Source organism: Aegilops tauschii, chromosome 1 (genome assembly GCF_002575655.3).
Source record: "Aegilops tauschii subsp. strangulata cultivar AL8/78 chromosome 1, Aet v6.0, whole genome shotgun sequence".
Lineage (NCBI taxonomy): Eukaryota > Viridiplantae > Streptophyta > Magnoliopsida > Poales > Poaceae > Aegilops > Aegilops tauschii.
In genome coordinates this window covers 215,760,929-215,833,017 of record NC_053035.3, presented here as the reverse complement: position 1 = coordinate 215,833,017, position 72,089 = coordinate 215,760,929, and the positions used below count along the sequence as shown (strand labels likewise).

General features: G+C 43.1%; 1 protein-coding gene across 1 annotated transcript; it reads left to right on the top strand.

Annotated features, from left to right (window-relative positions):
* The first annotated feature begins 41,245 nt into the window (after positions 1–41,245).
* On the top strand, positions 41,246–41,749 carry LOC141028032 (uncharacterized). The gene has a single exon (XM_073505843.1). The coding sequence runs from the start codon at positions 41,246–41,248 to the stop codon at positions 41,747–41,749; it is 504 nt and encodes a 167-aa protein (XP_073361944.1).
* The last annotated feature ends 30,340 nt before the right edge of the window (positions 41,750–72,089 follow it).

The following is a 72,089-nucleotide window of genomic DNA, read 5'->3' as shown; positions in this document are numbered from 1 at the left end:
TATATGTGTAAAGGACCATATCGGTGGACTGAACTGCAGAATGCCAGAATAAGGGGGGATAGCTAGTCCTGTCGAAGACTACGCTTCTGGCCACCTCCATCTTGCAGCATGTAGAAGAGAGTAGATGGTAAGTTCACCAAGTAGCATCGCATAGCATAATCCTACCCGGCGATCCCCTCCTCGTCGCCCTGTTAGAGAGCGATCACCGGGTTATATCTGGCACTTGGAAGGGTGTGTTTTATTAAGTATCCAGTTCTAGTTGTCATAAGGTCAAGGTACAACTCTGGGTCATCCTTTTACCGAGGGACACGGCTATTCGAATAGATAAACTTCCCTGCAGGGGTGCACCACATAACCCAACACGCTCGATCCCATTTGGCCGGACACACTTTTCTAGGTCATGCCCGGCCGCGGAAGATCAACACGTCGCAGCCCCACCTAGGCTCAACAAAGAGGTCAACACGCCGGTCTAAATCCTATGCGCGCAGGGGTCTGGGCCCGTCGCCCATTGCACACCTGCATGTTGCGTACGCGGCCGGAAGCAGACCTAGCCTAGCAGGCGTTCCAGTCCAATCCGGTGCGCGCCACTCCGTCGCTGACGTCAAGAAGAGCTTCGGCTGATACCACGACGTCGAGTGCCCATAACTGTTCGCGCGTAGTTGGTTAGTGCGTATAGACCAAATGGCCAGACTCAGATCAAATACCAAGATCTCGTTAAGCGTGTTAAGTATCCGCGAACGCCGACCAGGGCCAGGCCCACCTCTCTCCTAGGTGGTCTCAACCTGCCCTGTCGCTCCGCCATAAAGTAACAGTCGGGGGCCGTCAGGAACCCAGGCCCACCTCTACCGAGATGGAGCCACCTGTCCTTTCAGCCCCCTCATCAGAATCACTTGCGGGTACTCAACGAGCCGACCCGACTTTAGTCACCACATGTGTCATGTATATAAAGTATATAGCATATACCCGTGATCACCTCCCGAAGTGATCACGGCCCAGTAGTATAGCATGGCAGACGGACAAGAGTGTAGGGCCACTGATGGAACACTAGCATCCTATACTAAGCAGTAGGATAGCAGGTAAGGGTAACAACTGTAGCAACAATGACCGGCTATGCATCAGGATAGGATTAACGGAAAGCAGTAACATGCTACACTACTCTAATGCAAGCAGTATAGAGAAGGAATAGGCGATATCTGGTGATCAAGGGGGGGCTTGCCTGGTTGCTCAGACAAGAAGGAGGGGGTCATCGGTGACGTAGTCGACCACAGGGGCATCAGCATCGTCACGGGGTCTACCGAAGAGAAGAGGGGGGAGAAACAGTAAATACATAGCAAGCAAGTGCATAATAGGACAACAGGCAGAGCTAGACGTGTTCTAACGCGGTATGAGGTGATACCGGTGAAGGGGGGAAACATCCGGGAAAATATCCCCGGTGTTTCGCGTTTTCGGACAGATGAATCGGAGGGGAAAAGTTGCATGTTCGTTATGCTAGGGATGCGTGGCGGACGAACGGGCTGCGTAACCGGATCCGTCTCGTCGTTCTGAGCAACTTTCATGTACAAAGTTTTTTCATCCGAGCTACGGTTTATTTTATATTAATTTTAAAAGATTTAAATCATTATTAGGATTAGCAGAATTAATTAAATCAAAAGGCATTTATGACGTCATCATGACATCAGCGTGATGCAAGCGGTCAAAGTTGACCGTTGACCAGTCAACTAAATGGGTGGGTCCCTCATCTCATAGGCTGTTATCTAATTGACAGTAGTTAGATTTATTAGCAGGTTAATTAGGTTTAATTAACTAGATTAATTAAGTTAATTTATTTATTAATTAATTAATAACTATTTAATATTTTTATTTATTATTATCATTTTTTTAACCTTTTTTATTTTCGTTCTCAGGGGCGTGGGCCCCGTTTGTCATTGGCTCTGGGGGAGCCTAGCGGTTACGGGCGTGCGGGCGTGCGCCTGAGTCCACCCGGGAAGGGGGCTACGGGCGCCTGGGCGGGCGCTCGCCCGCAGGGAGTGCGGCGGGGCGAGGCCAGTGGCCAGGGCGGCCGCGGTGGCCGGCCGGCGTGGGGGAAACGGAGTGCGGGACCGGCGACGAGCGGGCCCGCGGGCGGCAGGGGAGCCGGGGCGCACCAGCAGCAAGGAGACGTCGCAGCGGCAACGGCAGCGCAGCGGCAGAAATAACTAAGCACGAGCAGCAGTAGCACAACGCAGCACATAGAGAGCAGCTAGCAGGGCATCAGCAAAGCAACGGGGCAGGAGCAGGAAGTAAGAGCAGCAGCGACATCATGGGGGGATATGCGAGGTGCTCACATCGAAGCTCGTGGAGCGCTCGACGAGGGCGAAGAAGCAGCGGTGGCGTCGGATCGAAGACGATGACCGGTGGGGCAGAGAGGGGAGACGAGGATGATCCGGCGAGGTAGGGGTCCCGAGCTTGATCCCGTGGGCGAAGACGACGAAGAGGAGGTCGGAGTAGCAGATGGGCACGGTTGTGCGACGAATGGAGGACGGTGGCCGCGGCGGTTCGCGACTTCGAGCGGCGGCCAGGCAAGGCGCTTGGGCGCGGGGACGAGCACGTGTGCGGGGTCGCGTGCGAGGCATTGGAGCCGAGCGAGAGTCGAAGAAGAGGACCAGGGGCGTGGAGGCCCGAGGCGGTCGCCGGCGGCCATGGGGATCGGGGCGAGGAGCTCCTCTCCTGTGTGCGTGTGTGTGTGTTGTGTGGTGGCGGCGGGTGAGCGAGACGAGGGGAGAGGTGGGGATCGTACGGGGAAAGTTGGGTGATGGCTAGGGTTATAGGAGGGGTGGCTGGGCTGGGCTAACTTTAGTTAGGTGGCCCAAGTGGCCCATTAGGTTAGGTCCTCCGTTTCTTTTCTTTTACTTTCCCTTTTCTTTTTTTGTTTATTTATTTCTCTAATATTTAGCCTATAGTTTAGGTACTAAATGATTTTAATAAATGTTGAAAATTTTCCCATAATTACTTTCCGATATTTTGGTGTTGCACAAAAAGTTCGAGGTTAAACGGAAATGTTTGAAATTAGGTTTATTATTAATGGTCACAATAAGTGATGTTTGGCCACTTTAAATTATTTCTAGGGGCAATTTAAAAATCCATTAAATGTTGGTCCTTACATGTTAATTACTTAGTGAATACTTGTAACTCATCGAACATTATTATTACGCCATTTGAAAACTTTAATTGTTTGACTTTAATCTAAACTTGAATTTGAATCGGGTCAGGATCAAAGTGAGGTTTAGCAAATTTTTGTGATGACATGGTACCATTAGCGTGCGGTTACTGTAGCTAAATTATCCGGGCGTCACAGTACTGTAATGAACTAATTCTTTATTTATATTAGTGTTAAACCTACTGTATTCCCACTTCTTTATGGTTCATACCCCCCGATACTAGCCATAGATTCATCAAAATAAGCAAACAACACACGAAAAACAGAATCTGTCAAAAACAGAACAGTCTGTAGTAATCTGTATCAAACGTAAACTTATGTAACTCCAAAAATTCTGAAATAAATTTTTGGACGTGAGGAATTTGTATATTAGTCATCTGAAAAAAGAATCAACCTAAAATAGCTCTCCATTAAAAAATGGCAGCTAATCTCGTGAGCGCTAAAGTTTCTGTTTTTTACAGCAAGATCATAAAGACTTCACCCAAGTCTTTCCAAAGGTTCTACTTGGCACAAACACTAATTTAAAACATAAAACCACATCTAAACATAGGCTAGATGAATTATTTTTTACTAAACAGAACCAAAAAGCAAGAAACAAAAATAAAATTGGGTTGCCTCCCAACAAGCGCTATCGTTTAACGCCCCTAGCTAGGCATAAAGGCAAGGATAGATCTAGGTATTATCATCTTTGGTATGCAATCCGTAAGTGGCTCTCATAATAGATTCATAAGGTAATTTAATTTTATTTCTAGGAAAGTGTTCCATGCCTTTCCTTAACGGAAATTGGAATCTAATATTTCCTTCTTTCATATCAATAATTGCACCAATCGTTCTAAGGAAAGGTCTACCAAGAATAATAGGACATGTAGGATTGCAATCTATATCAAGAACAATGAAATCTACAGGCACATAATTCCTATTTGCAGAAATAAGAACATCATTAATCCTTCCCATATGTTTCTTAATGGTGGAATCCGCAAGATGCAAGTTTAAGGAACAATCATCAAATTCACGGAAACCTAACACATCACACAAAGTTTTTGGAATCGTGGAAACACTAGCACCCAAATCACATAAAGCATAGCATTCATGATCTTTAATCTTAATTTTAATAGTAGGCTCCCACTCATCATAAAGTTTTCTAGGGATAGAAACTTCTAATTCAATCTTTTCTTCATAAGATTGCATTAAAGCATCAATGATATGTTTAGTAAAAGCTTTATTTTGACTATAAGCATGAGGAGAATTTAACACGGATTGCAACAAGGAAATACAATCTATTAAATAACAATTATCATAATTAAATTCCTTGAAATCCAAAATAGTGGGTTCATTGCTATGTAAAGTTTTGACCTCTTCAATCCCACTTTTACCAATTTTTGCATCAAGATCTAAAAACTCCGAATCATTGGGACGCCTTTTAACTAAAGTTGACTCATCTCCAGTCTCATCATTATCAAGATTCATATTGCAAAACAAAGATTTAATAGGAGACACATCAATCACTTTTAGATCTTCATCCTTATTATCATGAAAACTAGAAGAACACGCTTTTACAAAGCAATCTTTCTTAGCACGCATCCTAGCGGTTCTTTCCTTGCACTCATCAATAGAAATTCTCATAGATTTGAGAGACTCATTGATATCATGCTTAGGTGGAATAGATCTAAGTTTCAAAGAATCGACATGAAGAGAAATTCTATCCACGTTCCTAGCCAACTCATCAATCTTAGGCAATTTTTCTTCAAGCAAAGCATTGAAATTCTTTTGACAAATCAAAAATTCTTTAACACTAGTCTCAAAATCAGAGGGCATCTTATTAAAATTTCCATAAGAGTTGTTGTAGGAATTACCATAATTATTAGAGGAATTACTAGGAAAGGGCCTAGGATTAAAGTTTCCTCTATAAGCGTTGTTACCAAAATTGTTCCTACCAACAAAATTCACATCCATAGATTCATTATTATTCTCAATCAAAGCCGACAAAGGCATATCATTAGGATCATAAGAAACACTCTTATTAGCAAACAATCTCATAAGTTCATCCATCTTTCCACTCAAAACATTAATCTCTTCTATCACATGAACCTTTTTACTAGTAGATCTTTCGGTGTGCCATTGAGAAAAATTAACCATAATATTATCTAGGAGTTTAGTAGCTTCTCCTAAAGTGATTTCCATAAAAGTGCCTCCCGCAGCCGAATCTAAAAGATTTCTAGAAGCAAAATTCAATCCGGCATAAATTTTTTGTATAATCATCTATAAATTCAAACCATGTGTAGGGCAATTACGTATCATTAATTTCATCCTCTCCCAAGCTTGCGCAACATGTTCATGATCAAGTTGCTTAAAATTCATAATATCGTTTCTAAGAGAGTTGATCTTAGCGGGAGGAAAATACATAGAGATAAAAGCATCTTTGCACTTATTCCAAGAATCAATACTATTTTTAGGCAAAGACGAAAACCAAGTTTTAGCACGATCTCTAAGCGAAAACGAAAATAGCTTCAATTTAACAATATCATTATCCACATCTTTCTTCTTTTGCATATCACACAAATCAACAAAGTTGTTTAGATGTGTAGCGGCATCTTTACTAGGAAGGCCGGAGAATTGATCTTTCATGACAAGATTCAACAAGGCAGCATTAATTTCACAAGATTCAGCATCGGTAATAGGAACAATCGGAGTGCTAAGAAAATCATTGTTGTTGGCATTGGAAAAATCACACAATTTAGTATTATCTTGTGCCATCGTGACAAACAATCCAACACACAAGCACACAAGAAGCAAGCGAAAAAGAGGCGAACGGAAAAAGAGGGTGAATAAAACGGCAAGGGTGAAGTGGGGGAGAGGAAAACGAGAGGCAAATGGCAAATAATGTAATGCGAGGGATAAGAGTTTCTGATGGGTACTTGGTATGTCTTGACTTGACTTGACTTGGTGTAGATATCCCCGGCAACGGCGCCAGAAATGGCTCATTGTCGGGAGATCAAATCTTGACTTGACTTGGTGTACACCTCCCCGGCAACGGCGCCAGAAATCCTTCTTGCTACCTCTTGAGAACTGCGTTGGTTTTCCCTTGAAGAGGAAAGGGTGATGCAGCAAAGTAGCGTAAGTATTCCCTTAGTTTTTGAGAACCAAGGTATCAATCCAGTAGGAGACTACACGCAAGTAGCCTCGTACCTACACAAACAAATAAGAACCTTGCAACCAATGCGATAAAGGGGTTGTCAATCCCTTCACGGCCACTTGCAAAAGTGAGATCTGATAGAGATAATAAGATAAATATTTTTGGTATTTTTTATGGTATTGATTGAAAGTAAAGATTGCAAAGTAAAATAGATTGGAAACTTATATTATGGAAAATAGACCCGGGGGCCATAGGTTTCACTAGTGGCTTCTCTCAAGATAGCATAAGTATTACGGTGGGTGAACAAATTACTGTCGAGCAATTGATAGAAAAGTGCATAATTATGAGAATATCTAGGCATGATCATGTGTATAGGCATCACGTCCGTGACAAGTAGACCGAAACAATTCTGCATCTACTAATATTACTCCACACATCGACCGCTATCCATCATGCATCTAGAGTATTAAGTTCATAAGAACAGAGTAACGCATTAGGCAAGATGACATGATGTAGAGGGATAAACTCAAGAAATATGATATAAACCCCATCTTTTTATCCTCGATGGAAACAATACAATGCGTGCCTTGCTGCCCCTGCTGTCACTGGGAAAGGACACCGCAAGATTGAACCCAAAGCTAAGCACTTCACCCATTGCAAGAAAGATCAATCTAGTAGGCCAAACCAAACTGATAATTCGAAGAGACTTGCAAAGATAACAAATCATACATAAAAGAATTCAGAGGAGATTCAAATATTGTTCATAGATAATCTTGATCATAAACCCACAACTCATCGGATCTCGACAAACACACCGCAAAAAGAATTACATCAAATAGATCTCCAAGAAGATCGAGTGGAACTTTGTATTGAGATCCAAAGAGAGAGAAGAAGCCATCTAGCTAATAACTATGGACCCGAAGGTCTGTGGTAAACTACTCACACATCATCGGAGAGGCTATGGTGTTGATGTAGAAGCCCTCCATGATCGATTCCCCCTCCGGCGGAGCGCCGGAAAAGGCCCCAAGATGGGATCTCACGGGTACAGAAGGTTGCGGTAGTGGAAATAGGGTTCCGTGGTGCTCTCGGATGTTTTCGGGGATATGAGTATATATAGGCGAAAGAAGTCAGTCAGGGGAGCCACGAGGGGCCCACGAGGGTGGGGGCGCGCCTACCCCCCTAGGCATGCCCTCCTGCCTCGTGGCTTCCTCGTTCCTTTCTTGACGTCCACTCCAAGTCTCCTGGATTGTGTTTGTTCCAAAAATCACTCTCCCGAAGGTTTCATTTCATTTGGATTCCGTTTGATATTTCTTTTCTGCGAAACACTGAAATAGGCAAAAAAAAACAGCAATTTGCACTGGGCCTTTGGTTAGTAGGTTAGTCCCAAAAATAATATAAAAGTGTATAATAAAGCCCATTAAACATCCAAAACAGATAATATAATAGCATTGAATAATAAAAAATTATAAATACGTTGGAGACGTATCAATGACCCGGCACTTGGGGGCTACATATGGGAAGTTCAAAATGTGCAGTTTATGATTGGCGACTTACATGAACAACCCGGATTTCTCCAAAGTTGCGACATTTATATTAAAGCAAGTCTTAAGCTATCACTATATTCTCCTCTTAAGACTTGGGGGCTACATGTGATAAGCATATAAAGGAAGGAACATCTTCAAATTCTCAGTTTTGAGCAAACCAGCACCAAGTTGCTATAAGATTGACCCGGCGTCTGCAACAATCATGACCAGGTATCACCAACAATTATGACCCGGCGTCAGCAACAATTATGACCCGGCATCATTTGTTTATAATCCGGCAATTTTGGTAATCATAAATTGGCAAGATCTACATCTTGAAGCCAGTTGAAAATCAGGCAAGTTGATTATGAAGCTGGTCTATTGACCCGAACTTTCTAGAAGAAGGAAATGACAAGGATTTAAGGATGATCAAGTGACGGTTCAGAATATTTTTAACCCGGAGCACAACCTGTCAAATTTGTTCTTGTGTTTATTTTGCAGGATCAGTTTAACATGGATAAATCCAAATTAAAATGGGGGTTAATGTCGGAGATATACCCCACGGTATGACCCGACCGGACTTGGCAACTCACTGGTGACCCGCCCTGACTTGGTGACTCACTAAGTGACCTGTGATACGTCTCCAACGTATCTATAATTTATGAAGTATTCATGCTGTTATTTTATCATTCTTGGATGTTTTACAATCATTTTATAGCAACTTTATATCATTTTCTGGGACTAACCTATTGACCCAGTGCCCAGTGCTAGTTGCTATTTTTTGCTTGTTTTTACATCGCAAGAAATCAATATCAAACGGAGTCCAAACACCGCGAAACTTGCTGGAGATTTTTTATGGACCAGAACACCCAAGATGGTCCGGAGCAGCACCTGGGGGTGCTCCGAGGGGGGCACAACCAACCAGGGCGCGCCTAGGGGCCCAGGCGCGCCCAGGTGGGTTGTGCCCACCTTGGTGGCCTCCCGCACCCTCTCTTTACCCTATAAATTCATGAATATTCCAAAACCCTTCGGGGTTAACCTCGATCAGAAGTTCCGCCGCCGCAAGGCTCTGTAGCCACCGAAAACCAATCTAGACCCGTTCCGGCACCCTGCCGAAGGGGGAATCATCTCTGGTGGCCATCTTCATCATCCCGGCGGCCACCACGATGAGGAGGGAGAAGTCCACCCTCGGGGCTGAGGGTTTGTACCAGTAGCATGTGTTTAATCTCTCTCTCTCTCTCTCTAGTGATCTATATCATGGGCTTTGTAATATAGATGGATCATATGATGTTTCTCCCCTCTATACTCATGTTGTGATGAATTGAATCTTTACCCTTTGAAGTTTTGTCTTGTCGGATTGAATATTCAGATATGAGAACACATGATGTATGTTATGGCACTCAACTTGCGGATTCCCGAGGTGACATTGGGGTAATCTATGCATAGGGGTTGATGCGCGTTTTTATTATCTTTTCTCCGATAGAAACTTTGGGGTCTCTTTGTAGTTCTTTGTGTGGATTGAATATTATGATCATGAAGTTGTTTGATGCATATCGTCGAATTAACTCACGGATACTCGTGGTGATATTGGAGTATCTAGGTGACATTAGAGTTGGTTGATGTGTGTCATATGGTGTTACTTTAGTACGTACTCTTGATTAGATCGATCGGAAAGAATAGCTTGCGTTATTTTAGTACGAACTCTAGGATAGATTGATCGGAAAGAATAGCTTTGAGGTGGTTTCGTACCCTACAAACAATTTCTATCTTTTGTTCTCCGCTAATAGGAACTCGGGAGTGATTCTTTATTGCACTTTGAGGGATAATCATATGATCCAACTATGTTAGCATTGTTGAGAGGTTGCACTAGCGAAAGTACGGACCCTAGGCCTTGTTTTCAAGCATTGCAATACCGTTTTTGTGCCCGTTTACTATTTGCTACCTTGCTGTTTTTATTTATTCATATTATAAAAATATATTTCTACCATCAATATTACACTTTTATCACCATCTCTTCACCGAACTAGCGCACCTATACAATTTGCCATTGTATTGGGTGTGTTGGGGACACAAGATATTTCTTGTATTTGGTTGCAGGGTCGTTTGAGAGAGACCATCTTCATCCTACACCTCTCACGGATTGATAAACCTTAGGTCATCCACTTGAGGGAAAATTGCTACTGTCCTACAAAACTTTGCGCTTGGAGGCCCAACACGTGTCTACAAGAATAAAGTTGCATAGTAGACATCATGCTCTTTTCTGGCGCCGTTGCTGGGGAGGTGAGTGCTTGAAGGTATATCTTTAAATCTTGCAACTGAATCTTTTAGTTTCTTGTTTTATCACTAGTTTGGTTTATAAAACAAAACTACATAAAAAATGGAATTGGGGTTGCATCATATTATTGATCATCTTTATAATATCTTTCCTGAAAATGATGGAAAGGAAAATTGTGCTCAATTGATAGAAGAAGAATTCAATAGAATGTTTGGTATAAATGATGAGCATGATAGCAATTATGTTAGTATGAATTCTTTGAATATCCATGTTGCTAATGATATGCAAAGCCATAAGCTTGGGGATGCTATGTTTGCTGAAGATGATATTTTTACTCCCCCAAGTTTTGATGAGAAAATTTATTATGATGAAAGCATGCCTCCTATTTATGATGATTATATTGATAAAATTGGGTTTGGAAGAGTGTCAAATCTAGGTACTAATGATCCCACTATTTTGGAGGGTGTTGAATCCTATTGTGATAATTATGAAAGTGGATTTGGAGAGGTCATGACTTTATTTAGTGATGAATCCACTATTTTGGAAGAGGTTTCAATTGACTATGACAACAAAGTTGCTATGTATGATGATTGTAGTGATGACATGTATGCTCTAAAGAATAATGATAACCATGAAACTTGTCATCATGATTTTAATTTTCAATCCCATGATAGTTATTTTGTTGAGTTTGCTCCCACTACTATGAATGAGAATAAATTTGCTTATGTGGAGAGTAATAAAATTTCTATGCTTGTGGATCATGAAAAGAATGCTTTATGTGATAGTTATATTGTTGAATTCATTCATGATGCTACTGAATATTATTATGAGAGTGGAATATATGCATCTACATATCTCATTAATATCAAGTTTCCTCTCTATGTGTTGAAGTTTTCGAAGTTATGCATGTTTTGCCTTCCTATGCTGTTCTTGCTCCCATAAATTGTTTGCTCACAAAATCCCTATGCATAAGAAGTGGGTTAGACTTAAATGTTCTAGTCATATGCTTCATGATGCTCTTGTCATGTTTCAATTCTTATCTTTTATGTGAGCATCATTGAAATCATCATGCCTGGCTAAAAGGCATTAAAGAAAAGCGCTTGTTGGGAGACAACCCAACACTTTTACCTACTGTTTTTGTGTGTTCACATGATTATGCTACCGTAGTAATCATGTTTTATTGCTTTCGTTTCAATAAAGTGCCAATTAAGACCTTTGGGATGGCTTACGGTGATAGTTTATTTGATCTTGCTGAAAAACAGAAACTTTTGCGCTCACGAAGATAATTCTCATTTTTAACAGAAGGGTGATTTTGAGTTGATTCTTTTCGCAGAAGTTTACTATACAAATTTCTCACGTGGTCCTAATTTTTTAATAATTTTTGGAGTAGCAGAAGTATGGTAGTTATCCAGATCATTACAGACTGTTCTGTTTTTGACAGAATCTGTTTTCGATGCATAGTTTGCTTGTTTTCTAGTTTCTATGGCTTATATTGCTCAATATAAATTGTGGAAATTATATGCTACAGTATTCATTGTGTGGAAACAATTATGAATCTTGTATTTGACAGTACCAAAGTGAAATGGTTTGCTCTTTATCATACTAACCGATCTCACGAAGTTCCGTTAAGTTTTGTGTGATTGAAGTTTTCAAGTTTTGGGTGAGATGTCGATATGTGGAGAATAAGGAGTGACAAGACCCTAAGCTTGGGGATGCCCAAGGCACCCCAAGATGATATTCAAGGAATATCCAAGCAACAAAGCTTGGGGATGCCCCGGAAGGCATCCCCTCTTTCGTCTCCAACATTATCGGTAACCTCATTTGGAGCTATGTTTTCATTCGTCACATGATATGTGTTTTGCTTGGAGCGTCAATTTATTTTGTTAGGATTTGATTGCTTTTATTTAGAATAATGTTTTGAATCTTTAATTTCAATAAAAGTGGCATTGATAGCCTTTACTATGCTTATTTTACAAGTCTACATGTTGCTGTTTGAAAACAGAAAGTTTACCGCTGTTGCAAAAAATCCCTAGAAAATTCAGAATGTGATAAAATGTTGAAACATTTTGAAAAATAAGCTCTGATAAATTTTCTACAGTGTTGTAAAATTTTCATAATTTTTGGAGTTAGGGAAGTATGATGAATATTGCATTCTTTACAGACTGTACTGTTTTGGCAGATTGCGGTTATGTTTGCATTGTTTAAGTATGTTTGCTTGTTTAATGATTCTATTTGAGGATGGGAGTATTAAATATGCAGAGGAATTTAGTATGCAATGTTGAATAATAATTTTTGTGATTTGCTACATTAGAGAATGATAAAGTTTTTGCATTGGTTTATACTAACGTATCTCACGAGTTCTTGTTGAGTTTTGTGTGGATGAACTTTGTAAGATTTAGGGAAACCATGATATGAGAGGAACTAAGGAGACACAAAAGCTCAAGCTTGGGGATGACCAAGGCACCCCAAGATAATACTTCAAGAAGTCTCAAGCATCTAAGCTTGGGGATGCCCGGTAGGCATCCCACCTTTCTTCTTCAACAATTATCGGTTAGTATCGGTTGAGCCTAAGTTTTTGCTTCTTCACATGATGTGTGCTATTCTTAGAATGTCATTTTATTTTGTTTTGATTGCTGTTTTAATAAAGTACTTAGATCTGAAAGTTTTTAAATGAAATAGAGTCCTCAAATAGTTGCCATGGAGGCTAGGTAAGCGGCACGCACATCCCGTCAACAAAGCTCTTTTCTATGGAATTGTTCTAGTGCTTCACTTATATCTTTTTTAGCACGGTGTGCTTTAGTATTTTTGAAGAAATTCTCTCTTGCTTCACTTAAATTAATTTGAGAGGAAGAAATATTATGCTCAAGATCTTCACTTATATTTGTTTGAGCTTATCAAAAGCAACACATGAAAATTAGTCCCAAAGTGATAGATATCCAAGAAGGATATAATAAAAACTTTCATGAAGATCATTGGACAAAATAAACTTGATTCCCTGTAATAGTTTTGAGATATGATGATGTGATATGTGAGTCATGTTTATGAGTAATTATGCTTTAGTAAGAATATTGGGGTTAAGGTTTGTGATTCCCTATGCAAGCACGAAGTCAATAGTTATGCAATGAAATTACATCTTACTTGTGGTGCATTATTCGGTGTTAATTATGCTCAATGCTCGCTTATGAGATTATTAGTTTCTTGGTTGGTCGCTTCTCAATCTTTTGCTAGGCTTCATTTTGCACTAAACATGATCACTACTTGTGCATCCAAAATCCTTTAAACCAGTTTTGCCACATGAGTCCACCATACCTACCTATATGCGGTATTCTTTTGCCGTTCTAAGCAAATTTGTATGTGCCATCTCTAATTTTCAAAATAAATTTCACTTGTGTGCTTGTACCGCTCGTGAGGTGGTGAGGGGTGGCCAATATTTTCCATGCTAGATGTGTTATTCTCACGATGAGTGTTTATTCACTTGTCATTGCACGAGAGTAAGGCAAAGGTATTAGGGATGCCCAGTCCCGTAATGAAAAATGAATTTACTTTATGTTGTCAAATAATAAATTCCTTGGAAAGTGTTGGTATGGAGGGCACCCATGGATACGGTTAGCCATGGAAAGTGAAAGTATGGTGGAAAAAGGAATAAACTTTATTTTTTGTTTGGGAACCGCCTATGATATATCTAGCATGGAAAGTGTTGGGAGCTCTAAGTCGTTTTCGTTGGTGGGAAAAGTATGCCTCTCAAAATGTTTTTTATCTCTCAATTTTCGCTTTGAGCTCTAACACCTCTACAAATCCCTACTTCCCTCTGCGAAGGGCATTTCTTTTACTTTATGCAATTTTTGTTTTTAATTTGAGTCTCCATCTTCTCTTATAAAGCACCAACTAGGAGGCACTATGATCGTACTTGAGCATTGGGTGTAGCTAATATGCGAGTGTGTTTCATGAATGGATCAATGATTGAGCATGATAGGCCAGGGATAACTTATTTTAGCGTTGACATTTTGAAAGACATGGTTGCTTGTTGGTATGCTTGAGTATTAAAGTCCTCATGTCAAAACTAAACTATTTCTTTGAACCATATAAAAGTCCAAATGTCCATGCTACTTCCATAACAAAAATTCCATTTTCAATTGCTACTTTATCATGATAGGTTTTATGAGAAAGAGTTGCTGTTATGATGCTAGGAAAAGTGATTGAAATTATCATTGGTCAAACTTATGCACTTTGCTAGCATTCACACTTCATAAATTATTTCTTTTATCATTTACCTACTCGGGGACGAGTATGAATTAAGCTTGTGGATGCTGATACGTCTCCAACGTATCTATAATTTATGAAGTATTCATGCCATTTTTACAACAATTTTATATGGTTTTGGTATGATTTGCATGGAACTAACCGGGACTGACGCTGTTTTTAGTAGAACTACCGTGGTGTTGTTTTTTGTGCAGTAATGAAAGTTCTCCAAATAAGCTGAAACTTTTTGACGATTTTTTTGGAACAAAAGAGACCCCCGAAGCTTCGTGGGAGAGCTAGAAGAGCCACGAGGAGGGCACAACCCACCAGGGCGCGCCTGGTGGGCCTGGCTTGCCCCGGTGGGTTGTGCTCACCTCGAGGCCCATCTTAGCGTGAAACCAACGCCAAAAAATCCTATAAATAGAGAAACCATCAGGGGTAAACCTAGATCAGAAGTTCTGCTGCTGCAGGCCTCTGTAGCCACCGAAAACCAATCTAGACCCCGTTCCGGCACCCTGCCGGAGGGGGGAATCATCTCCGGTGGCCATCTTCATCATCCCGGCGGCCACCATGATGAGGAGGGAGTAGTCCACCCTCGGGGCTCAGGGTTTGTACCAGTAGCTATGTGTTTAATATCTCTCTCTCTCTCTCATGTTCTTGAGATGTCACGATCTTGATGTATCGTGGGCTTTGTTAATATAGTCGGATCATATGGTGTTTTCCCCTTTCTATCTTGTTGTGATGAATTGAGTTTTTCCCTTTGAGATTTCGTTGTTATCGGATTGAATACTTTTATGGATTTGAGAACACTTGATATATGTCTTGCAATCGAATACTCGTGGTGACACTGGGGTATCGTATTGATTCACTTGATATATGTTTTGGCACTCAACTCGCGGATTCCCGAGGTGACATTGGGGTAATCTATGCATAGGGGTTGATGCATGTTCTTTTCTTTGTTTCTCCGGTAGAAATCTTGGGGCACTCTTTGAAGTTCTTTGTGTTGGATTGAGTATTATGAATATGAATTTTCTTTGGTGTTATTTTAGTACGAACTCTAGGATAGATCGAACGGAAAGAATAGCTTTGTGTTATTTTAGTACGAACTCTTGAATAGATCGAACGGAAAGAATAGCTTTGAGGTGGTTTCGTACCCTACAAACAATTTATTCTTATGTTCTCTGCTAGATAGAAACTTTGGAGTGATTCTTCATCGCACTTTGAGGGGTGGTTATATGATCCAATTATATGAGCACTGTTGGGAGATTGCACTAGCGAAAGTACGAACCCTAGGCCTCATTTTCAAGCATTTCAATACCGTTTTTGTGACCGTTTACTATTTGCTACCTTGCTATTTTTATTTATTCAGATTATGAAAATATATTTCTACCATCCATATTACACTTTTATCACCATCTCTTCGCCAAACTAGTGCACCTATACAAATTTCCATTGTATTGGGTGTGTTGGGGACACAATAGATTTCTTGTATTTGATTGCAGGGTTGTTTAAGAGAGACCATATTCATCCTATGCCTCCCACGGATTGATAAACCTTAGGTCATCCACTTGAGGGAAAATTGCTACTGTCCTACAAAACTCTGTGCTTGGAGGCCCAACACGTGTCTACAAGAATAAAGTTGTGTAGTAGACATCAACTAGCTCGTTGATCAAAGATGGTTAAGGTTTCATAACCATAGACATGAGTTGTCATTTGATAATGGGGTCACATCATTAGGAGAATGATGTGATGGACACGACTCAACCGTTAGCATAGCATATGATCGTTCAGTTTATTGCTATTGCTTTCTTAATGTCAAATACATGTTTCTCCAACCATGAGATCATGCAACTCCCGGATACCGAAGGAATACCTTGTGTGCTATCAAACGTCATAATGTAACTGGGTGATCATAAAGATGCTCTACAGGTATCTCCGAAGGTGTCTGTTGAGTTGGCGTGAATCAAGATTGGGATTTGTTACTCCGTATATCGGAAAGGTATCTCTGGGCCCTCTCGGTAATACACATCACAAGAATCTTGCAAGCAAAGTGACTAAGGAGTTAGTTGCAAGATGTTGTATTACGAAATGAGTAAAGAGACTTGCCGGTAACGAGATTGAACTAGGTATAGAGATACCAACGATCGAATCTCGGGCAAGTAACATATCGACAGACAAAGGGAATTACGTATGTTGTCATAAAGGTTCAACCAATAAAAGATCTTCATGGAATTTGTAAGAATCAATATGGGCATCCAGGTCCCGCTATTGGTTATTGACCGGAGGGGTGTCCCGGTCATGACTACATAATTCCCGAACCCGCAGGGTTGCACGCTTAACGTTCGTTGACGCTAGAGTAGTATTGGGATATTTGATGAGTGGTAACCAAATGTTGTTCGGAGTCCCGGATGAGATCTCGGACGTCACGAGGAGTCTCAGAATGTTCAAGAGGTAAAGATTTATATAAGGGAAGTCATATTTTGGGTTCCGGAAAAAGGTGTAGTTTTTTCGGTATTGTACCGGGAAGCTTCCAGAAGGTTCCGGAGGAATCCGAAGGGGTTCGGAAGTCCACAAGTGGGTCCACCATGACCCAAGGGCTAGCATGGGCTGCGGGGAGGCGCCCTGACCTTATTGGGCTAGGCGCACGAAGTCCTCAAAAGCCCATGTGGCTAGGGAAGGCAAAAAAGGAAGGAGTCCTAGTAGGAATAGGATTGGACTTGGAGTCCAAGTCCTCTCCCCCTTAGCTACGCCCTAGTTCTTGGAGGGGCTCTTTACCATGCCCCTCCACCTATATATAGAGGGGAGGGGCTCCCCAAGAGGACACACCAAGCCCTTGGCGCCCCTCTCTCTCTCTCCTGTTACTCCGTAGTTCGACCGCCTCGTCCTAGCGACGCTTAGCGAAGCATTATCGATGCTCCATCACCACCACGCCGTTGTGTTGGTTGTGATCCCATCTACTTCTCCTCTCCCGCTTGCTAGATGAAGAAGGAGGAGACATCATCGAGCCGCACATGTGCTAAACTCGGAGGTGCCGTCCGTCAGGCACTAGATCGGTTGGACGTTATCGGATCGCGAAGAGTACGACTACATCAACCGCGTTGATAAACGTTTCCGCTTAGCGATCTACAAGGGTATGTAGATGCTCTCCACCTCTCGTAGCTATGCATCTCCATGGATAGATCTTGCATGTGCATAGATTTTTTTTTGTTTTCCATGCAACATTCCTCAACACCACCTCCGTGACGCTGGATGGGCTCAACCTACTACCGGGCGTCGGCTGCTTAACAACCACGAGAGCGAGCCCACCAAGAAGATCGACTGACCCAAATTAGGGGTCACTCTATCTAAAACAGCCCACACAGCCAAACATAAGCAACGATAGAAAACAAACCACACGAATCACAAAGCAAATCGGACGGCCAGAAAAATTAACTGACCCAAATTTAATACTTGGGCAACTGACATGTAGCTAAAGTGTTATATTAAATCTAGGACGCAAATAACGAGTGATCGTTCTCCTAAGGGGCTAAGTCCATGATGTCGGCTACGCAACTTTTATTCTTGTAGACTGTTGGGCCACCAAGTGCAGAGTTTGTAGGATAGCAGCAAATTTTCCTCGGGTGGATGACCTAAGATTTGTCAATCCGTGGGAGGTGTAGGATGAAGATGGTCTCTCTCAAACAACCTTGCAATTAAATACAAGAAATCTCTTGTGTCCCAAACACACCCAATACAATGGTAAATTGTATAGGTGCACTTGTTCGGCGAAGAGATGGTGATACAAGTGTAGTATGGATAGTAGATATAGGTTTTTGTAATTTGAAATAATAAAAACATCAAGGTAGCAAGTAGCAAACAACAAGCAAAACAGTATATCAATGCTTAAAACAAGTCCTAGGGTTCATACTTTCACTAGTGCAATCTCTCAATAGTGCTAACATAATTGAACCATATAGCAATTCCTCAACGTGTGACAAAGAATCACTCAAAAGTTCTCATCAATAGCGGAGAACATAATATGAAATTGTTGTAGGTCAATCTATTGAGCCATCCCTATAAGTGTCACAGACAGCCCTATAAGTGTCACAGGCAGCCCTAGAGTTCGTACTACAATAACACCATATGATACGCATCAATCAACTCTAATGTCACCTAAATACTCCAATGTCACCGCAAGTATCCGTGATTCAATTATTTAATATGCATCAAATAATTTCAAATTCATAATATTCAATCCAACACAAAGAACTTAAAAGAGTACGCCCAAAGTTTCTATCGGAGAAAGTAGGATGAAAACGTGTATCAACCTATGTGCCTAGATTACCCCAATGTCACCACGGGGATCCGCAAGTTGATTACCAAAACATATATCAAGTGACTCAATAGAATACCCCATTGTCACCACAGGTATCCACATGCAAGACATACATCAAGTGATCTCAAATTCAATATTCAATCCGATAATAATGAAACCTCAAAGGGAAAGACTAAATTCATCACAACAAGATGAGAGGGAAGAACACCATATGATCCAAATATATTAACAAAGCTTATGGTACATCAAGATCATGCCAAATCAAGAACAAGAGAGAGAGAGAGAGAACAAACACATAGCTACTAGTACATACCCTCAGCCCTGAGGGTGAACTGCTCCCTCCTCGTCATGGAGGCCGTCGGGATGATGAAGATGGCCTCCGGTGATGATTTTCCCCTCTGGCAGGGTGTCGGAAAAGGCCTCCAGATGAGATCGCTTCGAAACAGAGGCTTGCTACGGTGGCATGGGAGTTCTAGGTTTCTTTCTAGGGGTTTCCCGATTTATAAGAATTTTCAGCATTGGTTGCACATCACGGGGAGTCCTGAGGGACCCATGAGCTCAGACGGCGTGCCCTAGTGTGGCACCATCCAGGCTCATGACTCCCCTGGACTTCGTCTGGCCCTCCTCCGAGGCTTGGTGGGTATCTTCTTGTCCATAAAAAGTCACCGTAAATTTTTATCGCGTTTGGTCTTCGTTTGGTATAGTTTTTCTGTTAAACAAAAAATAGCCAAAAAATCATATAAAGTGCATTGGGCACTAGGTCAATGGGTTAGTTCCCAAAAATCATATAAAAGTGCACCAAAACAATATAAAATTCTTGTAAACATGGCATGAATACTTTATAAATTATAGATACGTTGGAGATGTATCAGTCCAACTCCAATCGGCCGACCCAAATGGACACGCAATGTATCCGCTTTTTATATGTTTGGGTCGCCAGTTTGCCGGCGTCCGCCTTTTGTCCGTGTCAATCTGATAGTGCACCCAACCGGCTAACCCAATTGGTCCGCCTCAAACGTTTTTCAACAAAATCATCGCATAGCAAGTAGATAGCAAAATAAATTTAGCATTTTTGCATAGTACCATATGCCATGCTGGCATACCACATTGTACCAAACGGATCGCCACGGCCATAGTTCATGCATCACGGTCATAGCTCGTGAAAAACAAACAAATAAAATATGATCATGCATCTCGGTCTTGGATGAAGTTTTGCTTCCCCTCAAACCAAGCCTTCTTTTTTGTGGTCATCTTGCTTGTGTCGACCGCCACGATCTCCACCTCCTTGGAGATTAGTGTGAGCTCCACTCATTGGCTCTTGACCAGGCATTAGCCTCATCGATCTCAAGCTTCTTCTTTTGCATGTCAAAGTAGGCATTCATTGCCTCCTCTTTCTCTTGGCGCTTCCTATCTTCCTTTTGGGTCATGAATCTTTATAGTTTCTTGCAAGACGATTGTCAAAGCATCACACTTTGCATCCATCTTGGAATTGGCCTTCCCCTCATGGATTTTCGTCCAACAATGGTCAAGGTGAATGGCTTGCCCGTATTTTGGACCTTCAAGGTATCCAAAGCTTGAAACGCCTACATATTACATACAGAGATGAAACCAACAAGATAAATTTACGTGCATAGGAGGACAATATATGCTCATATAAACAAGGATGAAAAAATATACCATGTCTTTCACGCCAATGCCACTCACCGACCGGCCGGCGACATTCTCATGAGCACCACACAATTTGTTGCACTCCAATTGGATAAGCTCTACCTCTTCTGAATTGATACGTCGGTGCGGTCACTCTCAAATTTGTAGGGCACAAACTTTGTACGTTCATGGGAGTAATCGTAGACACTCTTCCAAAATGTTGTTCCTTTTGCTTGGCGCCGGTTTTGGGATCTTGTCCAATTGCCACCCAAGCTTCAGAAATCAAGTTTGTCCTCATCCTTCGTGTATGCTCTCATCCTCACGCTTCTCCTCCTCTTTTGTGACCACCTTTCTCCACAAGCTCTTCCTCAAACAACACTGGCTCTTCTTTGATATCGACGCCCTTGTATTGGCCATCATTGTCTTGGCCGTGGTTGTCTTACCGTGGTCTTGGCCACCCACATTGGTCATCTCCTCCAAGACATCCTCTTAGTGCCTTAGACTAGCCGGCCTCTAGGCGTTTAATCAAACAAGTTGCGGGCATTGGGTAAGTTCGCCGGGAGACCACCTATGGGTGCTTCATTTGCGTCCTAGTGGATTGGCCGGCCACATATATGGCATTGAGATCAACGGGGTGGCACCACGGGGAAGGCCAGCACATAGTCACCCATTTCCGGCGAGCCATCACGAGGCAACGTGGAGAAGCGGGATGCAGTCGGGTCATGTCCGGGAAGGAACTCGTATGCCGATGGCATTGTTGAAATGTGCGGCGACTCCGGAAGCCTAGGCGGTCGGGCCGCCGTCGATCCCGTGCTGGACGTCATAGAGAAGGCGACAAGAAGGGCTGCTTCATGGTACCCTAGCAAGAGGAGGGCCTATTCTGCGAGCTTGGTGACGAGGGCTTGTTGCGCGACCTTGGCGACGAGGGCCTCGCTCTCTCTAGAGCGGCGACGACGTCGTCTTCTTTTTCCTTCTCCTTATTCGTGCAGCCGGCTCGCTTCATTCGTCTGGGTCGCTCTCTCCTCCGGTGTGATCTCCTTCTTCGCCTTCTTTGGGGCCATGGCGTGGACGGCGTTGGCGGGGTCAGCCATGGAGGGAGGGCGGGAGGGTTTGGGGACATAAATGGTGGGAATGGAAATGGTATACCATAGATGGACGGGCCAGGGGAGGACGTTGCGGGCGTCCGTTGTGTGTATGCGCGGACGCAAACTCGCCCAAATTTGGACCGGAAATGAGCCCAAGCGAACAAGAAAACAGATATTCATCCATTTGCATCGACGTGTTGGGCCGTGTTTTTGTCTCCGCGAACCCAAATGGACAAAATGCATGGCGGTCCTATACGCCGCTCACTGCGAGTCCTGCCAAGGCTCGCCTGCAGGGTGCACATGTTGGGCTGGCCGAGTAAGCGCATGACATCTGATGTGGTGCTATATATATATATATATATATATATATATATATATATATATATATATATATATATATATATATATATATATATATATATATATATATATATATATATATATATATATATATATATAATCCGTCCTACCACCTGGTGGTAGTTACCCCACATGTCTTATATACTACTATGTGGTAGTATATATTCAACTTTATCATTTTAAGTATGTTTATATATTATATATAAGATACTCCATAATGAGTTACACGAAAAAATTGCAAGTTGGCCCACAATTTTTATTATATTTGTAAAATACGTACATATTTGTATGTAAAAGAGAGCATACACAAAATACAATACATACTACCTAAAAAGTAGTATATATACTACCTAAACATTCTTATATACTATATACTACGCGTATATACTCTCCGATTTGATATATACTACATACAACATACAAAACTGAAATTGTGGTAACTACCATCGGTGGTAGATAAAATTTGTCCTATATATATGTTCACATCAAAGCATTACATAAAAGTTAGAAAAATGTCAATCATGCATTTGAAAATGCTAAAATGTGTATAGAAAAAAGTTAATCATTTGTATGAAAAATGTTTTGACATTAAAAAGTGTCTCTAATTTAAAAGAATGTACATGATTTTTTTAAATGTTTATACAATGTAAAATAATGTTCACATAATTAACAAAAAAATCAAACATTAAAATAATGTACTTTGTTTTATATTATTGTTCACAAGTTTCAAAAATTGCAGTTGTGTCATTTTCAAAACAAATGTATACAATGTAAAACAAATATTTGCATAATGTTAGAAAATGTTTCATACCTTTAAAAAAATATATGTGGCATTTTAAAGGAAAACCCAGAGCTTCAAAGAAATGATAATGACATCTAAAAGTTGTTTATACAATGTAAAAGGTAAAGTTCCCGTAAGTTAAAAAAGTTTATGTCCATATAGGTGACATTTTAAAGATATATTCACATGTTTTCAAAAAGTGTCCATGGAAATTTAAAAAATTATACAATATAAACAAAAGTCATGTAGTTTTAAAGAAATATTTATTGCCATTAAAAATGTACAACATGTATTTGGAAAATATTAATGTGTATTCAGAAAGTGTTCAAAACATCTATATCATTCGTCTGGAAAAAATGTTAAAAGTGTATTAAAAATATTTCACATGTGTGCTAAATTTTTTTTGTGTAATGGGAAAAATTAGACATGTGTTGACAAAAGAAAACCAATAAAAACAACAAAAACACAAGAAGAAAACCAAAAAATAAAAGAAAACCATGGTAAAAATAAAATTATTAACAAGAAATGAAAAATTGACGAAGATCATTGAAAAAACAACGAAAAATAATGTATAGTAAAAGAAAAACACAGAATAAAACCATTGAGAACACAGAGAAAAAACAAAGAAAACAAAAAAAATAAAACATAGAAAGCGACTTACAATGGCACGCGAGTGCTGGCGGGCGACTGCCCATGATGGGCCGGCCTGATTCACTCACCTGTAGACGATGCCTATTAAAAATAGATATAGGCGTAACATAGCCACCGTGTGCAATGCGTCCTTGCATTGAGTTGGCAAATAAACCGAGGGAACGGTTGTTACCTTCATTCGCTCAGAAAAACACCCAGCAGCATTTTATGTTTTTTCCGAAAGAGGCACGACTATGCTTCTCGCGGAAGCAAATCCGTGCATCCACGAGAAATAAACCCATGCCTCTCGCGAAAGAAAAAAAACATGTTTTTATTGTTTTTGAGAGGCACGGCCACGCCTGTCGTGCCTCTCGCGGAAGTAAAAAAAGAAAACGTGTTTTTTTTCGTTTCCATGAAGCATGGTCATGCCTTGCGCAGAAGCAAATCCGTGCCTCCCGCGGAATGAAAAAATGCATTTTTTTTTTCTTTTCCAAGAGACATGACCGTGCCTCTCGCGAAAAAAAAACTATTTTTTTTTCAAGAGGCACGGCTGTGCTTCTCGCGGAAAAAAAAAAGAAAACGTGTTTTTTAGGCACGGTCGTGCCTCTCGCGGAAGCAAAGAAAAACACGTTTTGTGTGAAAATGATACAAAAAAATTCCCAAAATCTAAGAATGACTGATGGAAAACCATAAAGCTATAAACCCATGTAAAAAGCGAAAAACGCGTGCAAAAAAACACAAAAATCAGAGGGAGCGCCAGAGCGCTACACGTGGCGCCGGCTGAGAGCGCGCCAAGTGACGCGCTCTCAGTCCATCCCAGATGACCCTTACGGGGCTTCAAAAGGAGTACTCCTTCGATAGTTGCTCTTTTTTTTAGACAAACAAAAAGTTGTTTACAGGCTGTTCTTCTTAATCAACTCTCCATAGGCCCGTTGGCCCATTCACACAACGGCAACCAGAAAAGCCCAACTAGTATGATATAGGGAAAAACTACAAGGCCAAAAATGGCATGTATACGAAATCTCACACAGAAAACAAAGTTGCCATGATCTAGGAGGAAAAAATATTTCTAAAAACATGGCCAATTTAGTATAAAAAATGTTTGTAAATGACATATGCACAAGTCTTTTGAAAAAAATTCTTCCCTAAAAAATGATGTAATTTTTTTCTCTGGAGTATAGAAAATTTTGAAAAATAAAATTGTTTCGAACATCATGCTGGAATTTACAAGAAATTGTAACAGTCACATGGCAAAAAGTGTAATAGTTACATGGCAAATATTCTTTACGTAAGGGCATCTTCAACGTCGACCCTCAAACCGCTCACATATGTTTGGACCGTGCGGTCTAGACATGTTTTACCATCCAACGCTGACCTGTATCGGTTCGCCGACCGGTCCGGACAGATTTTTCCCCCGCAATACTGGGACAAAGTAGGGCGGGGGCTTTGCGTGCGTCCAGACCGATGTCACGTTCTCATCTGACCGCCCCGGCCCACTCGAGACACTCACCCGCCTCTCCCGCACTTTTCTTCGAAGCCTGTGTCACTTGTCGCGCCGCATTCATGCCTACCCAGAGCATGCATTGGTCGGCATTGATGCCGAGCGACGAAACCGAACGTGAAGACGCCGCTGACGGACGCGGCCTCTCGGGCGTCGCCGCTTCAACGCGGACGTCGCGTCCTGAGAAACCAACTCTGGTCGATGCGCCGCATTGAAGCAGGCTGGCCGGCCCTTCGCATGGCCTGCCCACTGCTATTTAAGCCGAGCACCGGTGATGCACATCCACACCAGAGCCCCTCATACTCTAGCAGCGATGTCGGAGTCTTGGTTCCCCGCGTCGGTAGGCGAAGACGATGGCGGTGGCAGTTCATCGTTAGGTGGATCTTGGCGCCGCCGCCCTCACTCTCCGGGACCGTCGGCATCCACGGTGACCGGTTCCTCCAACAAGAAGGAGATCGTCATCTCGTCCGGTGACGAGGAGGACCAGAAGCCGAAGCAGCGACCGCGCCTCCTTGCCGAGGTAGCTCCGATGGATGAAGAGTTCATCCGTCAGATGGAGATCATGACTGAGCGTTCGCTCTGTTTGATGGGCCCGGCGCCACCGTCGCAGGCGCGGGTCAAGGAGGAGTGGTGCAGAGCATCTTACTTTCATCCCCATGTACACTACAACTACTCCCCAAGCCCCAAGTGGACCTACAACGACTCCCCAACTTCGCCATGGACTATAAATAAACCATCACCTTCCTCTTGCTAAGGTTAGCAAAGCATGTTATGAGATCTTGAGAGCTTTGCTCCTATCTACCACCTCTCCCATGGAGATCAATGCCTCCATGAGAGAAGATCCCTATTGGATATCAAGAACCTTCTAGGAAAGATCCATCTTGGATTCAAGGCCTCGCTTGTGGAGAAGACTACACCCCTCAAGACCTCATTTCCCCATGGGATTTGGGATGAACCTCACCTTGTGTCCCTATTTCCCTTTGTTGTTCATATACATGTAGATCTTGTGTGCTTGTGAGTCTAGTGGATGTGTGATTGGACTTGTTCTTGAGTGTTTCTCTTGTGTTTCCCCTCGTGTTCTCCGTGTTCCCCCCTCGAACCCCGCCCCCTCCAATTCGTGAAGATTGGCCACCATAGGGTTTTCCCAATATCAAGGAGCCATCGTCCCCGCCGCGATACGCATCACGCGGGAGTCGGCGTCCCCACTCTGGCGGGTCAAGGAGGAACCCGCATCTGAAAGCACAAGTGCTCCCTGGGTGATTTTGGTAATTAATGTCAACATATCTCTTGTTGGACTAATACTTTTATCTAGTATATTTCAGATAAGTTCAACAATGGCGTGGTAAGGACAAGAGGATGTGGAACTCCTTCAAGGTGTCAAGACACATGTTGGCAAAAGCTCAAGACTCTTCATTTATATTTTAGTGATCCAGGATCACATTGAGTCCATAGGAAAGCCAATACTATTAAAAGGGGATGAGGTATTGCTTAATGGTCTACTTGCTCAAAGTGCTTAGTGATATTGCTCTAAAGCCCTCAACCACTTTCTCACCTCCAAATATGTCCAAAACTCAAAGTCAAACTCGGCCCCACCGAAATGATCCATCTGGCGCCATCGAGTTCATTTGACATAGCCACTGCCAGAAACCCTAACACTTCGGTCACACCGATACAGATCTCGGTCTCACCGAGATGGACCTGCATACGCTCTATTTCCCTTTGTAACATTTCAGTCTCACTGAAATGAGCAATCGGTCCCACCCAGTTTGCTTGACCAACTCTCTATTTGCTCTTTGCTGAAATCGGTCTTACCGAGTTCACGCAATCGGCGCCACCGAGATGAGCTTTTGCCCTAGCCCTAGCACATCGGTCCCACCGAGTTGTTCCAGTTGGTCTCACCGAGATTCCTAACATTCACATTTTGAACTAAATCGGTCTCACCGAGTTCTTCTATTCGGTCTGACCGAGTTGGGTCAAATGTGTGTAACGGTTGGATTTTGTGTGGAGGCTATATATACCCCTCCACCCCCTTCTCCATATGTGAGAGAGCCATCAGAACGTGCCTACACTTCCACTACTCATTTTCTGTGAGAGAACCACCTACTCATGTGTTGAGACCAAGATATTCCAATCCTACCACAAGAATCTTGATCTCTAGCCTTCCCCAAGTTGCTTTCCACTCAAATCATCTTTCCACCATATCCAAATCTGTGTGAGAGAGTTGAGTGTTGGGGAGACTATCATTTTAAGCACAAGAGCAAGGAGTTCATCATCAACACACCATCTATTACCTTTTGGAGAGTGGTGTCTCCTAGATTGGTTAGGTGTCGCTTGGGAGCCTCCGACAAGATTGTGGAGTTGAACCAAGAAGTTTGTAAGGGCAAGGAGATCGCCTACTTCGTGAAGATCTACCCGAGTGAGGCAAGTCCTTCATGGGCGATGGCCATGGTGGGATAGACAAGGTTGCTTCTTAGTGGACCCTTCATGGGTGGAGCCCTCCGTGGACTCGCGCAACCTTTACCCTTCGTGGGTTGAAGTCTCCATCAACGTGGATGTATGATAGCACCACCAATCGGAACCACGCCAAAAATCTCCGTGTCTTCATTACGTTTGCACACTCCAATCCCATCCCTTTACTTTCTTGCAATTAGCATGCTTTACTCTTTCCGCTGCTCATACTCTTGCCATTCTTGCTTGAAATATATTGTGAATGCTTAAACTTGTGTTAAATCTCCACCTCAACTTAAAGAACTTAAAAATTGCTAATTTTACTTGTTGAGGGTCTAATCACCCCCCCTCTAGACCCCTCTTCTCAATCCTTTCAATTGGTATCAGAGCATTGGTCTCCATTGCTTTGGTTTAATCACCATTGGAGGAAGATGGATGAGTCTACGATTGGGAGTATTAGACGTAGAGTGCCTATGCTTGACAGAGAGTTCTATAGTGCTTGGAAAAATGAGGTGCTTGAGATTTTCAATGAATATAATTTGAACAAGTATATTACTAGTCCTTGTGCGCCTCTGATATGTCTCCAACGTATCTACAATTTTTTTATTGTTTCATGATGTTATATTATCATTCTTGGATGTTTTACAATCATTTTATATCATTTTTTGGTACTAACCTATTGACATAGTGCCAAGTGCCAGTTGCTATTTTCTGCATGTTTTTTACATCGCAGGAAATCAATATCAAACGGGGTCCAAACGCAGCGAAACTTTTTTTGATTTTTTTGGACCAGAAGACATCCAGTGGGCCAAAGAAGTACCGAAGAGGGAGCCCGATGTGAGCACAAGACACCAGGGCGCGCCTGGAGCCCCAGGCGCACCCTGGTGGGTTGTGCCCACCTCGATGTCCTCCCTAACCGCCTCTTTGCTCTATAAATACTCCAATACTCCAAAACCCCTAGGGGAGTCGACGGAAATCAATTCCAGCCACGGCAAGTTCCAGAACCACCAGATCCAATCTAGAAACCATCACGGAGGGGTTCATCATGCCCATTGGTGCCTCTCCGATGATGCGCGAGTAGTTCTTTGTGGACCTACGGGTCCGTAGTTAGTAGCTAGATGGCTTACTCTCTCCCTCTTTTGATTCTCAATACAATGGTCTCTTGGAGATCCATATGATGTAACTCTTTTTTGCGGTGTGTTTGTTGGGATCCGATGAACTTTAAGTTTATGATCAGATCTATCTTTTTATCCATGAAAGTTATTTGAGTCTCCTTTGATCTCTTATATGCATGATTGCTTATAGCCTCGTATTTCTTCTCTGATATTTGGGTTTTGTTTGGCCAACTTGATCTATTTATCTTGCAATGGGAAGATGTGCTTTGTGATGGGTTTGATCTTACGGTGCTTGATCCCAGTGACAGAAGGGGAACCGACACGTTTGAATCGTTGCCATTAAGGATAACATGATGGGGTCTATTTCTACATAAATAGATCTTGTCTACATCATGTCATCATTCTTATTGCATTACTCCGTTTCTCAATGAACTTAATACACTAGATGCATGCTGGATAGCGGTCGATGTGTGGAGTAATAGTAGTAGATGCAGGAAGAAGTCGGTCTACTAATCTTGGATGTGATGCCTATATAATGATCATTGCCTGGATATCCTCATGATTATTTGAAGTTCTATCAATTGCCCAACAGTAATTTGTTTACCCACCGTTGGCTATTTTTCTTAAGAGAAGCCACTAGTGAAACCTACGACCCCCGCGTCTCTTCTTTATTATATTTGCCATAGAGATCTATTTTTATTTGCTTTTATTTTCAGATCTATTAACCCAAAAACCCAAAAATATCTCGCTGAATTTTATTTTTATTTGCTTTTATCTGCATCTATCAATCTACTACAATTTTTATCCTGTCAACTTGACATTTTCTGGCACCGTTACCCGAAAGGGATTGACAACCCCTTTAACATGTCGGGTTGCAAGTATTTGTTGTTTGTGTGCAGGAGCTGTTTACGTGGTGTTGCGTGGTTCTCCTACTGGTTTGATAACCTTGGTCTCATCACTGAGGGAAATAACTACCGTTGTTGTGCTGCATCATCCCTTCCTTTTTGGGGAAATACCGACGTAGTTCAAGCAAACATCAAAAGGAATTTCTGGAGCCATTGTCGGGGAGACATCATCAACTTCTACCAGGTTCCTAATCACAAATCTCATCTCCTTGCAATTTACATTATTTACCATTTGCCTCTCGTTTTCCTCTCCCCCACTTCACAAAAATTTGCCGTTTTATTCGCCCTCTTTTTCGTTCGCCGTTTTCTCGTCAAATATGTTTTTGAGTGCAATCTTGTTGCATAGTCAGAATGACTCAAGAGAACACCAAGTTGTGTGATTTCTCCAATACCAACAACAATGATTTTATTAGCACTCCGATTGCTCCTCCCGCCACTAGTGCGGAGTCTTGTGATATTAATAACGCTTTGCTAAATCTTGTTATGAAAGATCAATTTTCCGGTACTCCTAATTAGGATGTCGTGTCCCATCTTAACACATTCGTGAAATTATGAGATATGCAAAAGAAAAAATATGTGGACAATGATGTTGTGAATTTGAAATTATTTTCGTTTTCTTTGCGAGATTGTGCAAAAATTTGGTTTTCTTTTTTGCCATGCAATAGTATCGATTCTTGGGATAAGTGCAAAGACGCTTTTATTACTAAGTATTTTCCGCCTGCGAAAATTATTTCCCTTATAACCCAAATCATGAATTTCAAGCAACTTGAACATGAGCATGTTGCACAATCTTGGGAAAGGATGAAATTGATGCTAAGGAATTGCCCAACTCATGGGTTAAATCTTTGGATGAACATACAAAATTTTTACGCGGGTTGAATTTTGTTTCTCGTAATCTTTTAGATTCTGCCGCGGGTGGTACTTTTATGGAAATTACTTTGGGTGAAGCCACCAAATTGCTTATTAATATTATGGCAAATTATTCACAATGGCATATCGAAAGAGCTCCTACTAGTAAAAAAGTTAATTCGTTGAAGAAATTCTTCTTTGAGTGAAAAAGTTGATGCTCTTATGAAATTGGTTGCTAATAAAAGTGCTCCTATTGATTTTAATGATGTGCCTTTGTCTACTTTGATTGAGCAAAATAGTGATGCCATAGATGTGAATTTTATCTCGCGAACAATTTTGATAGCAATGCTTATAGAGGTAATTTTAATCCTAGGCCTTTTCCTATTAATTCCTATAATAATTATGGTAATTCCAATGGAAATCCTTCTTATAATAATAATAGGAACACCTCTGATCTTGAGAATAATATTAAAGAATTTATCAACACTCAAAAGGTTTTCAATGCAACAATGGAAGAAAAGTTGAATAAGATTGATGATTTGTCTAGAGGTGTTGATAGAATTTCTCACGATGTGGAAAATCTCAAGATGAAAGTTTTTGTGCCTAAGGTTGAGGAATCAATTGAAGCTCTTTATGTTTATATGGATGAAAGTAAGAAAAGAACCGCTATTCTTAGAGCTAGAAGATAATTTTAAAAAAAGGCATTTTCTAGTGATTGCTTTCATAAAAGTGATGAAGATGTTAAAATTATTGTTGTTTCTTCTATTGATTCCTTGTTTAGTAAAATCAAAATTGATGAAAAAGGGACTGGAGAAGAGTGAACGTTAGCTAGCAGGCGTCCCGATAATTCGGAGGGCGAAAATCTTGTTGAGAAAATTGATTAAAAGTGGGTTTGAAGAGGTCAAAACTTTAACTAGTGATGTTCCCACTCTTTTGGATTACAAAGACTTTAATTATGACAGTTGCTCTTTGATTGATTGTATTTTTTGTTGCAATCCATGATAAATTCACCCCATGCTTATGAACAAAATAAAGCTTTTACTAAACATATTGTTGATGTTATGATTAAAGCTTTGGAAGAAAAGTTGGAATTAGAAGTTTCAATTCCTAGAAACTTACATGATGAGTGGGAACCTACTATCAAAGTAAAGATTAAAAATTATGAGTGTTTTGCTTTATGTGAGTTGGGTGCTAGTGTTTGTACAATTTCGAAATATTTATGTGATGTGCTTGGACTTACCGATATCGAAGAATGTTCTTTAAATTTGCACTTGGCGGATTCCACTGTTAAAAAGCCTATGGGAAGAATTAATGATGTTCTTATTATTGTCCAGAACCACCAGATCCAATCTAGACACCATCACGGAGGGGTTCATCATGCCCATTGGTGCCTCTCCAATGATGCTTGAGTAGTTCTTTGTGGACCTATGGGACCGTAGTTAGTAGCTAGATGGCTTCCTCTCTCTCTCTTTTGATTCTCAATACAATGGTCTCTTGGAGATCCATACGATGTAACTCTTTTTTGCGGTGTGTTTGTTGGGATCCGATGAACTTTGAGTTTATGATCAGATCTATCTTTTTATCCATGAAAGTTTGAGTCTTCTTTGATCTCTTATATGCATGATTTCTTATAGCCTCGTATCTCTTCTCCGATATTTGGGTTTTGTTTGGCCAACTTGATCTATTTATCTTGCAATGGGAAGAGGTGCTTTGTGATGGGTTCGATCTTACGGTGCTTGATCCTAGTGACAGAAGGGGAACCGACACGTATGTATCATTGCCATTAAGGATCAAAAGATGGGGTCTATTTCTACATAAATAGATCTTTTCTACATCATTTCATCGTTCTTATTGCATTACTCCATTTCTCCATGAACTTAATACACTAGATGCATCCTGGATAGCGGTCGATGTGTGGAGTAATAGTAGTAGATGCAGGCAGGAGTCGGTCTACTAATCTTGGATGTGATGCCTATATAATGATCATTGCCTGGATATCGTCATGATTATTTGAAGTTCTATCAATTGCCCAACAGTAATTTGTTTACCCACCGTATGCTATTTTTCTCGAGAGAAGCCACTAGTGAAACCTACGACCCCTGGGTATCTTCTTTATTATATTTGCCATTGCAATCTTTTTTATTTGCTTATATTTTCAGATCTATTAACCCAAAAACCCAAAAATATCTCGCTGAATTTTATTTGCTTTTATTTGCATCTATCAATCTACTACAGTTTTTATCACGTCAACCTGACAATTTCTGGCACCATTACCCGAAAAGGATTGACAACCCCTTTAACACGTTGGGTTGCAAGTATTTCTTCTTTGTGTGCAAGAGTTGTTTACGTGGTGTTGTGTTGTTCTCCTACTGGTTCGATAACCTTGGTATCATCACTGAGGGAAATACCTATCATTGATGTGCTGCATCATCCCTTGCTCTTTGGGGAAATACCGACGTAGTTCAAGCAAACACCAAAAGGAATTTCTGGCGCCGTTGTCGGGGAGACATCATCAACATCTACCAGGTTCCTAATCACAAATCTCATCTCCTTGCAATTTACATTATTTTCCATTTGCCTCTCATTTTCCTCTCCCCCACTTCACAAATTTTGTCGTTTTATTCGCCCTATTTTTCGTTCTTTGTTTTCTCGTCAAATCTGTTCTTGAGTGCAATCTTGTTGCATAGTCAGAATGACTCAAGAGAACACCAAGTTGTGTGATTTCTCCAATACCAACAACAATGATTTTATTAGCACTCCGATTGCTCCTCCCACCACTAGTGCGGAGTCTTGTGATATTAATACTGCTTTGCTGAATCTAGTTATGAAAGATCAATTTTCCGGTACTCCTAATGAGGATGTCGTGTCCCATCTTAACACATTTGTGGAATTATGCGATTTGCAAAAGAAAAGATGTGGACAATGATGTTTTGAAGTTGAAATTATTTCCGTTTTCTTTGCGAGATCGTGCAAAAAATTGGTTTTCTTCTTTGCCTCGCAATAGTATCGATTCTTGGGATAAGTGCAAAGATGCTTTTATTACTAAGTATTTTCCGCCCGCGAAAATTATTTCCCTTATAACCCAAATCATGAATTTCAAGCAACTTGAAAATGAGCATGTTGCAGAATCTTCGGAAAGGATGGAATTGATGCTAAGGAATTGCTCAACTCATGGGTTAAATCTTTGGATGAACATACAAAATTTTTACGCGGGGTTGAATTTTGTTTCTTGTAATCTTTTAGATTCCGCAGTGGGTGGTACTTTTATCGAAATTACTTTGGGTTAAGCCACCAAATTTCTAGATAATATTATGGCAAATTATTCACAATGGCATACCGAAAGAGATCCTACTAGTAAAAAAGTTAATTCGGTTGAAGAAATTTCTTCTTTGAGTGAAAAAGTTGATGCTCTTATGAAATTGGTTGCTAATAAAAGTGCTCCTATTGATTTTAATGATGTGCCTTTGTCTACTTTGATTGAGAAAAATAGTGATGCGATAGATGTGAATTTTATCTCGCGAAACAATTTCAATAACAATGCTTATAGAGGTAATTTTAATCCTAGGCCTTTTCCTAGTAATTCCTCTAATAATTATGGTAATTCCTATGGTAATCCTTATTATAATAATAATAGGAACACCTCTAATCTTGAGACTAATATTAAAGAATTTATCAACACTCAAAAGGTTTTCAATGCTACAATGGAAGAAAAGTTGAATAAGATTGATGATTTGTCTAGAAGTGTTGATAGAATTTCTCATGATGTGGAAAATCTCAAGATGAAATTTTTTGTGCCTAAGGTTTAGGAATCAATTAAAGCTCTTTATGTTTCTATGGATGAAAGTAAGAAAAGAACCGCTATGCTTAGAGCTAGAAGAGAATTTTTAGAAAAGGTGTTTTCTAGTGATTGCTCTCATAAAAGTGATGAAGATATTAAAATGGTTGGTGTTTCTTCTATTGATTCCTTGTTTAGTAAAATCAAAATTGATGAAAAAGGGACTGGAGAAGAGTCAACTTTAGCTAGAAGGCGTCCCGATAATTCGGAGGGTGAAAATCTTGTTGAGAAAATTGATAAAAGTGGGTTTGAAGAGGTCAAAACTTTAACTAATGATGTGCCCACTCTTTTGGATTACAAAGACTTTAATTATGATAGTTGCTCTTTGATTGATTGTATTTCTTTGTTGCAATCCATGATAAATTCACCCCATGCTTATGAACAAAATAAAGCTTTTACTAAACATATTGTTGATGCTATGATGAAAGCTTTGGAAGAAAAGTTGGAATTATAAGTTTCAATTCCTAGAAATTACATGATGAGTGGGAACCTACTATCAAAGTCAAGATTAAAAATTATGAGTGTTTTTCTTTATGTCACTTGGGTGCTAGTGTTTCTACAATTCTGAAATCTTTATGTGATGTGCTTGGTCTTACAGATATCGAAGAATGTTCTTTAAATTTGCACTTGGCGGATTCTACTATTAAAAAGCCTATGGGAAGAATTAATTATGTTCTTATTCTTGCAAATAGTAATTATGTGCCCTTAAATTTTATTGTTCTTGATATTGATTGCAATCCGTCTTGTCCAATTATTCTTGGTAGACCGTTTTTACGTACTATTGGTGCCGTGATTGATATGGAAGAAGGCAATATTAAATTTCAATTTCCACTAAGGAAGGGTATGGAACACTTCCCTATAACAAGAATTAGGCCACCATATGAATCAATCATGAGGGCATCTTATGGATCTAGAAACAAAGGTGACGAAACTTGGATCCTTGCTTTATGCCTAGATAGGGGCGTAAAATGATAAAGCTTGTTGGGAGGCAACCCAATGAATAAAATTTATTTTTGTCTTTTGCTTTCTGTTATTGAGTGTTTGCACAATTATGCTACTATTATGATTGTGTTTTTTGTGTTTTAATTAGTGTTTGTGCCAAGCAAAGCCTTTAGGATCATGTTGGGTGATAGTTGATTTGATCTTGCTGAAAAATAGAAACTTTTGCGCTCACGAAAATAATTCTCGTTTTTATCAAGAGCGTGATAAAATACCAACTCTTTCTGCAGAAGATTAATATACAAATTTTTCACGTGGTCCTAATTTTTCATATTTTTTGGAGTTTCAGATGTATTCGAAATATCCAGATTGCTACACACCGTTCTATTTTTGACAGATTTTGTTTTCTTTGAGTTGTGTGCTTGTTTTGATGATTCTATGGTTTTCTTTGAAGAGTTTTGCCCCTAGAAAAGTTGTAATACAGTAGATATAATGCAAGAATAAAATATGAATGGGTTTGCAACAGTACTTATAGTAGTGATTTGTTTTCTTATACTAATGGATCTCACGAAGGTTTTGTTGAGTTTTGTGTGATTAAAGTTTTCATGTTTTGGGTGATATTACGATGGATGAAGGAATAAGGAGTAAGAAGAGCCTAAGCTTGGGGATTCCCATGGCACCCCAAGCCATTACCCAAAGAGAAGCAAGCAACTCAGCTTGGGGATTCCCGAGTGGCATCCCCTCTTTCTTCTAGCGACCATCGGTATTTTACTCGGAGCAATATTTTTATTCGTCACATACTATGAGTTTTGCTTGGAGCGTCTTGTATGATTTGAGTCTTTGCTTGTTTTGCTTTTTAAGTCTTGAATCCTTGCTGAACACACCTATTTGAGAGTGCCAAAATTATGCCATGACTTGTTAGAATTGCTCTCTATGCTTCACTTAAATCTTTCTGAGCTATGGAATTGCTCTAGTGCTTCACTTATATCTTTTTTAGCACGGTGTGGCTTTGTTTTTTTTTTTTGAAGAAATGCTCTCATGCTTCACTTAGATTTATTTGAGAGTTAGTAATTTTTTTAGAAATTCTCTATTGCTTCACTTAAATTAATTTGAGAGAAAGAAATATTATGCTCATGATCTTCAATTATATTTGTTTGAGCTTATCAAAAGCAACACATTAAAATTAGTTCCAAAGTGATAGATATCCAAGGAGGATATAATAAAAACTTTCATGAAGATCATTGGACAAAACAAACTTGATTCCTTGTAATAGTTTTGAGATATGATGATGTGATATGTGAGTCATCTTGATGAGTAATTATGCTTCAGTAAGAGTATTGGTGTTAAGGTTTGTGATTCCTGATACATATCCATCATATCTACTTTTCCAAACACGTTTCCCCTTGTTTTGGTCTCTAACTTGCATGATTTGAATGGAACTAACCCAGACTGGCGCTGTTTTCAGCAGAATTGCCATGGTGTTATTTTTGTGAAGAAATAAAAGTTCTCGGAATGACCTAAAACTTCACGGACAATATTTTTGGAATTAATAAAAAATACTAGCGAAAGAATCAAGGCCAGGGGGCCCACACCCTGTCCATGAGGGTGGGGGCGCGCCTACCCCTGGGCGCGCCCCCTGCCTCGTGGGCCCCCTGGTGCTCCACCGACCTCAACTCCAACTCTATATATTCACGTTCGGGGAGAAAAAATCAGAGAGAAGGATTCATCGCGTTTTACGATACAGAGCCGCCGCCAAGCCCTAATCTCTCCCGGGAGGGCTGGTCTGGAGTCCGTTCGGGGCTCCGGAGAGGGGAATCCATCGTCGTCGTCATCATCAACCTTCCTCCATCACCAATTTCATGATGCTCACCGCCGTGCGTGAGTAATTCCATCATAGGCTTGCTGGACGGTGATGGGTTGGATGATATTTACCATGTAATCGAGTTAGTTTTGTTAGGGTTTGATCCCTAGTATCCATTATGTTCTGAGATTGATGTTGCTATGACTTTGCTATGCTTAATGCTTGTCACTAGGGCCCGAGTGCCATGATTTCAGATCTAAACCTATTATGTTTTCATGAATATATGTGAGTTCTTGATCCTATCTTGCAAGTCTATAGTCACCTATTATGTGTTATGATTCGTTAACCCCGAAGTGACAATAATCGGGATACTTACCGGTGATGACCGTAGTTTGAGGAGTTCATGTATTCACTACGTGTTAATGCTTTGGTCCAGTACTCTATTAAAAGGAGGCCTTAATATCCCTTAGTTTCCAATAGGACCCCGCTACCACGGGAGGGTAGGACAAAAGATGTCATGCAAGTTCTTTTCCATAAGCACGTATGACTATATTCGGAATACATGCCTACATTACATTGATGAACTGGAGCTAGTTTTGTGTCACCCTATGTTATAACTGTTGCATGAGGAATCGCATCCGAAATAATTATCCATCACTGATCCAATGCCTACGAGCTTTTCACATATTGCTCTTTGCTTAGTTACTTTACCGTTGCCACTGTTACAATTACTATAAAACTACTACTGTTACTTTTGCCACCGTTACCGTTACTTCCATACTACTTTGCTACTAAATACTTTGCTGCAGATATTAAGTTATCCATGTGTGGTTGAATTGACAACTCAACTGCTAATACTTGAGAATATTCTTTGGCTCCCCTTGTGTCGAATCAATAAATTTGGGTTGAATACTCTACCCTCGAAAACTGTTGCGATCCCCTATACTTGTGGGTTATCAAGACTATTTTCTGGCGCCGTTGCCGGGGAGCATAGCTCTATTCTTTGAGTCACTTGGGATTTATATCTGCTGATCACTATGAGGAACCTGAAAGACGAGAAAACCAAAATTTATCCCTCAACTACGAGGGGAGGTAAGGAACTGCCATCTAGCTCTGCACTTGATTCACCTTCTGTTTGGAGTAAACTTGCGACACCTAAACCTGCTTCTGCTATTAATTCTGATATGTCGCATGTTATTGATGATGCCACTTCTGCTATGCATGATACTTATGATGAAACTACTTCTATGCTTGATACTACTGTGCCATTAGGTGAATTCCTTGATGAATAACTTGCTAGGGCTAGAGAGAATGAAATTATTGAAACTGATAATATTGATGAAAGTGATGATGAAGATTCTCCCCCTAGATATGAATTTCCTGTTGTGCCTAAGGGTTATGTTATGGATGAAGAAACTGCTAGAGATTTTCTTGCTTGCAATGATAGATATGATCTTAAGAAATTATTAGCTAAGCTGAAAGAAAAATCTTTGAATGCTAGAATGAAATATGACCCTGCTTTTGCTACTTCACCTATCTATATTTCCGATAAGGATTATGATTTTTCTGTCGATCCTGAAATAATTATTTTGGTTGAATCTGATCCTTTTTATGGCTATGAATCTGAAACTGTTGTGGCACATCTTACTAAATTAAATGATATAGCCACCCTATTCACTAATGATGAGAAAACTCGTTACTACTATATCCTTAAGCTATTTCCGTTCTCATTAAAGGGTGATGCTAAAACATGGTTTAATTCTCTTGATCCTGGTTGTGTGCGTAGTCCCCAGGATATGATTTATTACTTCTCTGCTAAATATTTCCCCGCTCTAGGGGGCATTCTGCATGCCCAGGACATGAGCTCCCACCCCGCCCCGCCTCTCCCACCTAGCTCTGCGTAGCCTCTCAGCCTCGCCGTCGTCGAACCCCCGCCGGTAGCCCACCTCCTCCCTCCCTCCCCTGCCCTCCAGCCCCATGGCGTCCCCTGCGCTGACTCCGCTGACCGCGGCGTCACCCGCTCCGACGAGCGCGTGTCCTCCGGCGACCGCTGGCTCGACTCGAGGAGCGAGTCCTCCGCGCACTCCTACTGCGAGGTCGTGCGCCGCCCCGTGGCTCCCCCTGCGTCGCCGGCACCCCCGCCTCCCCCTGCGTCGGCTCCCCACCGTCAGCCCGCCAAGACCCGGCTCGGCCCCCGTTCCGAGGTGCACCGCGTCTCCGACACCACCAGGATCGACGCGGACGGTTTCCAGCAGCCAAGGCGCAGGAACCGCCGCCGCCCACGCCAACTCGACGCGCCCCGCTCCCCGCCATGACGCCCGCGCAGCCCTTCCCCTGAAGAGGTGGCCAGACTCTGTTTTCGGTGCCTGGACCCCAGCCACCGCGTGTGGGACTGCACCAACGAGATCCGATGCCGTCGCTGCCTGACTTCCGGCCACGACTCCCGCTCCTGCGATGCCCCCAGCCGGAACGCCGCCCCCGCTCTCAGGGCAGTTCCCGGTGGACTAACGCGGCACCACCCCCCCCTCCCCGTGTCACTCCGGCTGCACCGTTGCCCGACGCTCGCCCGCTTGAGCCAGAGCGCATCATCGTGTCGCACACCATGGAGATGGAGGAGGCGGAGCGGGTCCTTGTCCGCGCTCTGGTCGCCTCGGTCACGGGAAATCGCCCGCAGGTCTCCGCCGACGAGGTCGCCGCGGCGCTCTACGATTCATTCGGGCTGGTCGAAGGGGACTTCACCGTGCATGTTCACCACCCAGAAGACTTCCTGATTCTTTTCGGATCTCAGCCCGCCATGGATCGTCTCGCTGGCGAGCACTTCATTCGCACGCCCCGCTTCTCCCTGTCGATGCGCCCGCGGAGCAAGCTGGCCCACGCAGGCTCCGGCGAGTTCGAGTACCACGTCGAGCTCGAACTCTGTGGTATTCCCGCCCAAGCTGGCACCTCTCCACCGCCGAGCACATTCTCCGGAGAAGCTGCTGGATCGAGCGCCTCCACCCCCACACCCACTCTCGCGCCGACCTTGCCACATTCCGGCTTTCCGAACGCACGCACGACCCGGCAGGCATCCGACGCGCTGCCGTCCTGGAGGTGGTCGAGCAAATCCCCGCGCGTACCAGCTCTGATGCGCCATCCATCAGAACGCTCACGTTCTCGATCTCCATCGACAGCGTCCGCGCCGAGAAGATCCGCGCCACGCTTCCTCGCGCTCCGGCAGGACCGGGTCATGACCCGGATCGGGGCGCCGGAAACGGCAACGACGAAGGGCCTGGCCAGGGCCCTGGCCATGCTCGTCGACGCGACCGCAACCGCCGGCGCTCGGAGACGCAGCCCGCCGGCCGTGCCGATGGCATGGAGGTGGACTGCCTTAGATGGCGCTCCGGTGACCTCACCACCCGCGCGAACGGCCTGGCCATGGCGACGGGCTGGCCTGCCCCACCCGGCACGGCGATGCGTACGGCCAGCACGGCGCGGCATGGCATGCTGCCCTGGCCTGGTCAGCAAGGTGCCCCACGCCGTCATCTAGGTGCCCCACGCCGCCGTCATCGCGCCAGAAAAGGAAAGGGTAAAAGGAAAGCAAAGAGCGCTTTGCCCGTGGGCCAGGCCTGCAGCGCTGATGAAGCCCCAGTGGGCGCGCGACCAGGCTCATCTGGGACAGCTGGCGACCAACCATTGGCACTGGCGGCCACGAACCACCCCGGTATTTCAAATCCGGCGGCCGCCCTGCCTGAGGACGATCACGCGGGGCCACCAGCTGCCACCCCTGCCCCCTCGGATCCTTTGGCCACCCAGCCCGAGGACGATTTGGCGGGGCCACCTACAGCCGCTCTTGCCCCCTCGACCTGTCGGGATCTGGCCGGGCCCAACGAACTCCCTGGCTTGCATCAGGCCTCGCCAGCGCTGACGCCCACTTTGTCGGGCCAAAGTGGCGTATCCCCCGCACCTGCTCTAGTGGGGGCGCCAATCCCGTGCGGCGACCAGGTCTCGACCCCGTCCGCGCACAATGGATTGGACCGCGCGGAATCCGCGCCTCACGCCGCATCTCCCGCCCGCGCTGTTTCGCCCTCTCCGGTGCCGCGGGCCCCGCTGACACCCATGCAGCATCCCGCGGCCACCGCTACTCCAGGCCCTGCCACGACCGCCCCGGCCAACCCCGAGCAGACACGCCCGAGCATGCATGGGTCTGGGACTGGCCGTTTCGCCTCCCCACCTATCATCATGCGCCGATAGCGCAGGACTCCTGCCGCTCGCTCGTGGACGCTGGGAGACTTTCTAGCCGCTACCACCAAGGAGATCAACGCCGCCTTGCCGGTGCCCGGGAAGAAACCTTGCCGCCCCCTCGACTTCACTCCTCGCCGTGGCCACTCTGCCTCAGCCACGCCCACGACTGCTGCTCCCCCCACGGAGGCCAGATGCGCACAAGTGCAGGTCCTCCGCACACTCAGGATCGTCAGGACTAACCAGACGGTATCGGCCGCCGAGATGAAGGCTTACGATGATCTGTTCACGGCACCCATCCTGATGTCCGTGCTGTCGGCTATCGCCGCGCTGGTCGATCGCCAGATCCCAGCTTGCTTGGCGGGACAGCTGACCGCACCGGCGCACGTCGACCCGGTGTGCGTGACTTAGGTCTACCCCTAGACGTACCCTCCCGTCGATCCAACTTCCATGGATCACGGCCTCAAGGTAGTTGTATGGAACGTCCGCGGTCTCAACGCCCGGGCGCGGCGTCATGCCATCTGCACGCTGCTCGACACGACCGGCGCCTCCATTGTATGCTTGCAAGAAACGAAGATTGAGTTGCTCTGCTCGTCCGTCGTGCTCGACACGCTTGGCTTCGAGTTCGACGATTACACGTACCTCCCGGCGCAGGGCACACGCGGCGGCATACTCCTCGCGTGGAAAAGCAGGGCCGTCTCCATCTCGGACCCCCTGTTCACCAACAACGCCATCTCGGCCCGCGTCGCTACCACCGGCGGCACGCTGTGGTGGATGACGATCGTATACGGGCCACAGGACGACATGGCCAAGATCGCCTTCTTGGAGGAGCTCCGCGAGATTAGAGCGGATTGCCACGGACCGTGGATGCTTTGCGGCGACTTCAACCTCATCCTCCGCTCCAAGGACAAGAACACAGACAACGTCAATCGGCGCATGATGGGAAAGTTCTGACGCCTAGTCAACGACCTCGCGCTCAAGGAAGTCTACCTCAACGGGCGTCGGTACACGTGGTCGAACGAGAAATCGCCACCGACCCTCGTGCACCTCGATCGCGTGCTATGCACGTCGGACTAGGAGGATGGACACGGCGAATGTCACCTGACTTGCTTGGCATCCGTCGTGTCAGACCACACGCCTCTGCTGCTGGACTGCGCCCCCGCTCCTATGCTACACCGCTGGTTCCATTTTGAGGAACATTGGATGCGCCTAGATGGATTTCACGATACGGTGGCTGCGGCTTGGGTCTCCATTCATGACCCCGACCCATTCCGCCGCATAATGCCGCGCCTCCAGGCCATGGCGCGCTGCCTGACTAGTTGGAGCGCCAAGGCTGTAGGCAACATGAAGACTAAGCTGGCCATTGCTCGCGAGCTCATGGTGCGCTTCGACAAAGTCTCGTACCTCGGCCTTGCCTCCCTGGAACGGACGATCGCCAGACAGCGCGCTCGCATCGCCACCCTCAAAGACGGCGACGCCAACACCGCCTTCTTCCACCGGCAATGCATGTTCCGAAGGCAGAAAAATCGCATCTTCCGCCTCTCCGCGAACGGCGCTCTCCTCACGACCACGGCGAGATGGCTGAGGCGGCTTTCAGGCACTATGACGCGCTCCTGGGCACGGCTGCCGAGCGCGAACACACGATGGACCTGACGCAGCTCATCGAGGGGAGCGACCTGTCCGACCTCGACGCGGCCTTCAGCCCGGAGGAGATATGGGACGCGGTGAAACGCCTACCTGGGCACAAGGCGCTCGGGCCTGACGGATTTAATGCCGAGTTCCTCCACGCGTGCTGGAGCATAGTGAGGCAGGACTTCATGGACGTGTTCCAGCATCTCTTTGAGCTGCGAGGTCGTGGCTTCTGCAAGCTTAACCAGGCCCTGCTCACTTTGTTGCCAAAGCGCGCCGATGCCCTGGAGTTGCGAGACTTCCGCCCGATATGCCTCATCCACATCGTGGCCAAGGTTTTCGCCAAGGCCCTCTCGCTCCGGCTCGCACCAAAGCTTGACCACCTTCTTAGCCGCAACCAGAACGCATTCATCATCGGACGAAGCCTCCACGACAACTTCGTGCTTGTCAGGCAATCTCTTAAGATGCTAAGCCAGCTAGGGGCACCCAGGGTGATGCTCAAACTCGACCTCACGCGCGCCTTCGATTCCATATCCTGGTCGTTCTTCTTTGAGGTTCCACACCAATATGGGTTCGGGAGTCAATTCCTCGAATGGATCGCCATCCTGCTGTCCTCGGCGAGCACCCGGGTTATGCTTAACGGTGTGCCAGGACCTCCGATATGGCACAAGGAAGGGCTGCGTCAGGGCGACTCCTTGTCCCCACAGCTGTTCGTGCTCGCGGTCGACACACTTGGCCGGCTGATTTCGCGCGCCCACGAGACCGGCATCCTCAGGCCGTTGCACCCACGTCGACTGATTCCGGCTATATCTCTATACGCCGACGACGTCATGCTCTTCTGCCACGCCATGGAGAGCGACGTGACCGCCATCAAGGAAATCCTTGACCTGTTCGGAAGAGCGTCGGGCCTCAAGGTGAACTACACCAAGAGCTCAGCCTCCGTCCTGCATGGAGACCAGACCACCCACGAGACCATTGCCAGCCTGGGATGTGCAACTGCCGCGCTCCCGGTCACCTACCTCGGCATACCTTCGACGGTGCGTCGCCCTTCCGCGGGACAGCTGCAGCCCCTTGTCGACAAGGTCACTGGACACCTACCCACCTGGAAAGCATGGCTGATGAACCGGGCCGGCAGGCTGGCCCTGGTCAAGTCCGTCCTCTGCGCCATCCCGGTGCACCAGCTTCTTGCTTTCGCCCCCCCGAAGAAGATGCTGCAGCAGCTCACGAAGATCCAGCGAGGCTTCCTCTGGGACGGACGAGCCGCCGCCAACGGCGGGCACTGCCACGTTAATTGGTGTCGCGTCAATCGCCCCCTCGCTATGGGTGGCCTCGGGATCCATGACCTGGAGTGGACTGGCCTCGCGCTTAGACTGAGGTGGCTTTGGCTCTCGCGCACAGGCGCGGAGCACGCCTGGCAGGGCTTGGACCTCCAGTTCTCTAGCAGCGAGCGCGCCTTGTTCTTCGCCTCCACATACATGTCCATCGGCAATGGCATGAACGCTCTGTTCTGGGAGGATCGATGGCTCAACGGGCGCTCGGTTGGCGAGCTCATGCCGCTGCTATACAAATGCATCAGCATGCGCCGACGCAAAGTGAGAACGGTGGCCGAAGGTCTAACCGGCAACACATGGGCCCGAGACATCCAAGGAATCCTTGGCATTCACGAGATTGGTCAGTACCTGCAACTTTGGCAGCTCACGTAGCAGGTCACCCTCCACGACGCCCCTGATCGCCTGATATGGAAGTGGACGGCGAGTGGCACATACACAGCGCGGTCTTGCTATGAGGCCACCTTCCAGGGATCCCTACAATCCTACTCTTGGAAGCTGATTTGGAAGGCTTGGGCCCCCCCTCGGATCAAATTCTTCCATTGGCTCGCCGACTTGGATCGATGTTGGACTGCTGACCGGCTGGCCCGCCATGGATTGCAGCACCATCCGCGCTGCCTGCTTTGCGACCAGGAGCCTGAAATGATGCAACACCTCATGCTCCACTGCCCCTTCTCCAAGAAGGCATGGCACGAGACTCTTGCATGGCTACGCATACCGGCGCCAATCCCCAACCAGGAAGCTTCACTCATGGATTGGTGGCAGCACGCCAGGGACGGCACTCCGCACGCACAACGCAAGGCCCTGCAATCCGCGGCACTACTCGTACCATGGTTGGTCTGGAAGCATAGGAATAGCTGTGTATTCGACAACGCGACGCCCTCCCTAGGCACTCTGGTAGACCGGATCAAGGAGGAGGCCGGCTCCTGGGCCAAAGCAGGAGCGACAGGTCTTAGAGTAGTCCTGCCCCCCTCATGGGATGTGCACTGAGCATTGTATTCATCTGTTGTTCAACCGTCCTAGGACGACTGTAACAAACTCCCCACCTTTTCAATGAAAAGAAACGCAAAGGTCTTTTGCGTTTTCTCGAAAAAATATTTCCCCGCTCATAAGAAACAAGCTGCTTTAAGGGAAATATATAATTTTGTGCAAATTGAAGAAGAGAGTCTCCCACAAGCTTGGGGGAGGCTTCTCCAATTACTTAATTCTTTGACTGATCATCCTCTTAAGAAAAATGAAATACTTGATATCTTTTATAATGGAATAACCGATGCTTCTAGAGACCACCTGGATAGTTGTGCTGGTTGTGTTTTCAGGGAAAGAACAGTTGATCAAGCTGAATTGCTATTGAATAATATGTTGAGTAATGAAAATAATTGGACAATTCCTGAACCAACTCCTAAGCCAACCCCGAAGAAAAGGGGTATTCTATTTCTCAGTCCTATAGATATGCAAGAGGCAAAGAAATCTATGAAAGAAAAGGGTATTAAAGCTGGAGATGTTAAGAATTTACCACCTATTGAAGAAATACATGGTCTTGATAACCCGACACAGGTAGTAAAGGTAAATTCTCTCTATAGATTTGATGAAGGTGATATTCCTCGTTATAAGTCTGCTAGCCAATGCTTAGATGAGTTTGATAATTTTATTGTAAAACAAGAAAACTTCAATGCTTATGTTGGTAGACAATTGAAACGAAATGCTTATATGATTGAACACTTGAGTGATTATATGTCTAGAGTTAAGGGTGAACTTAAAATTATTAGTAAACATGCTTCTATGGTTACCACTCAAGTAGAACAAGTGCTTAAAGCTCAAAATGATTTGCTCAATGAATTGAATAATAAGAAAAATGATAATGCTATTAGAGTTGTGACTAGAGGGGGTAGAATGACTCAGGAACCTTTGTATCCTGAGGGCCACCCCAAGAGAATTGAGCAAGATTCTCAGAGAACTAATGTTGATGCACATAGTCCTTCTAAGAAGAAGAAAAATAAAAATGATAGGACTTTGCATGCTTCTAGTGAACCTGTTGTTGACACACCTGAGAATCCCAATGATATTTCTATTTCAGATGTTGAAACACAATCTGGTAATGAACCTGAACCTAGTGATAATGTTAATGATGATGTTCATGTTGATGCTCAACCTAGTAATAACAATGATGTAGAGATTGAACCTAATGTTGATCTTGATAACCCACAACCAAAGAATCAATGTTATGATAAGAGAGACTTCGTTGCTAGGAAGCATGGTAAAGAAAGAGAACCATGGGTTCAGAAACCCATGCCCTTTCCCCCTAAACCATCCAAGAGAAAGGATGATGAGGACTTTGAGCGCTTTGCTGAAATGATTAGACCTATCTTTCTGCGTATACGTTTGACTGATATGCTTAAAATGAGCCCTTATGCTAAATACATGAAGGATATTGTTACTAATAAAAGAAAGATACCGGAAGCTGAAATTTCCACCATGCTTGCCAATTATACTTTTAAGGGTGGAATACCTAAGAAACTTGGAGATCCAGGAGTACCAACTATACCATGCTCCATTAAAAGAAACTATGTTAAAACTGCTTTATGTGATCTGGGAGCCGGTGTTAGTGTTATGCCTCTCTCTTTATATCGTAGACTTGATTTGAATAAGTTGACACCTACTGAAATATCTTTGCAAATGGCCGATAAATCAACTGCTATACCCGTCGGTATTTGTGAGGATGTGCCTGTTGTGGTTGCAAACGTTACTATTTTAACGGACTTTGTTATTCTTGATATTCCCGAGGACGATAGTATGTCGGTTATCCTTGGTAGACCCTTTTTGAATACTGCAGGGGCTGTTATTGATTGCAACAAAGGAAATGTCACTTTTCATGTTAATGGTAATGAGCATACGGTACACTTTCCAAGGAAACAACCTCAAGTCCACAGTATCAATTCTATTGGAAAAATTCCAACGATTACTATTGGAGGTTTTGAATTTCCTCTTCCTGCTGTCAAGAAGAAATATGATATTCTTATTGTTGGGGATGTGCATATCCCCGTTGAGGTAACCTAGTGCTATTCAAAAATTCTCCGGTTTCATGCGATTCAGAATGAGTTTGTTAACAAGACTTGATCAACCTTGTTAGTGGATTCCTTTTGATGAGCATGAGATGGATGAAGTTAGAAAGCAGAACTCTCTGTACCCTCCTTTTACTTTCTGTTATTTAGATTAAATAAAGCAAAAATAGTATTTTTCTGTCTGTTTTCTGAATTATCCATGCAATAAAAAAATACCCCAAAAAAAGTTCTCCAAATGCCCTGAAATTGAAATACGATTTTTCTAGAATATTTAAGAACATTTGGCACTGAGAACACACCAGGGGGAGCCAGCACCTGGCCACGAGGGTCCAGGGCGCGCCCACCCCCCTGGGCGCGCCCCCTGCCTCGTGGGCCCCTCGTGGCCCCCCTCCACTTATTCCTGCACCCACACACTTCGTCTTCCTCCAGAAAAAGTCATCCACCAGCTCAAACCCGTGTTCTTGCTCGTTTTGCTACGATTTTCGATCTCCTTGCTCAAAGCTCCACTCGCGAAACTGCTTTGGGGGATTGTTCTTCGGTATGTGACTCCTCCAATGGTCCAATTAGTTTTTGTTCTAGTGCTTTATTCATTGCAAATTTTTGCTGCTTTGGTGACCCTGTTCTTGAGCTTGCATGTCAAATTTATATGGTCTCAAGTAGTTCTAATGCATGATATAGTCTCTAGGCACTTGCGGGAGTAGTTGCTATCAATTTTGTTGAGTTTGGTTCACTTTTATTTTGAGTTACTAAAATTTTCAGAATTTTTTCAGCAGAAGAAATATGTTTAGGAAAATGTACCAAGGTGGTTCTTCAAGGAAGCAAGGACCCAGGCCCGCAATACGTGAGCTGGACCATGAACTACCAAGAGAAGCTCAAGTGCGGCCTTGTGAATGGCTGTCAGAAGATTTCATGGTCCAAGCAGGAATTAAGGAGGAATTTGACGCATATGTGCATAATGCTAAACTCGAGGGCTTCATGCTAGATAAGTGCCCTCAGTATTATTACCTAACTGATTCCTTTGTGAGAAGGTTCAAATTTACATCTTCATGCAATTCTCACACGTCCTATTTGATCTCTATGGTAAATCTTATACCATGGACTTAGAAGATTTTAATACTACTTGTAAACTCCCGCAATGGGGTAGTGCTAGTGATCCTCGTAAATCTGAGTTTAAGGATTTTCTTGCTAGTATCACTGTGGGGGAGTCTAGAGAGATAACACAAGCTACCATAGGGAGCATTCACTTTCCTGCTATACATTATTTTGCTCTCTTTATAGGTAGATGCATTAACGGCAAGGACGAGGCATGTCACATGTGTGTTCCCGATCTTAGTGTTCTCAAGAGTGCTGTATTAGGAGTTAAACAATATAACTTGGGGGCCATTGTTGCATGAAGGTTGCATCTTAATAGTTTAAGTGGAGACTTGTTTGGTGGAATTTATGCAAGCCGTTTAGCCAATTATCTTGAGATACCCATACATGAAAATGATATGGAATTGCCTCCTGCTTATTTAGATTTTAATGCTATGGTTCGCCATCAGTTTATTGAGATGAATGAACAATCTCTCCAGAACCGACTAATCTTTGACAGGCGCCGCACTGTCCATGTTGATCTCCTTGCTCCTATTTTCTTTGACTTTCAGACAAAAGGGAGATATGTTATAACCAGGGAGGAGGCGAACGAGTATGAGAGGAGTACATAGGAAGCTCGCCTCCAAGCTGCAGCTCATGACGCAATAGCTGTTGCATCACAGTACGACCCCAGCTACAACTTTGATCCATGGGCATAGACCAACTTAGGCCAAAATCCTAAGCTTGGGGGAGTACGTATTTCCTACCGACATTACATTCATGTCACACACTCATGCTAGTTGTTGGTGCTCATACTTTTTCATTGTACTATCCATGCTAGTTTATTTTCCTTTTTTCTTGCTTTCTTCTTGTGTGTTTGAAAAAACCTTAAGAAAAACCAAAAAAAATTAGTTGTAGCTTTTAGTTAGTTTACTTTCCATGCCTGTAGTAGTAGTAATTAAAAGAAAACCCAAAAAGATTTCTTGTTCTTCTTTTGCTTGTTGGGAGCTTTCCCGTGTAAATAGTTTTATTTCTTTTCTTTGGGGGTCGACAGGAGAAGACCATAATGAAAATGTTGAAGTGGCCCTTATATGCATTATTGTTAATTTAAACAAGAGCCCATATTACCTTGTCTTCTCCCTTGTATTGAATGCTTGCAGATCCCGGCTTAGTCCAGTGCACGTGCACTATTATTATTATCCACACCGTTCGGTCGTGCAAGTGAAAGGCAATAATGATGATATATGATGGACTGATTGAGATGAGAAAAGCTGGTATGAACTCGACCTCTCTTGTTTTTGTAAATATGATTAGTTCATCGTTCCTGATTCAGCCTATTATGAATGAAACATGTTTGCAATGACAATTAGAGATTATAGTTGCTTATGCCATGCTTAATTAGCTAGGAGTTTATAATGGTTTACCTTGCGTGCCAACATGCTATTAAAATGGTTGTGATGTGGTATGATAGGGTGGTATCCTCCTTTGAATGATTCAAGTGGCTTGACTTGGCACATGTTCACACATGTAGTTGAAACAAAATCAACATAGCCTCCACGATATTTATGTTCATGCTGGATTATGTCCTACTCATGCTTGCACTCAATGTTTGACTGTTGTCGCTCTCTGGTTGGTCGCTTCCCAGTCTTTTTCTAGCCTTCACTTGTACTAAGCGGGAATACTGCTTGTGCATCCACTTCCATAAACCCCAAAGTTATGCCATATGAGTCCACTATACCTTCCTATATGCGGTATCTACCTACCGTTCCAAGTAAATTTGTATGTGCCAAACTCTAAACCTTCAAATGAAATTTTGTTTTGTATGCTCGAATAGCTCATGTATCAACTAGGGCTGTCTGTATCTTCCATGCTAGGCGGGTTATCCTCAAGAGGAGTGGACTCCGCTCCTCACTCACGAGAAAATGGCTGGTCACCGGGATGCCCAGTCCCATGCTCAAATCAAATCAAAATAATTGCAAACAAAACTCCCCCAGGACTGTTGTTAGTTGGAGGCACCCGTTGTTTCGGGCAAGCCATGGATTGATGCTTGTTGGTGGAGGGGGGGTATAAACTTTACCATTCTGCTTGGGAACCGCCTATAATGTGTGTAGCATGGAAGATATCGAGATCTCTCGGTTGTTATGTTGACAATGAAAGTATGCCGCTCAAAATATTATTTACCTCTATTTCAAAACCGAGCTCTGGCACCTCTACAAATCCCTGCTTCCCTCTACGAAGGGCCTATCTATTTACTTTTATGTTGAGTCATCACCCTCTTATTAAAAAGCACCAGTTGGAGAGCACCGCTATCATTTGCATCCATTACTGCTAATTTACATTGAGTATGACTATGGCTGGATCTCTTTTACCATGAATTACAACGTTTAGTCAGTCCTTGATCTTCAGAGGTACTCTGCATTTATGTTTTGCGGTCTTAGAAAGGGCTAGCGAGATACCATCTTGTTATATCATATTATGATTGTTTTAAGAAAGTGTCGTCATCCGAGATTTATTATTATTGCTCGCTAGTTGATTATGCCATTGATGTGAGTAAACATGAGACCTAAATGTTATTGTGAATATGGTTAGTTCATAATCTTTGCTGAAAACTTGAATGCTAGCTTTACATATTTACAACAACAAGAGCAAACAGAGTTTGTAAAAGTTTTTCTTTACACTTTCAGTTTGTCAACTGAATTGCTTGAGGACAAGCAAAGGTTTAAGCTTGGGCGAGTTGATACGTCTCCATCGTATCTAGTTTTCCAAACACTTTTCCCCATGTTTTGGTCTCTAACTTGCATGATTTGAATGGAACTAACCCGGACTGACGCTGTTTTCAGCAGAATTGCCATGGTGTTATTTTTGTGCAGAAATAAAAGTTCTCGGAATGACCTAAAACTTCACGGAGAATATTTTTGGAATTAATAAAAAATACTGGCAAAAGAATCAAGGCCAGGGGGCCCACACCCTGTCCACGAGGGTGGGGGGCACGCCCCCCCGGCCTCGTGGGCCCCCTGGTGCTCCACCGACCTCAACTCCAACCCTATATATTCACGTTCGGGGAGAAAAAAATCGGAGAGAAGGATTCATCGCGTTTTATGATACGGAGCCGCCGCCAAGCCCTAATCTCTCTCGGGAGGGCTGGTCTGGAGTCCATTTGGGGCTCCGGAGAGGGGAATCCGTCGCCGTCGTCATCATCAAGCTTCCTCCATCACCAATTTCATGATGCTCACCGCTGTGCGTGAGTAATTCCATCGTAGGCTTGCTGGACGGTGATGGGTTGGGTGAGATTTAACATGTAATCGAGTTATTTTTGTTAGGGTTTGATCCCTAGTATCCATTATGTTCTGAGATTGATGTTGCTATGACTTTGCTATGCTTAATGCTTGTCACTAGGGCCCGAGTGCCATGATTTCAGATCTGAACCTATTATGTTTTCATGAATATATGTGAGTTCTTGATCCTATCTTGCAAGTCTATAGTCACCTATTATGTGTTATGATCTGTTAACCCCGAAGTGAAAATAATCGGGATACTTACCGGCGATGACCGTAGTTTGAGGAGTTCATGTATTCACTAAGTGTTAATGCTTTGGTCTGGTACTCTATTAAAAGGAGGCCTTAATATCCCTTAGTTTCCAATACGACCCCGCTGCCACGGGAGGGTAGGACAAAAGATGTCATGCAAGTTCTTTTCCATAAGCACGTATGACTATATTCGGAATACATGCCTACATTACATTGATGAACTGGAGCTAGTTCTGTGTCACCCTATGTTATAACTGTTGCATGAGGAATCGCATCCGACATAATTATCCATCACTGATCCAATGCCTATGAGATTTTCACATATTGCTCTTTGCTTAGTTACTTTACCGTTGCCACTGTTACAATTACTACAAAACTACTACTGTTACTTTTGCCACCGTTACCGTTACTTCCATACTACTTTGCTACTAAATACTTTGCTGCAGATATTAAGTTATCCAGGTGTGGTTGAATTGACAACTCAACTGCTAATACTTGAGAATATTCTTTGGCTCCCCTTGTGTCGAATCAATAAATTTGGGTTGAATACTCTACCCTCGAAAACTGTTGCGATCCCCTATACTTGTGGGTTATCAATTCCCTATGCGAGCACGAAAGTCAATAGTTATGCAATGAAATTACATCCTACTTGTGGTGCATTATTCGGTGTTAATTATGCTTAATGCTCGATTATGAGATTTTTCGTTTCTTGGTTGGTCGCTTCTCAATCTTTTGCTAGCCTTCATTTTGCACTAAGTATGATCACTACTTGTGCATCCAAAATCCTTTAAACCCGTTTTGCCATATGAGACCACCATACCTACCTATATGCGGTATTTCCGTGCCGTTCTAAGCAAATTTGTATGTGCCATCTCTAATTTTCAAAATAAATTTCTCTTTTGTGTGCTCGTATTGCTCATGAAATGATAGGGGGTGGCTAATATATTTCCATGCTAGATATGTTATTCTCATGATGAGTGTTTATTCACTTGTCATTGTACGAGAGTAATAAGGCAAAGGTATTAGGGATGCCCAGTCCCGAAATGTAAAATGAATTTACTTTATGTTGTCAAATAATAAATTCCTTGGAAAGTGTTGGTATGGAGGGCACCTGTGGATACGGTTAGCCATGGAAAGTGAAAGTATGGTTGAAAAAGGAATAAACTTTAATTCCTGTTTGGGAACCGCCTATGATATATCTAGCATGGAAAGTATTGGGAACTACTCGATCGTTCTTGTTGACAGGAAAAGCGTGCCTCCCAAAATGTTTTTATCTCTACCTTTTTTTTCGCTTGAGCTCTAGCACCTCTACAAATCCCTACGTCCCTCCGTGTAGGGCCTTTCTTTTACTTTATGCAATTTTTATTTTTAATTTGAGTCTCCATCTTCTCTTATAAAGCACCAACTAAGGGGCACTATGATCGTACTTGAGCATTGGGTGTAGCTAATATGCGAGTGTGTTTCATGAGTGGATCAATGATTGAGCATAATGGGCTAAGGATAACTTATTTTAGCGTTGATATTTTGAAAGACATGGTTGCTTGTTGATATGCTTGAGTATTTAAGTCTCATGTCAAAACTAGACTATTGCTTTGAACCATATAAAAGTCCAAATGTCCATGCTACAAACAAAAGAATATGTGATGAGCATGTTAGGCAGCATTCTACATCAAAAATTCTGTTTTATCATTTACCTACTCGAGGACGAGCAGGAATTAAGCTTGGGGATGCTGATATGTCTCCAACGTATCTATAATTTTTTATTGTTCCATGTTGTTATATTGTCATTCTTGGATGTTTTACAATCATTTTATAGTCATTTTATATCATTTTTTGGTACTAACCTATTGACATAGTGCCAAGTGCCAGTTGCTATTTTCTGCATGTTTTTTACATTGCAGGAAATCAATATCAAACGAAGTCCAAACGCAGCGAAACTTTTTGTGGATTTTTTTGGACCAGAAGACATCCAGTGGGCCAAAGAAGTACCGAAGAGGGAGCCCAAGGTGAGCACAAGACACCACGGCCGGCCTGGAGGCCCAGGTGTGCCCTGATGGGTTGTGCCCACCTCGGTGGCCTCCCGAACCGCCTCTTTGCTCTATAAATACCCCAATATTCCATAAACCCTAGGGGAGTCGATGAAAATCAATTCCAGCCGCCGCAAGTTCCAGAACCACCAGATCCAATCTAGACACCATCACGGAGGGGTTCATCATGCCCATTGTTGCCTCTCCGATGATGCATGAGTAGTTCTTTGTGGACCTATGGGTCCGTAGTTAGTAGCTAGATGGCTTCCTCTCTCTCTTTTGATTCTCAATACAATGGTCTCTTGGAGATCCATATGATGTAACTCTTTTTTGCGGTGTGTTTGTTGGGATCCGATGAACTTTGAGCTTATGATCAGATCTGTCTTTTTATCCATGAAAGTTATTTGAGTCTTCTTTGATCTCTTATATGCATGATTGCTTATAGCCTCATATTTATTCTCCGATATTTGTTTTTTTGGCCAACTTGGTCTATTTATCTTGCAATGGGAAGAGGTGCTTTGTGATGGGTTCGATCTTACGGTGCTTGATCCCAGTGACAGAAGGGGAACCGACATGTACGTATCGTTGTCATTAAGGATAACAAGATGGGGTCTATTTCTACATAAATAGATCTTGTCATATGATGTCATCGTTCTTATTGCATTACTCCGTTTATCCATGAACTTAATACACTAGATGCATGCTGGATAGCAGTCGATGTGTGAAGTAATAGTAGTAGATGCAGGCAGGAGTCGGTCTACTAATCTTGGACGTGATGCCTATATAATGATCATTGTATGGATATCTTCATGAGTATTTGAAGTTCTATCAATTTCCCAACAGTAATTTGTTTACCCATCGTTTTTTATTTTTTCTCGAGAGAAGCCACTAGTGAAACCTACGGCCCCGGGGTCTCTTCTTTATTATATTTGCCATTGCAATGTATTTTTATTTGCTTTTATTTTCAAATCTATTAACCCCAAAACCCCAAAATATCTCGCTGAATTTTATTTGCTTTTATTTTCATCTATCAATATACTACAGTTTTTATCCCGTCAACTTGACAATTTCTGGCACCGTTAACCGAAAGGGATTGACAACCCCTTTAACATGTTGGGTTGCAAGTATTTGTTCTTTGTGTGCAGGAGTTGTTTACGTGGTGTTGCGTGGTTCTCCTACTGGTTCGATAACCTTGATCTCATCACTGAGGGAAATACCTACCATTGCGATGTTGCATCATCCCTTCTTCTTTGGGGAAATACCGACGTAGTTCAAGCAAACATCAAAAGGAATATCTGGTGCCGTTGCCTGGGAGACATCATCAACATCTACCAGGTTCCTAATCACAAATCTCATCTCCTTGCAATTTACATTATTTTCCATTTGCCTCTTGTTTTCCTCTGCCCCACTTCACAAAAACTTGTCATTTTATTCGCCCTTTTTTTCATTCGCCATTTTCTCGTCAGATCTGTTTTTGAGTGAAATCTTGTTGCGTAGTCACAATGACTCAAGAGAACACCAATTTGTGTGATTTCTCCAATACCAACAACAATAATTTTATTACCACTCCGATTGCTCCTCCCGCCACTAGATTGGTATTAATACTGCTTTGCTGAATCTTGTTATGAAAGATCAATTTTCCGGTACTCCTAATGAGGATGTCGCGTCCCATCTTAACACATTCATGGAATTATGCGATATGCAAAAGAAAAAAGATGTGGATAATGATGTTGTGAAGTTGAAATTATTTCCATTTTCTTTGCGAGATCGTGCAAAAATTTGGTTTTCTTCTTTGCCTCGCAATAGTATCGATTCTTGGGATAAGTGCAAATACACTTTTATTACTAAGTATTTTCTGCTCGCGAAAATTATCCCTTATAACCCAAATCATGAATTTCAAGCAACTTGAACTTGAGCATGTTGCACAATCTTGGGAAAGGATGAAATTGATTCTAAGGAATTTCCCAACTCATGGGTTAAATCTTTGGATGATCATACAATTTTTTTTACACGGGGTTGAATTTTGTTTCTCGTAATCTTTTAGATTCCGCCGTAGGTCGTACTTTTATGGAAATTACTTTGGGTGAAGCCACCAAATTTCTTGATGATATTATGGCCAATTATTCACAATGGCATTCCGAAAGAGCTCCTACTAGTAAAAAAGTTAATTCGGTTGAAGAAATTTCCTCTTTGACTGAAAAAGTTGATGCTCTTATGAAATTGGTTGCTAATAAAAGTGCTCCTATAGATTTTAATGATGTGCCTTTGTATACTTTGATTGAGCAAAATAGTGATGCCATAGCTGTGAATTTTATCTCGTGAAACAATTTCAATAACAATGCTTATAGAGGTAATTTTAATCCTAGGCCTTTTCCTAGTAATTCCTCTAATAATTATGGTAATTTCTATGGTAATCCTTCTTATAATAATAATAGGAACACCTCTGATCTTGAGAATAACATTAAAGAATTTATAAACACTCAAAAGGTTTTCAATGCTACAATGGAAGAAAAGTTGAATAAGATTGATGATTTGTCTAGAAGTGTTGATAGAATTTCTCATGATGTGGAAAATCTCAAGATGAAAGTTTTTGTGCCTAAGGTTGAGGAATCAATTAAAGCTCTTTATGTTTCTACGGATGAAAGTAAGAAAAGAACCGCTATGCTTAGAGCTAGAAGAGAATTTTTAGAAAAGGCGTTTTCTAGTGATTGCTTTCATAAAAGTGATGAAGATATTAAAATGATTGGTGTTTCTACTATTGATTCCTTGTTTAGTAAAATCAAAATTGACGAAAATGGGACTGGAGAAGAGTCAACTTTAGCTAGAAGGCGTCCCGATAATTCGGAGGGTGAAAATCTTGTTGAGAAAATTGATAAAAGTGGGTTTGAAGAGGTCAAAACTTTAACTAGTGATGTGCCCACTCTTTTGGATTACAAAGACTTTAGTTATGATAGTTGCTCTTTGATTGATTGTATTTCTTTGTTGCAATCCATGATAAATTCACCCCTTGCTTATGAACAAAATAAAGCTTATACTAAACATATTGTTGATGCTATGATGAAAGCTTTGGAAGAGAAGTTGGAATTAGAAGTTTCAATTGCTAGAAAATTACATGATGAGTGGGAACCTACTATCAAAGTCAAGATTTAAAATTATGACTGTTTTGCTTTATGTGACTTGGGTGCTAGTGTTTGTACAATTCCGAAATCTTTATGTGATGTGCTTGGACTTACCGATATCGAAGAATGTTCTTTAAATTTGCACTTGGTGGATTCTACTATTAAAAAGCCTATGGGAAGAATTAATGATGTTCTTATTCTTGTCCAGAACCACCAGATCCAATCTAGACACCATTACGGAGGGGTTCATCATGCCCATTGGTGCCTCTCCAGTGATGCGTGAGTAGTTCTTTGTGGACCTACAGGTCCGTAGTTAGTAGCTAGATGGCTTCCTCTCTCTCTTTTGATTCTCAATACAATGGTCTCTTGGAGATCCATATGATGTAACTATTTTTTGTGGTGCGTTTGTTGGGATCTGATGAACTTTGAGTTTATGATCAGATCTATCTTTTTATCCATGAAAGTTATTGGAGTCTTCTTTGATCTCTTATATGCACGGTTGCTTATAGCCTCGTATTTCTTCTCTGATATTTGGGTTTTGTTTGGCCAACTTGATCTATTTATCTTGCAATGGGAAGAGGTGCTTTGTGATGGGTTCGATCTTACGGTGCTTGATCCCAGTGACAGAAGGGGAACCGACACGTATGTATCATTGCCATTAAGGATAACAAGATGGGTTCTATTTCTACATAAATAGATCGTGTCTACATCATGCCATCGTTCTTATTGCATTAATCCGTTTCTCCATCAACTTAATACATTAGATGCATCCTGGATAGCGGTCGATGTGTGCAGTAATAGTAGTAGATGCAGGCAGTCGGTCTATTAATATTGGACGTGATGCCTATATAATGATCATTGCCTGTATATCATCATGAATATTTGAAGTTCTATCAATTGCCCAACAGCAAAAAATTTACCCACCGTTTGCTATTTTTCTCGAGAGAAGCCACTAGTGAAACCTACGGCCCCCGGGTCTCTTCTTTATTAAATTTGCCGTTGCGATCTATTTTTATTTGCTTTTATTTTCAGATCTATTAACCCAAAAACCCAAAAATATCTCGCTGAATTTTATTTGCTTTTATTTGCATCTATCAATCTACTACAATTTTTATCCAGTCAACTTGACAATTTCTCGCACCGTTACTCAAAAGGGATTGACAACCCCTTTAACACGTCGGGTTGCAAGTATTTGTTCTTTGTGTGCAAGAGCAGTTTACGTGGTGTTGCATGGTTCTCCTACTGGTTCGATAACCTTGGTCTCATCACTGAGGGAACTACCTACCGTTGTTGTGCTGCATCATCCCTTCCTCTTTAGGAAATACCGACGTAGTTCAAGCAAACATCAGCCTCCTATTGATCCTTTGCATTCTATCCCCGATGAGTATCTTGACATGGCCCGCAATCTAAGAACTATTGATCTTATCATGAGAGGATTTCCTAGAAATTTGCTTGTATGCTTGCCTACATTTGAATGTGCTTATACTATATGGAGATACCTTGAGGAGCGCTTTACAAACTATTCCTTGAAAAATCTAGATGAGATTCTTCAAAAGACCATTGTTTTTCATAAAATGAATCCTAGTGATCCTAAATTTGATGATTGTCTATTTGAGCTTCATGACCTTATGCGTGCCAAAGGAGATGTTGGAGTCATTATTAGCATCATTTCACAAGTCATTAGAATTCATAAAGATGCACATTGTCATGGTCATAAATCTAATGAATCACTCTCTTTAGGTGATGATCACTCACATGATGATGTTGAACATGGATATTATGATGAGGATGATGATAGTGACTTTGATCTTGATGAGTCAATGAGACACTTTGGTCTTATGGCTAACCTTCGTGGTTACATGGCCAAAGGAAAGGACTTGGTTCTTGATAGTGGATGTACTGATCATATGACCGGAGATAAGGATATGTTTCGTGAGCTTGTTGAAAACGACAATCCCCGAAAGTATGTCACTTTTGGTGACAACTACAAGGGTAAGGTAGTTGGACTCGGTAAGGTGGCCATCTCCCATGACAACTCTATCCAAAATGTTATGCTCGTTCAATCTCTTGGCTACAATTTACTTTCCATATCTAGACTAGCCGATTTTGGTTTCAACGTTCTATTTACTGAAATAGATTGCCAAGTATTTTGAAGATATAATTATAATATGGTCTTTACGGGTATACGTACACATGATCTATACATTGTTGATTTCACGAAGAGAGCTCAACCTCGTACTTGCTTAATTGCTAAATCTTCTAAAGTTTGGTTGTGGCATAGAAGGTTAGGTCATGTGGGTATGCGAAATCTTGATAAGCTTCTTAAAGGTGATAATATCCTTGGTGTTAAAGATGTCATATTTGACAAGGATAGACTTTGCAGTGCTTGTCAAGCAGGAAAACAAATTGGAGGAAGTCATCCCGTGAAGAACATCATGACTACGAGAAGACCGCTTGAGCTACTTCATATGGATCTTTTTGGTCCCAACACCTACAAGAGTCTTGATGGTAACTCGTTCGATTTGGTCATTGTTGATGATTTTTCCAGATTTACATGGGTGTTATTTCTTGATGATAAATCAGAGGTGCAAAAGATCTTCAAGAACTTCGCTTGGAAGGCCCAAAATCAATTTGAAGTGAAGATCAAGAAGGTTAGAAGCGACAATGGAACGGAGTTCAAGAACGCAAATGTGGACACCTTTCTTGACGAAGAAGGGATTTCACATGAGTTCTCGACTACGTACACACCTCAACAAAATGGAGTTGTTGAGAGGAAGAACCAGGCACTTATTAAGATGGCGAGAACTATGCCTGATGAATACAAGACGCCAAGACACTTTTGGGCGGAAGCGGTTGAGACAGCTTGTCATGCTACAAATCGACTATACCTTCACAAGCTCCTCGACAAGACGGCATACAAGATTCTCACCGGTAACAAACCCCAAGTTGGATACTTTCGAGTATTTGGCTCAAAGTGTTACATTCTTGATAAGCATCATCATTCAAAATTTGCCCCTAAATCTCATGAAGGTTTCCTACTCGGTTATGGCTCAAACTCTCACACTTACCGTGTCTACAACAATTTCACCCGAAAGGTTGAAGAGACGGTAGATGTGAAGTTTGATGAATCTAACGACTCGCAAGTAGAGAAATTGCCAATTGATGTAGGAGACAATGATCCTCCGGAAGCAATTCAAGACTTGTCTATTGGCCAAATTCGCCCAACGAAGGTGAAGGGGAGTACTTCGTCCATTCAAGTGGAAGCCTCAACCTCACGATAAGGTGAACCACAAGTTGACTTGGAGGCATCCACAAGTGGAACACGTCACGACGAAAGAAACGAGGAAGTACAACAAGATGAACCTCATCGACCTCCTTCTCCACCTCCACAAGAGAACAGCAACGGCAACAATAATGAAGAAGGACAAGGACAAGAAGGAGACAATGAAGAGGATGTTCCACCCCGACCCAAACAAAAGCTCTCACGAGTTAGAGCAAGAGTCACAAGAGATCATCCCGTCGAACAAATCTTTGATGATATTCAAACTCGGAGAATTACTCGCTCTAAAACTCGTTTGGCTAACTTTTGTGAACATTACTCATTCATTTCTATTACCGAACCTATGAAGGTAGAAGAAGCTCTTGAGGATCCGGATTGGGTGAACGCTATGCATGAAGAGCTACACAATTTTGAGAGGAATCAAGTGTGGACATTGGTTGAAAATCCGGACGACAACCACAATGTCATTGGAACGAAATGGGTGTTTCAGAACTAGCAAGATTAGGATGAACAAGTTGCACGCAACAAGGCTCGTCTCGTCGCTCAAGGCTACACTCAAGTCAAAGGTATGGACTATGGTGAGACATACACCCCTGTTGCTAGACTTGAGTCCATACGCATCTTACTTGCTTATGCCAATCACCATGATATCACTTTATACCAAATGGACATTAAAAGCGCTTTTCTAAATGGTGAAATTGAGGACGAAGTCTATGTTAAACAACCTCCCGGCTTTGTTAATCCAAAGAAACCCGATCATGTTTACAAACTTCACAAAGCTCTCTATGGTCTTAAACAAGCTCCTAGAGGATGGTATAAATGCTTGACCAAGTTTCTTATCAAAAAAGGCTTTGAAATTGGGAAGATTGATTCTAAACTTTTTACTAAAAGGGTTAATGGTGAATTATTTGTGTGCCAAATTTATGTGGATGATATCATATTTGGTTCGACTAACCCTCATTTTAGTGAAAAGTTTGGAAGGCTAGTGTCGGAGAAGTTTGAGATGTCTATGATGAGTGAACTCAAATTCTTTCTTGGTTTGCAAATCAAGCAAACTAATGAAGGTACCTTTGTTTCTCAAACAAAGTATACCAAGGACCTTTTCAAGAAGTTCAACATGCAAGAAAGCAAAGGTATGAAAACACCCATGCCTACTAGTGGACATCTTGACTTAACTAAGGATGGCAAACCGGTTGACCAAAACGTTTACCGTTCTATGATTGGTTCATTGTTATCTCTATGTGCCTCCTATCCCAGTATTATGCTAAGTGTGTGCATGTGTGCACGATATCAAGCGGCCCCTAAATAATGTCATCTTAAGGCTGTGAAAAGGATAGTGAGATACTTAATTCATACACCAAACTTTGTCATTTGGTATCCTAAGAGGTCCTCTTTTGATCTTGTTGGCTACTCCATTTCGGACTATGCCGGTGACAAGGTTGATAGAAAGTCCACTTTGGTTACTTGTCAATTTCTTGGTAGATCCCTTGTGTCTTAGTCCTCCAAGAAACAAAACTCGGTATCCTTATCCACTGCCGAAGCAGAATACATTGCTGCCGGATCATGTTGTGCTCAATTACTTTGGATGACCCAAACCCTTCAGGATTATGGGATACATGTGAAACATGTTCCGTTGCATTGTGACAATGAAAGTGCTATTAAGATTGCTCATAATCCCGTGCAACATTCTCAAACTAAGCATATTGAAGTTCGTCATCATTTCATTCGAGATCATGTTGCAAATGGAGACACCAATCTTAAGCATGTTCGTACTGATAAGCAATTGGCACATATATTCACCAAACCGCTTGATGAGAAAGTATTTTCCTGTTTGAGAGGTGAATTGAATATCATTGATGCCTCAAACTTGGAGTAGAAATTCCATTTGGATACATGCAAGGCATGAGCCTTTTATGACTAATCCTTGATATTTCTCTTATGATGATGATCATATGTCTTGGATCTATACTTGTACCCTTGCATGTTATCTAACTCTTGTAGGTACCTGGATGAGCCCAAATATATGAGATTGCAAGTCACTCACATTTTGAGCAATCTCAACATCATCAAGTTCCTATGATATGGTTGTTGAATGCGAGGAAGCATGAACTCTCTCAACATATCCTTTGACAATTTCAATATATCAAGTTTCATGGTTGTCATGATGGATACACAAATGCTATTCCTTGCTAGACTTGCCCATGTAGGAAGATGAACTTCAACTGCAAATGGTGCTCCCAACTCTTGATGGACTACATCAACCTTGAGCATCCAACACAAGTTCAACTACATGATCAAGATCAACACCACCACCTAAGGTATGTCATTCCATCTTAGAGAAGCTTTGCCCCAAGTCATGAGTCAAAGAAACTCAACAAGATGTGAATATATCAAAATCCTTAAACTAAAATGGTAACCCCCCCCCCTTTTGAGCTTAAACGATGAGTATGACCTATGATCAAGTGACCTCACTTGACTCCTAAGTCAATATACTCTAACATAGGCGACTTTGTCGCCGACCCCTCTTCTAGATGAAGTTCTCTAGTGTTTCTTTACTTAGTTGTTTTTTCATCTAGATCTCTTTTCTGTTTTTCTTCTGTGACCCTGTTGTTAATTCATTGTAAATCCTTCTGTTAATTCCTTGCAAATCTTTGTGAGATTTAATTTGCCAAATGAGTTGAGTTGACAAAATTTCTCCTCTGCATTGAACTCAGACTCACCGATCCAAGCCTATCGGCTAGACCGAACTACAAGGATATCTTGTAGACAGTTCATCGGTACAACCACTAGTACGCGTCGGTGCTATACAAATTTACCTCTTTCTGCGATGGCATTTGGAACCGTCGCCAAGTGAGTGTGGGCGATAGGGGGGTCCTTCCCACACGACCCAGAAATCATCGGGGATAGGCCCTCCTAGGACACCAAATGAGCTCGTGTGCGATCGGGCGAGGCATCGAAACCCAATCATTTCCGTAGGTATGTACATCCCACATGGTGAATCCCAGAAAAACATTACCGTAGGTATGTACATCCCACACGGTCCCAGAAAAACATTTCCGTAGGTATGTATATAACACACAGTCAATCCAAGGAATACATTTCCGTTCTTATGTACATCCCACACAGTCAATCCAGGGAAAACGTTTCCGTTCGTATGTATATCACACACAGTCAATCCAAGGAATACGTTTCCGTTCTTATGTACATCCCACACAGTCAATCCAGGGAAAATGTTTCCGTTCGTATGTACATCCCACACAGTTTTACATGTAGGATCGTGTGTGAAAGGTGTAACTATCACACACGCTCTGCCTTGGTTAACTGTTTGCTTTTATCAACTACATCATACACGATTTGATGAAGAAAATTGTGTGGCATTGGGCTATCCATCACAAGCGCTTTTACTGCTAAAACCGTTTGCAAAGTTCCATGACACATTTAGCAGGTTTATTAGTTTACAATTAATAATTCCAGTATTACGCAAATTCACATTTCATATTGAACAGTTGTTTGCCAATTTCATATCAGGCACATAAATATATTATAACATCACAGTACGATAGCTACATGAAAACAACAGAGTACAACATATAGCTAGTTCAACTTCATAAGAACAATATTAGAACAATATATTCATTTCCCTAATCGAGATCATCCAGGCTCGTCTTATCCACCTCTGTTTTCAGTTCAGTAAGAACCTATTTTGCACGGGCCAACTGGGAAAGTGCCTCCTCCTTCGCCAACACCATCTTAGCAAAGTCTGATTTGAAAAATCTGAGCTCATTCTCCACCTTCAACTTTTTATCCTGCATCTTCAAATATTCTTCAGCGTTGACAACAGTTTCTCTAAGCCTACGTCTGTTCTCTTCCTCATACATGCTCCAGAGCTTCGCTAGGCACATGTTCAAAGATTGTGGCCACTCTTGATCAACCCACTCCAAGTAAGAACACTTCCGTTCATCCTAAAATATTTAAAACTAGATCAGTAACAATTGTAGGGGAAATGGGTTTATAGCAACATAGAAAATCACCAATGCTTATTTTGAAAAACTGAAGAAACATGTTAATTATGACATATCTTCTCAAAAAGATCAATGTGCAAATGAATTAATTGCTACTGAGACAACAACCAAATTCTGGAACATCAGAAGCTATAATTAACTACAACAACGCTACAAGTTCTTACTCATGTACAATAAATAACAAATTGAACATTTTATGAGGAAGGTAAATATAACTGCAACAGCATAGCGACAGTGTTTGGATGACATCAAATTGATACTAACATGTGTGTACATGTTAGTAACATAGAACTAATAGCACTAAGGCCGTCCATTATGTATGCCAAAACTGGAGTAAAGAAAAAAGTTGCTACATCTCGCACCGGTGCCCTGCACTAGCGAGCCGATGCAGCAGAAAAAAATGAGGGACCCAGATTTCGGAGCACATAGTTGCTCCGATGCCCAGTTCCTTCGTGCCATAAAGATTTAGTATTTTACTGCTTGGCTGCTCGGATGTGTGGACCAAAGTTGGCTGCACAAACTGCTGAAGCGGTGCGAAATAATTTTCTAATGGCACCGCTGATGAGATGGCAACAATTTAAGATACTAGGTACAAACTGTCACACTGTCTTAGGATGCGTTTGGTTGAAGGTGTGGTATGAAAGGGTTGGGACCGTGACAGTGTCTGAATTACATCTAACAAATGATTTGTAACAACGAAAGAGAGTCTAACATTCTCTGCACATGCCAGAAACTTCCTCCCACTGTCCACAGATTCAAACGCAACTAGCTTCACGCATGTAGATTGATGGTGACAACGAGCAGATAGATCTTCAGCCACCCCGCTCCATTCGTTGCCACTGATGGTCCTAGGGAGCTACAAGAGGAAGAAATGACTCAAATCGACCGCTGGGTAAAAATCCTTCACTCCAAGTCAGAGCCCGAGAGAGAGAAGAGAGGCATACCCTGGTGGTGAAGGAGTCGTCGCCGGAGGAGGAACCGCTGGAGAGGTCTTTGAAGAAGACCATGGCGACCCCGGCGGTAGGATGCGAGACGGCGAGAGCGAGGAAGCGGCTATAGCTTAGGAAGGAAGGAAGGAAGGAAGGAGGAAACAGGGGAAATGTGACTTGTGGTCGGGGAGAAAAGGGGGTGGGGAAGGGGGGAGGGGCGGGGGTACATATTTTGGCGGTAGGCCAAAATTTTGGAAATGTGGAGGGAAACTTTGCGCGCAGTGCCGCCGGACTATTCACTTTGAACGATTGTGTGCATTGCAAACGTTTCTTCTGCTTTATGCGCATGGGATGAGTTTGATAATTCAAATTTTGGTGGAAATTTCCCCGGGTACGTCATTGCATAATTTAACATCGCTTGCTAATTTGGGCACACAAAAGAGCGTACAGTAGACATACCACACTTACTGAATCGAGCAATTTTAGTAATTAAACAGAGCCAGTTGACCTAAACATTGCTCTAACAAAAGACCAGTATTAAGCCTAAGTACGCATAATTTAAACAAATCTACCGCCGCGCCGACCTATGCATCGCTGGTGTGAGATGAGACGTCGATGACTTGTCCTGGCAACATGCCGCCGTTGGTGGACTCCGTGTCCCCCCTGCTGAAGTCGACCGTGTCCTCGTCCTCGTCCTCGGCGCCGCCCTCAAGGTTGTAGTACTCGTAGTAGTGGCTGCTCCAGAGCTTGCGTTGGTACTCCACCGCCGATTCCTCGACGGACAGACTCTTCTCTACCTCGACCTCGACCACGCGCAACTCCTCCTCCCTGCGCTCCTCGATCTCCGCCGCCTCCTGCATCTCCAGCTCCCGCTCGGCGACCTCATGAGGAAGCAGGTGCTCCATGGCCACCGCGGCCTTTTCGGACGTGGGTTGCATGCTGGAGTCCGAGGTGGCCTGGAATATCTTGGCGTGTGCATCCTCGATCTTGGCGTGGATGGCCTCGACCCGGGCCAGGGCGACATCGGCGGCACAGACGGCAGCTCGAGCGCTCTCGGCGTTTGCAGCCGCCGTCGCAGCAGCTGCTGCAGCCGTCTCGGCTGCTGCAGCTGCCCTTTCGGATGTCGCAGACGCCCTCTTAGCGGAAGCGGCCGCGCTCAATGCGAATGCGGCGACACTCTCGGCGTAGGCGGCCGCGCTCTCGGCGCAGGCGGCGGCGCTCGGGGGGACGCGGCCACCGTACGGGCCTTCACAAAGTGTTTCCACTGCGTCATCTTTGCAAGAAGGGGCGCGGGAATGGGTATCGGGATTCATGGATTCGGTGGTTGCCGGCACTGGAACAGACGATCCGGTGAAGCTTAAGGAGGGAGTCTTAAATAGACACAGATATTTTCATCGCAAACGGCTCCTAGAAAACAACTGTGTGTGATGTTGTAGATAGTTTTTATTAGCTGTGAAAGAAGAATTTGGAGTAAAGTGGCAACAGATGGTGTTTTAAATATACGAGAAATTTTGTAGTACTAATACAACTGTCATGTCAAATTTTGAAAAAATTTAGGGGTCATTTGACCTTTTAAGACATTTAAGTGATTTTCTAGCCATTTAATGACCGTAATTGAAATTTGAACTACATGTACATGCAACAGCTAACCATAACGGTTTGAAAACTCATATTTTGTGTACTTGTCTGCGATTTAATTCCATGTGCAGTAAATTGGAAGGAATTTTCAAACATATTGGTCTAACTACTATGACACAATTGAGCATGGAGTGACATGGTATTTTAATTCCAAAAAATTAAAAACATATCAGAAACACATGAAACCTTGGTTGATGTAATGTCATGCCACGAAGATGATGTGGTAAAAATTTGGCATGTTTGATGAAAGTTTGGACACACACCCCTCACAAACCGGAGCAACTCACTAGAAGGCTCGTGGTTCCGAGAGGGAACAATGCATGTTTGATGACGAACGGGAGATAGCTTCCTCTTACGGCCTTCATTTTTTCTACGTTTAACGTGCACTACTACAACTTTAATGTGAAATTTTGGAAAATTCTAGGGGTCATTTGACCTTTTAAAGCCATTTAAGTGATTTTCTAGCCATTTAATAACCGTAGTTCAAATTTGAACTACATCTACATGCAACGGGTAACCATAACGGTTTGAAAAATCATATATGTGTGCTTGTGTGCGAGTTAATTCCATGTGTAGTAAATTAGAAGGAATTTTCAAACATATTTGTCTCACGACATGGACACATGCATATGTATGCATAGAGTGACATGGCATTTTAATTCCAAAAAATTAAAAAAATATCAGAAACACATGAAACCTTGGTTGATGTAATGTCATGCCACCAAGATGATGTGGTAAAAAAATTGGCATGTTTGACGAAAGTTTGGACACACACCCCTCACAAACCGGAGCAACTAACTAGAAGGCTCGTGATTCCGAGAGGGAACAATGCATGTCTGATGACGAACGGGAGATAGATTCCTCTTACGGCCTTCAATTTTTTTCTACGTCTAATGTGCACTACTACAACTGTAATGTGAAATTTCTAGGGGTCATTTGACCTTTTAAAGACATTTAAGTGATTTTCTAGCCATTTAATAACCGTAATTCAAATTTGAACTACATCTACATGCAACGGCTAACCATAACGGTTTGAAAAATCATATTTGTGTACTTGTGTGCGAGTTAATTCCATGTGCAGTAAATTAGAAGGAATTTTCAAACAAATTTGTCTCACGACATGGACACATGCATATGTATGCATGGAGTGACATGGCATTTTAATTACAAAAAATTAAAATAATATCAGAAACACATGAAACCTTGCTTGATGTAATGTCATGCCACCAAGATGATGTGGTAAAAAAATTGGCATGTTTGATGAAAGTTTGGACACACACCCCTCACAAACCGGAGCAACTCACTAGAAGGCTCATGGTTCCGAGAGGGAACAATGCATGTTTGATGACGAAAGGGAGATAGCTTCCTCTTACGGCCTTCAATTTTTTCTATGTGTAACGTGCACTACTACAACTGTAATGTGAAATTTTAGAAAATTCTAGGGGTCATTTAACCTTTTAAATACATTTAAGTGATTTTCTAACCATTTAATGACCGTAATTCAAATTTAAAGTACATCTACATGCAACGCCTAACCATAACGGTTTGAAAAAAATCATATTTGTGTACTTGTGTGCGAGTTAATTCCATGTGCAGTAAATTAGAAGGAATTTTCAAACATATTGGTCTCACGACATGGACACATGCATACTTATGCATGGAGTGCCATGGCATTTTTATTCCAAAACAATAAAAAATGATCAGAAAAACATGAAATCTTGCTTGATGTAATGTCATGCCACCAAGATGATGTGGTAAAACAATTGGCATGTGTGACGAAAGTTTGGACACACACCCCTCACAAACCGGAGCAACTCACTAGAAGGCTCGTGGTTCTGAGAGGGAACAATGCATGTTTGATGATGAACAGGAGATAGCTTCCTCTTACGGCCTTCAAAATTTATTCTATGTTTAACGTGCACTACTACAACTGTACTGTGAAAATTTGGAAAATTCTAGCGGTCATTTGACCTTTTAAAGAAATTTAAGTGATTTTCTAGCCATTATATTTAATGACCACAATTCAGATGTGAACTACATCTACATGCAACGCCTAAATATAACGGTTTGAAAAATCATATTTGTGTATTGTGCGAGTTAATTCCATGTGCAGTAAATTAGAAGGAATTTTCAAACATATTGGTCTCACGGCATGGGCACATGCATGGAGTGCCATGGCATTTTAATTCCAAAAAATTAAAAAATGATCAGAAAAACATGAAACCTTGCTTGATTTAATGTCATGCCACCAAGATGATGTGGTAAAAAAATTGGCCTGTTTGACGAAGGTTTGGACACACACCCCTCACAAACCAGAGCAACTCACTAGAAAGATCGTGGTTCCGAGAGGGAAGAATGCATGTTTGATGATGAATGGGAGATAGCTTCCTCTTACGGCCTTCAAATTTTTTTCTACGTTTAACGTGCACTAATACAACTGTCATGTGAAAATTTGGAAAATTTCAGAGGTCATTTGACCTTTTAAAGACATTTAAGTGGTTTTCTAGCCATTTAATGATCGTAATTCAAATTTGAACTACATCTGCATGCAACGCCTAACCATAACGGTTTGAAAAATCATATTTTTGTGTACTTGTGTGTGAGTAAAAAAATCATCAGACGATGTAAATATCTGGTGTTCAAAAAGAAAATGTAAAGATCTGGCAAGGCAACCGGCCCCCAAAGGATTGGCACTCTATCTCACGGCTCGAGGTTTGGTAGGTGAGTGGCAGGTATCATTAATCAGACATAGTTCTGTATTGGAAACCGTCAGCTATTATGTTCACACACGGATTTTGCTGTGGCAATCGTGTGTAATTGAAACTACAGTACTCGTAAATTCTGGCGACCGGCGTGTGTACTGTTCCCGTTGATCTATATTTCGGCCGCCAATAAATACTACCTTGCTCACGTCGTCCCGCCTGCATTCTCATCTACATCCTCCCCTCACTCGCCCTCTCTCTCTCTCTCTCTCTCTCTCTCAAATCTCTGCCATGGCGCCGCTGGTCTGCCCACGCGCCGACGAGGAGTCGCTGCCCCCTGAGGACGCTCACTCGAATAGCAACAACGAGGACCCCTACACGCTGCCGGACGAGGTTGCGCCGGACCCCCCAACTTTGGATTGGTTTTGGGGCCAGTACAATCTTTGTCTGTGGAAGTCGCTGCCGTCGGCTGAGAAAGCCAGGCAAGTGGCATTCAAGAAGGAGATGGCGGAGGAGGAAGCCAGGTACCAGGCGGCTTGTGAAGCCCGTGATGCCGCCTGGAAAAAGGAGGTGGCGGAGCTTTGGGGGTGGGTGCTTTGTCGTGCCTCGGAGGTGTACAAAGACGAGTACTTCGCGAGGAAGGTCATAGGCGTTGGGCGCCTCGTCACTGCGTGGAGGTGGGCCGATAAGCTCTAGTGTGCCACCGACGAGGAGCTCTGGTGGGTGCTCAACGAAATGGCAAGATCGTTCGCGCGTGTCCGCCAGCAAGAGGCAGATCGGTACGTCAAGCGCTGCAAGGCAGAGGAGCCGGAGTACTGCCTCCGCACTGGGAAGACGCCGCGCACTAGGGAGCTGCTGGCGAGGGGCTGCTAGGGCTGCTGGAATACTGGCCCCGGGATGGATTATTAGTTTTACTATTGTTTGTTTTCAATTTTATGCATTGTACCTAGTAGTTAAGTATCATCACGTATATGTGATGATATTATATATATATTCTGTGATGAACTAATGAACAATTAATATATATATATATATTATGAATTCCATTTTCTATCTGTTTTTGTATACTAATTTGAATCTAGCTGTTATCATCCACATATAGAGAATGAAAAGCGTATATACACACATTGAAACATAACATATAAGAACGGAAAACTGAGTACACACATTGAAATAGAGGAATAAACAGAGCAATACTATGATTGTTGTGAATACATAGCTATCCACGTCGAAACGACTCAACAAAATAAAATGTGTCCATGAGACCATGACCAGCAGCCCTTGCCTACGGTTAGGGATGGCAATGGGTCGGGTTTGGGGCGGGTGGAGCTGGTCCAAATCCAATCCATTACCCATCTTCCTACCTTTTGCCCATCCACCAAAGTATCCATGGGCACAACTTGTGCCCATGCCCAAACCCATTGGATATCCAAATACCCATGGAGCTCCATGGGCATAGAAAAATCAGCATAAAGCCTTCCCAAATATCAAATTAACTCATCATCGTTCAATCACAAATGACAACATAATAAGGTATAACCATAAGTAGGCAGCAAGTACACTGTTCAAACATTGTCCACACACACAAAGACAACTCAAATAGTTGATAGTAAAAAAACTTGTCTTAGATATTATTTCATCAAAAAAAACTGGGGAGGGAGGTGGACTCGGGGTGATTGGGGGTGGACGGACAGGGAGAGGCGGGGGGGCGGCGGTTGTGATTTGTGAGGCGCAGAGGCAGAGCGCCGCCGCACTGGGGCGCTGGGGAGGGAGGTGGACTCGGGGTGATTGGGGGTTGACACAGATTAGATTAGGTTTAATAATTACTAGGTTTGTGGGGTTGTGGGGGATTAGGGAACATGGACCGGGCTTTGACTTCTGTGACCACGAGCGACTGAGGTTGGATGTGTGCTTAGTCCAGTGTCACTACCATATTGCCCCACATGTCATACGGGTATCCATTGGATATCCATGGAGCAGAAATTATACCCGTGCCCAACCCGGCTGTTCGCGGGTATCCAGATCCACGGATCCACGGGCAGAAATGCGCTCCATACCCTTGCCCATTCGTGTCGGGTATCCACGGGGATCCGGATCCATGGATCAAATTGCCATCCCTACCTACGGTAGCTCTTGGCTCTGCCTCAACTCGTGCATGCGTTCGTGTAAGCGGTCGACACGCTCGCGGTACATCTGGAGCGTGATCTCGAGCTCCAAGTTGGCTATTTCATCGGAGATCACCAGCTCAAGGATGCGACGGCCATGTTCCTCTACTGCGCCCAGGTGGACACCTGGGCCAAGGAGGCGGTCGAGCCTACGGACCAGCGCGTTGGCATCCAGCGGGCCGCGGACAAGGCTAACGGCGCGGCGGGCGTCCGGTGCAAGTACGGCGTGGCCGACCTCTGGTGCAAGTACAGCGCTGAGGGCCTCTGCCCACTCCTGGCGAGGAATGGGGGTACTAACAGGACGTGTACCCAGCTGCGACACCATGTCGACAGCAGGCAAGCACTGATGGATCCGCTTTTGCTGTGTGGCGCGCCGCGCCTCTCGCTCTGCGGCGCTCCAACGGTCTTGCCGTGCGGCGAGCGACAGCCTATCGGCGTACCATCGATCATGTTGTGCGGCGAGCTGCAGCCTGTCAGCGCTGACATGCCTATCTTGATGCGCGGCGCTCAAGCGCCATGCGCCAAAGGTCTGCTCACCCTGGCCATGACGCGAATCACGGCGTCGTCCATCGCGTTGCCGGGGAGTGCCTTGGCGTCGACGGGCCGTGGCGCCTGCTCGTTTTCCTCATCGACGAGGTTGATGGCAGAGGCGGTGCTTTGGTGGGTTGGCATGCTTGGAAAAGGTGGATGTGCTACAGGCTGCGCTTGTCGCCTCCGTGCATCGCGTGCCGCCTAGGTTTGTGCGCAATATCGTTGGGTGGCGAGAAACGGGTGAGGAAATGGCGGGAAACGGTGGCG

Excerpts from the sequence above, each read along its gene's own strand:
- LOC141028032 (XM_073505843.1), top strand. The coding sequence starts at position 41,246 with ATGGATCACGGCCTCAAGGTAGTTGTATGGAACGTCCGCGGTCTCAAC.